At 46.5% G+C, this 63,761-nt stretch overlaps 4 protein-coding genes across 14 annotated transcripts; 1 reads left to right on the top strand and 3 right to left on the bottom strand.

The window, feature by feature from the left end:
• The first annotated feature begins 4,292 nt into the window (after nucleotides 1–4,292).
• Nucleotides 4,293–8,728, top strand: gpr37l1b (G protein-coupled receptor 37 like 1b). Its single transcript, XM_028409656.1, has 4 exons — nucleotides 4,293–5,415; nucleotides 6,464–6,772; nucleotides 6,942–7,313; nucleotides 7,465–8,728. The coding sequence occupies exons 1-4, from the start codon at nucleotides 4,702–4,704 to the stop codon at nucleotides 7,630–7,632; spliced, it is 1,563 nt and encodes a 520-aa protein (XP_028265457.1). The 5' UTR covers nucleotides 4,293–4,701; the 3' UTR covers nucleotides 7,633–8,728.
• A 5,602-nt stretch (nucleotides 8,729–14,330) lies between these two features.
• On the bottom strand, nucleotides 14,331–20,842 carry LOC114438388 (ADP-ribosylation factor-like protein 8A). Its single transcript, XM_028409693.1, has 7 exons — nucleotides 20,215–20,842; nucleotides 19,506–19,586; nucleotides 18,765–18,838; nucleotides 18,385–18,478; nucleotides 18,026–18,093; nucleotides 16,684–16,754; nucleotides 14,331–16,070 (listed from the first exon to the last, which is right to left on the bottom strand). Exons 1-7 carry the CDS (start codon nucleotides 20,335–20,337, stop codon nucleotides 16,018–16,020), a joined length of 564 nt encoding a protein of 187 aa, XP_028265494.1. The 5' UTR covers nucleotides 20,338–20,842; the 3' UTR covers nucleotides 14,331–16,017.
• Nucleotides 20,843–22,966: 2,124 nt separating this feature from the next.
• On the bottom strand, nucleotides 22,967–32,451 carry LOC114438374 (tyrosine-protein phosphatase non-receptor type 7-like). 8 transcript variants are annotated; one of them, XM_028409665.1, is made up of 12 exons: nucleotides 32,308–32,418; nucleotides 30,057–30,131; nucleotides 28,788–29,098; nucleotides 27,769–27,914; nucleotides 27,492–27,672; nucleotides 27,310–27,394; nucleotides 26,748–26,827; nucleotides 24,436–24,573; nucleotides 23,993–24,363; nucleotides 23,795–23,908; nucleotides 23,634–23,718; nucleotides 22,967–23,311 (listed from the first exon to the last, which is right to left on the bottom strand). In XM_028409665.1, exons 4-12 carry the CDS (start codon nucleotides 27,873–27,875, stop codon nucleotides 23,225–23,227), a joined length of 1,248 nt encoding a protein of 415 aa, XP_028265466.1. In that variant the 5' UTR covers nucleotides 27,876–27,914; nucleotides 28,788–29,098; nucleotides 30,057–30,131; nucleotides 32,308–32,418; the 3' UTR covers nucleotides 22,967–23,224. The 8 variants fall into 8 exon arrangements, with proteins under 8 accessions (XP_028265466.1, XP_028265464.1, XP_028265467.1 ...); XM_028409663.1 differs by lacking the exon at nucleotides 32,308–32,418 and adding an exon at nucleotides 30,221–30,289; XM_028409666.1 differs by lacking the exon at nucleotides 32,308–32,418 and adding an exon at nucleotides 30,234–30,249.
• Nucleotides 32,452–36,947: 4,496 nt separating this feature from the next.
• Nucleotides 36,948–62,353, bottom strand: LOC114438378 (uncharacterized). 4 transcript variants are annotated; one of them, XM_028409675.1, is made up of 9 exons: nucleotides 62,162–62,353; nucleotides 61,321–61,395; nucleotides 44,930–45,092; nucleotides 44,103–44,209; nucleotides 43,550–43,832; nucleotides 43,395–43,454; nucleotides 39,380–39,505; nucleotides 37,896–37,970; nucleotides 36,948–37,688 (listed from the first exon to the last, which is right to left on the bottom strand). In XM_028409675.1, exons 2-9 carry the CDS (start codon nucleotides 61,386–61,388, stop codon nucleotides 37,662–37,664), a joined length of 909 nt encoding a protein of 302 aa, XP_028265476.1. In that variant the 5' UTR covers nucleotides 61,389–61,395; nucleotides 62,162–62,353; the 3' UTR covers nucleotides 36,948–37,661. The 4 variants fall into 4 exon arrangements, with proteins under 4 accessions (XP_028265476.1, XP_028265477.1, XP_028265478.1 ...); XM_028409676.1 differs by lacking the exons at nucleotides 61,321–61,395; nucleotides 62,162–62,353 and adding an exon at nucleotides 50,426–50,539 and having other exon boundaries at nucleotides 44,930–45,082; XM_028409677.1 differs by lacking the exons at nucleotides 61,321–61,395; nucleotides 62,162–62,353 and adding an exon at nucleotides 45,888–45,945 and having other exon boundaries at nucleotides 44,930–45,090.
• Nucleotides 62,354–63,761: the final 1,408 nt, after the last annotated feature.

Genomic DNA, 63,761 nt, shown 5'->3' with positions numbered 1-63,761 from the left:
CGCCCACATCCGAGTTTTCAGGGATTGAAATGAGTCCGCTGAGCTCTGCAGAGGAATGAACATGGAGGACACACCTGTGTATGTAAACCAAAGATGAGAAGAACCTGGGACAGAGATCCATTCACTGTGAGGCTGCTCCAACTCCCACAATCCCATCTGACAGGCTTCAGGCTACGAGGTGGTGTTGAACCAGGTTTGGTTCTGTCCAATCAGAGTCCTGTGAGGAAGTGTTGACAGGAGGTCTGGCCAATCAGCTGCTGATGATTCTGGAGAAAGTGCCAGTTAATAAAAACACAGAGAGAGCATCACATTTCTGGATCTGTGCAGTTTACCATCTTTGTTTTATGAAGCTGGACACAAAGAGTCCACAGACAGACAGACAGTAAGAGACAGACAGTGACAGACAGACAGAGAGACAGGCAGACAGATAGACAGACAGAGAGAGAGAGACAGGCAGGCAGACAGACAGTAAGAGACAGACAGTCAGTGAGAGAAAGAGAGACAGACAGTAAGAGACAGACAGACAGAGACAGACAGACAGGCAGTGAGAGACAGACAGGCAGGCAGGCAGACAGACAGACAGAGACAGGCAGTGATAGGCAGACAGAGAGAGAGAGAGAGAGACAGACAGGCAGACAGGGAGAGACAGACAGACAGAGACAGGCCGTGATAGGCAGACAGAGAGAGAGAGAGAGACAGACAGGCAGACAGAGAGAGAGAGACAGACAGACAGACAGGGAGAGACAGACAGACAGAGACAGGCCGTGATAGGCAGACAGAGAGAGAGAGAGAGACAGACAGGCAGACAGAGAGAGAGAGACAGACAGACAGACAGGGAGAGACAGACAGACAGACAGACACACAGAGAGAGAGAGAGACAGACAGACAGAGAGAGACAGACAGAGAGAGACAGACAGGCAGACAGACAGTCAGTGACAGGCAGACAGAGAGACAGAGATAGACAAGCAGACAGGCAGAGACAGAGACAGAGAGAGACAGACAGACAGAGACAGAGTGACAGACAGACCCTGCAGGTTAAACTCTTTACTAACAGTCATCAGTAGTCCTCTCACACCACCTGTCCTCTGCATTAAAAGATTTATAAAATGAGGGGGGCCTCTGTGTGTGTCTGTGTGTCCATGGTGACAGCGGGCATTTCTGTGATCACCATGGTGACGGGAAATTGAATGCAGGAACGCGTTTGTTTCTTGTGAAGCGTAAAAACTTCGGCCGGCCGAATGAAAGCAGGCTTCCTGTGAGGTGGATCAGAGGGGCGGGCTTCACGTCCACGGGTTCAGCCGCTGAGTGTGGGTCACATGACTTATTATTTTTTCCCTGATTAAACACCAACATGTCACATGTCACAGGATGGGAAGTGTTGACATCTTTAAAGTTCATCATGATCATAAAGATCAATAAATACATCGAGTCATATCAATACTTCTGATGTGAGAAAGTTCGTTTAGGTCAAACTTTCCTCAGCTGATGGTTTTGTTTATTTTAAGGTCTGCAGAGAGTCCGTGTGAGTGGGTGGGTGTGAGTGTGTGTGACACAGTTGTGTTTACCTTCTGAAGTGATGTGGGCCACAGGGCTCTGAGGATGGACAGATTTAGATGAAGACAGCTGTCTACATGGGGAGAGGATCTAAAAACACACCAGACTTTCCATCTGAACGTGAAACCAGCCGCGGCCTCCTCCAGAGGTTACAGCCCGGCCCAGGCCGCACAACTGGAGCGAGGAGGGGGAGGAGGCAGAGAGAGGTGACAGTGATGTGTTCACTGACAGCACATCTGAACAGTGATGCGTTCACTGACTGATGGAACACTAAAGACACAGTGGAACTGAAGACCCAGCATGCTGGTGCTGCATCTCTACGGGCAGAGTAGAGATAAGGCTGGACATGTCTGTGGACACGGAGGACGTGTGTCTGTGGACATAGAGGACGTATGTCTGTGGAAACGGGGGACGTGTGTCTGTGGACACGGAGGATGTGTGTCTGTGGACATAGAGGACGTATGTCTGTAGACATAGAGGACGTATGTCTGTGGACATAGAGGACGTATGTCTGTGGAAACGGGGGATGTGTGTCTGTGGACACGGAGGACGTGTGTCTGTGGACGCGGAGGGCGTGTGTCTGTGGACATAGAGGACGTGTGTCTGTGGACACGGAGGACGTATGTCTGTAGACATAGAGGACGTATGTCTGTGGACATAGAGGACGTATGTCTGTGGAAACGGGGGATGTGTGTCTGTGGACATGGAGGACGTGTGTCTGTGGACACGGAGGGCGTGTGTCTGTGGACATAGAGGACGTGTGTCTGTGGAAATGGGGGACGTGTGTCTGTGGACACGGAGGACGTGTGTCTGTGGACGCGGGGGACGTGTGTCTGTGGACATAGAGGACGTGTGTCTGTGGAAACGGGGGACGTGTGTCTGTGGACATGGAGGACGTGTGTCTGTGGAAACGGGGGACGTGTGTCTGTGGACATAGAGGACGTGTGTCTGTGGACATAGAGGACGTATGTCTGTGGAAACGGAGGACGTGTGTCTGTGGACGCGGGGGACGTGTGTCTGTGGACATAGAGGATGTGTGTCTGTGGAAACGGGGGACGTGTGTCTGTGGACACGGAGGACGTGTGGTTGTGGACATAGAGGACGTGTGTCTGTGGACACGGAGGACGTGTGTCTGTGGACACGGAGGACGTGTGTCTGTGGACACGGAGGACGTGTGTCTGTGGGTTAGATCGAGTGGTTTTATATCTGCTCCAAACCAAACAGGACTGTCAGCTCAGAGGTTTCAACGGGATTTAAGAGAAAAAAGGAATTTCATGCTCTGTTGTTTCACACCAACATCTTCCACAGACGTTCTCTCCCATATAAGGTGTGTGAGTGTGTGTCTGTGTGTGTATGTGTGTGTCTGTGTGTGTGTGTGAGGGTGTGTTCACTGACCCGTGCTGCCCTCCGTGTCTTTCCACAGGAGAGACTGACAGCCTTATATAGAGCTGCAGGAGGCGAGTGGACGGAGCAGGACAGCGTGTCCATATTCAGTCCATCCACTCACCTGACTGGTGGAAACATGGAGGACCTGAGACAGTGGACAGCTGGTGGAGCCTCATGTGAGACAGACAGACAGGGCTGTCTCAGGTGTCCTCACAGAAAACTGTTTGCAGAGACCTAATAAGGCGACTGAACGCCGTCAGTGTTTGTAACAATAAACGCCTCAGATCCCTGTCTCTGGGGTTGAAGATTCATACAGGTCATTTTCAATCAGACACACACAGATACACACAGAGACAAACACACACACAGACACACACAGACACACACATACACACACATACACACACACAGACAAACACACACACACACACACACACACACACACACACACACACACACACACACAGACAAACACACACACACACACACACACACAGACAAACACACACAGACACACAGACACACACAAACACACAGATACACACAGAGACAGACAGACAAACAGTTTTGTGCTGATCAGTGGAAACTGTTGAGAGCAGTAGGAAAGTCCATCAGTTTGACTGACACAGAGCAACACCGGCCTCCAGTGGCAGAAAGATGAAGTGCAGAGGAGCTCCTCAGTGACATGCTGTGTTCACTGTAAACACACAGAGGCTTCAAACAGACGTGGAAGCTAATTACAAATATTTTTCAATTAAATATGAATTTTAAAAATCGCAATGTGCTGTAAAAAAAATAAAAATATTAAAAGAAGAGACCGTCAAATGTGATTTAACGCGGCCTGTGAATCATCCCGGGTTGGAGTCAGCAGTGGTGTAATGACAAGGGTGATTCTAGGGGGCACCGTGGAGCCATTTTGCGATGTACATTCATGAATCAATTAAAAAGCTCACATTTCACCATCTTGTACAAAGTCCGGTGAGTTTTGAAGTGTTTCAGGCCTCATCACAGATTCAAGTTTCCGTCAAAAAAACCCTGCAGAGACAAATAAATACAAACACGCCTGCAGTGACAGCTTTGATCAGGTCAACATTTTGTGCACGTATTCAGACAAAAATAATCAAATAACCATCAAAAAACAAACACACGAATCACAAAATCAGAAACAGTGTAGATGAGGTTTTAAAGTTGCGGTAAGCTTTTCTCTTTCTGGCCACCAGCAGGGGGCAGCAGAGGGGAGCGTTTCCACCAGTGTGTCTGTGTGAGAAAGTGAGAGCCAAAAAGAGCAAAGGAAAGTATGCGTGCGTGGTTGTGCAGACAAATGTGTGTGTTTGTGTGCGTGCCAGCCTTGTTTGTATGCTTCTGTGTGCGTCCTGACAAAAGCTCCATCCAGCCGTGCTGCAGAGGGCTGCTCGTTCCCAGAGACCCTCAGAGGCTCTGCCGCCTGCAGCCCAGCTCGTCCCCCGTCCTGCTGCTGCCGGAGCTCCGCCGCCTCTCTGGATCACTGATGGATGGGTAAAGCAGAGAAGAGGTTCAAACCCGGAGGACCCAGAGGAGGGACGTCTGATCTGAAGACAAACTGCTGTTCTTGGTTCTTCATCCTCATTGAGTTGGGTTGTTGGATCTCTGCCTGACACTGGTCTCTTTGTGAGGTTGCTGCGTCTCTTACAGGACGGTGTTTGGGAACCTGTTCTGCTCCAGTTCTGGAACTTCTCTGGGAACCCTGCTGGAGGTTTTGTTGTTGTTGTTGCAGAAACCTGAATGAGAGTGTGTGCCATGGCTGCGCCGGTCGGTGTGTGGCTCTGCCTGTTGCTGCCGCTGCTGTCCACCGATGCAAAGAGCGTGGGACAACATGGTGAGCAGGACGGGAGCGTCCAAACACCCGCCTCACGGACCAAGCTGGAGCCGCTCTGGAACAGCAAGCAGGACAAAACCCAGCACGACGCCCCAGACCAGAGCCTCCTTCTCCCTGAGATGCTGGACCTTGACCTTGACCGCCCCCGCCGCCTGGCCCGCGGTGCAGACGAGGACGAGCAGCAGTCCACCTTCAGTCACTCCTTCGAGAACGACTGGGTGACGGCGCCTCAAGTCACCAAGTTCAGCAACGAGACAGACGTAGCAGGAGGTGACCGCGAAGACGACAACAGCGTCTCCGACAACACCACCAAACCCAGCGAAGACGCCCCGGGACTCTTTAACCCTTTCTACCCACTGGCGGAGAGTTCGTACTCAGCCTACGCTGTCCTGTTCCTGGCCGGCATGGTGCTGGCGGTGGGCGTGGTCGGGAACATGGCGGTCATGTGCATCGTCTGGAACAACTACTACATGAGATCCGCCTGGAACTACCTGCTGGCCAGCATGGCGTTCTGGGACTTCCTGGTCCTGGTGCTCTGCCTGCCTGTGGTGGTCCTCAACCAGCTCTCCCATAGGAGGATCCTGGGTGACATCACCTGTCGCATGGTGCCTTATATGGAGGTGGGTGGGGCTTATGTTACAATAAGAGGAAAGTCATGTGAGTGAGTGAAAAAGTTCTCCTGAAGGAGACTTCGTCACATTTTTAACCCTAAAGATAAAAAAAGCCATTCCATTTCCCAAGATGCATCTCTGTTTCCAACCCCAAACAAAGATGGCAGCCAGACCGGAAGCTGCTGTTGTTGGAAACCATTTTTAACCGTGACAGTTCAGCTGTGAAGTCGCTTCAGTTTAATGTGTCTCAGTTCAGTCAGGAGAGGCTTTAACCAAGAACACGCCTTCTGATCGAGAAGGAGCTGCGAGTACCAAAAACCTGCTCCACTTACATCGCAATAATTAAAAGGAACATGTAAATATTCCCGAACAACAATCAGCTGGAGCCTGAGTTACATTCAGATCTGTGTTCTGAGTCAAACTGATGCTGAACTCGGTTGCCACAGTAACTGGTTCCCGAGTCTGCTGGAACGTCCTGCTGCTGCATTCATGGTCTGACAGGAACAAATTTGGGGTGAACATGATTTGTAAACTGGTCCGTGGCGGCCATGTTGGACCAGAGGAGCGTTTCTGTCCAACTCGGCCCAGTGAGACAGGAAGGAGGTGGAGCTGCTGCTGAGAGGTGGGGCTCCACCTCCGTCCTGTCCGTCTCACCCACCTGGAAGGTCAGACTGACTGTGACCACGCCCCGGAGCAGGACGAGGTCTGCAGGCTCTGAGACCTTTAATCCAGCGTGTTTCTGTTTTTATCAACGATCCATCAGAAACTACAGAAGAAGTTTCTCAGAACTTTGACATGTTCAAAACAAAACCTTCAAACCAGAGCTGAGAAAAGAGTCATGATATTGAAAGTGAGACGTCCTGTGTTGATGTGTTTTCCTCACAGTTCTTGTTTTTATGTCCATTCCTGCTCATTTTGTTTTGGACTTCTGGCCTTCAGACTCAGCTCAGAGTGGCTCAGATGTTTACGTGGATCTTTGTGCGTCTGCCCTCTTGCTCTCCAGTGTGTGTGTGTGTGTGTGTGATGATTTTCACCGCTCGTCTCGTCCTCTCTGCAGGTCGTGTCCCTGGGCATCACCTCCTTCACCCTGTGCGCTCTGGGCATCGATCGCTTCCACGCCGCCACCTCCTCCTCCCAGCCGAAGGCTCGGCGGGTGGAGCGCTGCCGCTCGGTGCTGCTGAAGCTGCTGCTGGTGTGGCTCGCCGCCCTGCTGCTGTCCAGCCCTGAACTCTTCCTGTGGCAGCTCAGCCAGGCCGTGTCTCCGTCCAGCGGCCTGCTGGTGGACTCCTGCGCCATCACCCCCTCCTCTCCTCTGTCCCTCTACCTGCCCGACTCCCTGCACTCTCTGCTGCTCAGGTACCACCAGGTGAGGCAGGATCACATGACCTTCAAAACATATGCAAATTCAGAGGTAGTTCTTCAGGTAGACAGCAGGTGGCGCTGCTCTTTACCTGAAGCACTCCAGCAGGTGGGTTTATGGAGGACAGGATGAGGTCAGGACATCTCAGCTGACTGTCTGCTGGTCTCTGCTTCAGGGTCGCATGTGGTGGTGTTTCGGCTGCTACTTCTGCCTCCCCGTCCTCTTCACCATCCTCTGCCAAATGGCCACGCGCAACGTCAACAGCGACTCCAGCTCCGCCCAGAAGCAGCGCGGCCATGACGACCGCTCCTCCGCCCAGAAGCGGCAGCAGCACCAGGCGGTGGAGCGGCAGCTGAACTGCACGCTGCTGGCACTGGCCGTCGTTTATGGCGTGTGCGCCCTGCCCGAGCATGTCTGCAACATCACACTGGCCTACACACACATCGCCGTCTCCGAGGACACCGCCGCCATGCTGGCTCTGCTGCATCACTTCCTGCTGTTCTTCAAGTCGTCGGTGACGCCGGTGCTGCTGCTGTGTCTGTGTAAGGTAGGTCAGGCTGGTCATCGGGTCATTAGCTGTTCTGCTAGCATCACTGAGGCCGTTGGTTGGGGGTGTTTGGGCTTATCAGGTCAAACCGGGGAATGTTCCTTGTTTAAACCACGTTAGCTTGCATGCTAACTGACGGTCTGTGTTCCAGGCTCTGGGTCAGGCCTTCATGGACTGCTGCTGCTGCTGCTGTCAGGAGTGTCAGCCAACCGCGGCTCAAGGCTCGCCGGGCTCTGCCAAACTGAAGGCAGCCAACGAGACGTCCATCTTTTTTGACAAGGCTAAAGACACGTCAGCCATCTTGTCCATCTCTAGTTAGAGCCGTGGGTCCCTCTTAGACCATCGATCCATCGTGTTTGTGTTAGTTCCTCTTTCTTTTAGCTCTTTCTTCTTCTTCTTGTGTCTCTCTTGTGTTCTTCATCATCATCTCTCTGTATGATACTCCTCTGTGGACTCAGAGCCCCCCCCCAGCTTCCTGTCTGAGCAGGAAGTGATGTTTAATCTGTAGTGAGATTAGCTTTGCTGTACTTGCACACCAAGCTGATGTAAAAGCAGGAGCCTGTTTCACAAAGGACTCTTGTCTCCTGGACCTCCTGCAGAGCTGGGACAGTCCAGCTGTGGGCTCTGCTCCTTAGATCGATGCTGTGACACCGTTCACTGTTTTATAGAAGATATAAATTAGACAAATGTTTGCTGCAGTGATAAGATGCTACTTGAATAATCAGGATGTAGAGCTCGACGTTTGGTTTGTTTTCTGTAGAACAATCAGACTGAAGCTCAGAGGGATCCGAGCAGCCGTGAAGGCAGAAATAATCCGGCCTGCCGGTCGTCCCCGTGATGACATCACACAGACACACACATCATCCTCAGCATGTTAGCACGGCTGACACACACAAATCATCACAAACATGCACCATTCTTAGTGTCTGTGGGGGGGGGATCCATAACTAAACCCGTTAGACTGCATTAAGGCGGTGTGATCGGCCATCTTTACCTCCCTCTGTGAGCTGCTCGTCAGCCTGACAGCGATTATTTCTGCCTGAACGGCTGTTCCGATGTTAACGTGCAGGTGTGTTTCTGTGGAGGAGGCGGCGACTGTGTGTGAAAGTGAAGAGGAAGGACACCTGAGGACACCTGAGGACGGCCTCGGTGTCTGTGCAGGAGGTGTAGTGTATTAATCTGTAACTGTAGGAGCTGCGGTGTGAGCGTGGCTCAGTTTAATGCTAGCGCCATCACTAATCACCTCTCTGTGTGATGTTTTTTTCATGTCACCTGCTTTTGTAATGTTCGGCGTCACAGTGTGTGTCAGAGCCGACCATGCCCTGTAAGCCCCGCCCACCAATAGTCTGCACCAGCCAACCGGCACCGAGTCGTCCGGCTGACACGCAGGTTCACACGTGAGGCGCTGTGTTTCTGTGCAGGTGAAATAAAGGGCTGAAAGTCAAAGTGACCGTGGCCTCGGCGCCTGACTGTCCGCTCACACACACACACCAGCAGCATCCACATTTTACCACGACGATTCCAACACTCAGACAGGTGATCACTGATTAGTACAAGTCAACAGATTCTTAAAGGAACTCTTTAGAGTTTTCGTCTCTGTGTCCTCTCTGAGGAGGATTTCCCTCAGCAGAGCTGCTGTCCTGCATATCAACGACCTTACTACTGTCCCATTGCCATGGGATACCACACACACACACACAGTCCTGTTAATTTAGAAACTCTTTTCTAATCAATGCAAGTCTCTCTCCTCGCCCGTCTTTGCCTGGTCGCCCCTGGCAACCCATGAAGGGGGCTTTACACATTTAAAGGGCAGTCAGGACATGGTGGTGGTTCCTGTCTGCGGGGCAGAGGAGCTGGGAGCCGTCGGTCACCGCCATCTTTTCTATCAGAAGACGGATCCTTCCAGGTGAACAGGAAGTCACTGCGTCCCAGTTTGCAGGGTGTGGGGGCGTGACGAAGAACCTGCTGGGTCTGTGGATGACTTCCTGTTTGTCTGTCCCAGGGTTCTGCTGCAACCTTCACCACCAGAGACGGCTCTTATGGAGCCTCACTGTACCACTGTGATGTCATCAGGAACTGAGACACACTGCTGGGACATGTGCAGGCTGGTGTTAGCTGTTTAGCTTACATCATGCTAACAGGCCAGATCGCCTTCAAACACTTTGAGGAGCCGACTGTCAATCACAGATCTGATTATCACAACAATTATTACCCAGAATTCTACAGGAATGACCCACTTCTCCAGTCACTGCAATGTTGAGCCAAGCCTCTAGTGGCTGTTGGTGGTATTACACTTAAACGTCAGATTCAAGTCATCGATTCTCAAGATGCTTTACAGCCTGAGGTTACAGTCTGAGGTGAAAATCTGCTAGTTTGTATGAAGTAGCCACACCCCCTTTATAAACAACCTTAACACTAAACTACATGCAAAGGTTGTCCTGGAACAAGGAGGAGGAGGAGGAGGAGGAGGAGGAGGACGGCCGAGCTGCAGGAACAGAGTGTTTCAGGAGGCCGGCCATGTTGTTCTCATTAGTAGTGATGAGAGCTCGCCCCTCTGATACAAACCGCCGAACAGACCGCCTCTGTTCACTAATGAACGCACACACTGAGGCGACTAGACCTCCATTGGTCATGCAAGAGCTTCTCTGAGCCAGACTGGATGGGAACCAACAGCCGGCGGTGGTTGTGTAACAGGAAGGTCACAGGTTCGATCCTCAGGCCGGGGGGGGGGGGGGTGTTTCATGCAGTCACACACACACCTGCCTACATTTAAGACCTGCATCATAGCCGCTGATACACATGAAAACAACACTGCTGAACATCTGAGGATGAAACACAGCAGCAGGTAAGTCATGGTGTTTTAGGCCGGAACATGAACTTTCCAACGGTCCTTGAATGTATGTTGGAAAACGTTTGATCAAACTGTCAATGTTTAGATAAGCATCATCTTCAGGTCATTGCTGTGAGAGCAGCAGCATCACACTCACTGTGTGAAACTCTGACATGAAGCACCACTTGTGTAGAACTGTGTGTGTGTGCATCCCCAACCACAAGCTCAATGAACACAAATTAATCTGACCTGAATGTCTCTCTCACACACACACACACACACACACACACACAGGAGCACAATGTCTGTTTTGTTCTGTGGGAAAACTGATGAGGAAAGGAGGAGGAGGAGGAGGGGGATACTGTTGTCATGGCGATAAGTGTGGGGTCCTGACAGAGAGCTAGGTTGACTCTCACTGGGAACAAACACACACACACATACACACACACACACACGGTGGGACCACCTTGTACTGCAGGCAGGAAACACTGAGGCCTGCTTCTTTGTTGATTGGTATAAAAGTAGCCACACACACACACACACACACACACACACACACTGTGAGTGTCACCCACTTGTTGACAAGGACCATGGAGGGACGGGGGAGGCAGTGTCTGTGGAGTTATCCTGAGTTTGGAGTTGTTATCAGTGCGATCACGTCACAGCCAGATGACCAAATGACCGGCTTTCTGCGGCTTTCTCAAGCTTTCCGCTTCTGTTTTGTCCGACGTTCTTTCAGTGGCTGAGAACGCTGCGCTCCACACTCTGTGCTACTCCTCTAAACTGTCACTTATCCTCCAAAATAAAAGCCCGGACGACAAGAGAGCTGCTGGTCTGATGCAACAGGAGGACATTCCGCTGGCAGCCATGTTGGAGCCTCCAACAGGCTTCAGACTGACAAAAACACTTCACACTGTTCTAATTTTAACCCTCATCCACTTCCTGTCATCTACCAAACCTCATAAGGTCCCTGCAGGTCAGCGACGCTGAAGTCCTGATCTTATTGCCGGTCAGATCTTTGATCCTGTATCAGAGCTGAATGTAAACAGACTGATGTCCTCTGGTCTGACAGCTGAAGCTGATTTAGCCCATAAAACATGTTAGCATGCTGCTAACACCTGCTGGTTGGTCAGTATGCTAATCAAAACGTAGCATCCTGAGCTGACACCTGAGAGGTTGCAGGTTCAGAAAACAGGATGTTGAACTGAAGAGGGACTGGCTAGCTGCTAATGCTAGAAACACACCGTTTAATGAACACACACACACACACACACAGGGTGTGCCTGGATTCAGAGAGGTGGTTTGTGGGCCGTGTGTGTGCTGCCCCCTGCTGTCTGATCACCGACTCTGCAGCTCTGTGGTAAACGGTGGATTATTGAAGGACGGCAGCGCCTCATTTCTCCATGGTTTTTATTTAGTGTCATACACAAGCATTATTATATGAACTGAATCAAACGATGTACAGACAGACAGACCAGCCCGGTCATCCTGCACGTCCAAACAGAACCAGAACCAGGAGCACAGCGGCCCAGACAGAAACAAACAGTTCCCCCTGCAGCCTCATGGGATTCTGTTTCATCTCAGAAATATCAACATCTGTCCGATCATCTGTCACGTGTTCCAGGTTTCATCATTTTACCAGACGTTATGAAATATGTCGGTCCAAACACTGGTCAGTTTATGACAGATCATCACAAGTCCAGACTGTGAACAGACCGAAGCCCGGGTCTGGTCCGGTCACTGCTTCTAATCTAACTGCAGAAGATGCAGACATGATGACATTTCATGACTTTAATCTGAATGATACAGAACCAGTGAAAGGCTGTGGCATGGCTGGTCGTCTGGGCACCGCCTCAGTGTGGACGTGCAGGATCACAACACCTCAAACACCACGGCCACAACCCAACATGTTCGCCTGTGACAGGAGGTCTGTGGGGAGCGCCGTGTAATCACATGACTCCTCTGCAGGTCGCCTCATTGGACTACAGACGTTTTAAGTAGCACTGCACCAAAACATCTCCCGGCCCTCAGCAGGCAAGCAGAAGACACCAGAGCCAATCAGAGCATCACAGAGGGGCGGGGTCACCTAACAGGGGGTAAACTGGTCAAAGAGGCTGGTGAGTCTCAGAGTTTACCGTCTGCAGTGACCTCAGAGGCCACGACGAGACCAGCTGGACTGATTACAAATTCTGATCAGCAGGCGCTGGCTGGTTCAGGACCTGGAGTGAGGAGCAGCCGTCGAGCAGAGGTCTGGGAGTTGTGCTTGTTGTTTGAACGGGAGGCTCTTCAGGGTTTGTTTGGACCCTGCTGCAGGGTCGGGTGAAGCAGGAGTGTGAAACCATTGACAGTAAAAACTATGGACAGAGCTTCCGTGACGTCACCCGTTTGTTTCTGAAGAGCCGTTTTGAGGCTCGGTGGGAGGTTCCGGGACGTTGATGACCGCCGCCATGTTGACAGCGTCACGTCCGCCAAAACTCCAAATATGGACAAAAAGGGGGAGCACGAGCGGGGTTTAGGGGGGCGGGCGATCGTGGAAGCAGGAAACTCACGCTGTGATACGTCGACTGTCTGTCACTCAAGCGGCAACGCCCATAATTATGCGTAATTTTAAGTCCGAATACAATTGACACTAGAAGAGAACCTATCATCTGAGACCAGAGTGGTTTTTTGTACCAGGCTGTAAACATGTTCTTTTCTGCTGTGAAGTCGGCCATTTTAACATGGGAGTCTATGGGAAATGACTCGCTTTTGGAGCCAGCCCCCAGTGGTTGCGGCGTGAATTACAAGTCTGAGCTGCGAAGGCTGCCGCTTGTGTGAAACACACAGTGCACTGATCGAGCCGTGAACGTCAAGAGGCGGCGTGGAGCGTGCACGCGCGCGCACATAAGGATGGTCCTCTGACACCCGAGGCTCCGACACATGCGCGGTAGCTCATGAAGCAATTGTTTCGAACCACTGTGCCGAGGCTTGCTTCGGTCACGTGGCTAGTGACGTTTGAACCACTTCAGTGACGTTTGAAGCAGTTGAGTGCTTCGAGCGGCATACGAGTCATGTGATTGGATCGGGTTGTGAATCGCTTGGTGGGATCGAGTGTGTTCAGGGATATAACTATATATCAATATATAGTAATAGATCAATCAGTTAGATGGTGAAATATATTAGCTACATTGATACTTTTATCGGTTTGATTGCTGCAAAGCAATCGAACTCTTGAGATTCTTTAAATATGAGTTAAATATTTTACTTAGATGCAAACGATTCACGTTTATTTTTTTATTATTTATATCTAAGAATTTCATAGCATTAAACGCAGTTAATCGCAATTTGTCTTTGTGTACATTTTAGTAGAATAAAAGTTACTGATCACGTTTCTCTTGCGTGTGTGTGTGGAGGACCTCTCGCTGATTCGTGTATCATAAGTTTTGAACCCGGAACCTCTCGCCCCAAAACCGACGATGATTCCCCTACACCACCATCCAGCTTCGATCTCTGCTGCAAATGCTTCAATTGTGTTAAACATTTTAATCGGATTAATCATGATGTTTGATTAGCCCTAATTATTATGTATTCACTTCAAATGTAACTTTGTAACAATTGTGTGCAGTGAAACTGAAAGTTTAATGTATTTTATTGTGTCAACCATTCAACCATGTAGTGTAGTCGAACGAGGCTGCACGGCGATTCAAATCCCAAACAATCCATGAACCAATAACACACACCGCAATGCATTTTATTCACCACTAGATGTCCTACTCGAGCACTGTGTCAATGAAGCCTCGAGTAATGAACCTTTTTCTTGAATCAGGTGTCGAAGCTTCAACAAAGCCTCGAAAACCCATCACTACGCGCACACACACACAAACAGGCAACGCTCGTTCTTGTTTGTTCTGCACTCTGATTGGCTGCTGTCAGGACCAGGATGTAAGGAGAGCCAATGAGAGGACGGAGCTGAGGGACATCAGAAACACAACGGTCACATCAGCTGAGTGGCTGCTGGAGTCAAACCATCACACATAACAAATAACCTTCATCCATTGATAATCTGCTGACTGCACGTTTGTTTCGAGTTTGATTTATCGTCCATATTTACAGTTAACTAAATAACTCATTTTTGTATTGACTTTAAACATGGCGTCACTTTTCGTTGTTGTGAATGTGTTGACATCAATAAAAACCTTTAACTCGAGCTCTTTAAATTAAAAGTTTAATATGTGAACCAAACAATGACATCGCTTCATTCTGTCCAAGCGCAGCGCGAGATCACATGACACCTCTGGTCCAATCGGCAGACAGCTCAGAGCAGGAAACACTGGTTAGACGACCGTAGCAGACTTATGAAGTCAAAAATCAACAGTAAAAAACAATAATAATATAAAACATAAAAAGCTCATTACAGAGATATGAACAGAAACGAGAACACTTCATCTCAGAGTACCACTTCCTGCCCGGACACATCTGGTTATGTCACAATAAGAAGATTATTAACATTATTCTTATTATTAATATCTTACAAAAACAAAATCAACAGTGCAATAAAAAGGTTTTTTAACCCCTCGCTCAGCAGGAGAGAGAGAGAGAGAGAGGGAGAGAGAGAGAGAGAGACGGCGAGGGGCGGGACTTGGCGACGAGGAAGGAGAGACCGAATGTAACATCCAAAGAAAAGAAAGAAGGGACACAGAGGAGGACGAGCAGTTTACAGGAGGGGATGGGGGGGGTGGGGGGTGCATGGATGGATGTGGAGGTAGAGGTGATGGAAGGCGGGAGAGAGGAGGATGATGGGAAAACTTTAGAAAGGTCCACACTGCAGGCTCGAACCCGACGCTAACCGGCCGACCGTGACGTTTGTTAAGAAGAAACTTCATCCCAGTGAAGTCATGTGAGCCGAGTCTGATGGCGGCCGCTGTGTGGACCTGTACAGATGCACGGATACCACCTCCCCTGCTGTCACTGTGTGCTTCAACCAGCCGTTAACCCCCTGAACTCCAGGAATCCACCCACCCCTCACTGCGGTATAAAGTGTCGCACAGTAGTAAACCTGCTGCTCACTCTGCAGGAAGCTGCAGGTCAGACAGGGACTCTGAGTGTTGGTCATGTGACTGCTGCTCACAGTGACTCCATCATGGCGTCCTGCTGGCTGCTGAGGACAGGATGTTTTTAGTGGACTCTTTGTTTCTGGAGGTTTTAATGCATACGTGTTGAATAAAGTGGTTTAATGAAAGGTTTGAAGCTGGTTGAACTTAAACACACTGTGACGTGTTGAAGGTGTTTTTGGGGGTCTGCCCACGTCTGCCCCTCAGCGCCACGCCACACACGCCTCTTCATGCTGAATGCTGTGTCGGGTCTAATCACAGGAAGAAGCTGCGTATAAGGAACTCAGACCTGTCCGTCCTGGAAAGGCTCCCGTTTCTAACTCTGTGAGAACGTTTCGAACTTGTGTGTTTGTGTGCTGCTGAATAATGGACGCCGCCGCTGAAAGAACAACCACGGATGTAGCCGCAGGAGCAGCCCGACATGACAAACGCCTGAACCTACACCCACACGTTCCACAGCATCCGTCCAGAACAGCACCACACTGCCTCAAGCTGGTGTCGCGTGACCAGTAACAAAAGCTTCATCCTGTCCTTCATACAGGGAGCTGCATGAGAAGAGAGCTCACAGACTGTGGACGGATTTTATTCAGCACACAGACTGAGGAGTCTGATCCTAGACACAGGTTATTCCTGCTGTGGGAAATACAGCTAAACACGGTATCAGTGCATCCTGGGGGGGGGGGGTTAATGCAAAGACAGGGTGGGTGTGAGGGAGGATGGATGGAAAGGGGGGGGGTAGTTGGGCTTGGCCTGTGTTGTTGTTGCGGAGGGGGGGTGTCATTTCTCAGGAACTCCTCTTAGTCCTGGAGTGTTGGATCAACCACTGAAGAGTGATGTCTGCAGAGAGAGAGGCTGATGTCAGAGCAGGTGTGTGTGTCAAGTCAAGCTTTATGTGAGTGTGTGTGTGTGAGATAAAGGTGACCATGTGATGAGGCTGTGAGATAAGTGGACCTCTGCATCATGATGTGGTCAGAGACCCCACAGGAGGCTTTTATTTTGAAGTTATAAAGTGTTCTGTGGTCACTGCACACACACCATAAATAGAGCAGTGCAGGAGCTCAGACTCTGACCTGTGAGGACCATTAAAGGGACAGTCCACCACATCAAGAACGACAAACTACACCCACAGCAGGATCAGGCAGAGGGACCCACACAGTGAACAAACAGGAGCAGCTCACAGCTCCGCTTGCGCCTCCTGGTGGTTGAAAATATGCAAACAAGCGACTGTGGTGTCACTGTCACTGTACAAGCACTGACTGACTGAGATCATTTATATTGATTTATGATCTTATCCAGACCTGGAAATAAAACCTTATCCATTTAAAATGTATTCATAAAATCCAGACGCAGACTTTCTTAGACTGAGGAAGATGCTGCCTGTCTCAGGCTGAAAAGATGACTGTGTGTGTGTGTCTGTGTGTGTGTGTGTGTGTGTGTGTGTGTGTGGTACCGATGTTGTCTTTCTCCTTGCAGGAGATGGAATAGCAGCAGATCTCTCTGTCCTGGATGGCCGACAGGTTCCTGATTAGAAACACACACAATCAGTAACAGATTTAGCTGGCCGATCAATTGCCAAGAGAAATTATTGTGATAAGCGATAATTTTGAGACCATGTTCAACTAATATAATGATAACAACATATAATGCAAGTACACACAGATCAATAAACTTTCATTTCTAAAGAACATTTAACTCTGGAAAGGCCCCAATCATCAACACTATTATTATTATTAATAATAATGATATTAATATTAATGTTAATATTGTTATTATGAGTATTACCATGGCTTATCTGAGCACAGTCAATGGAGTTAAGTCAAACCAACTAGCACGTCATGAGCAACAGAGCCAAACAACACGCACTCTACCTGCTGCTGGGAGTGGGCTCACCTGTATGTGCACATGTGTCTGCATGTGTGTTTGTGTGCACACGCGTGTGTGTGTATGCGCATCAGGCCGCTGCAGTGAATTTTAAAAACGCCACCATGTAGACAGAAACACATAAAAGAAACTGATAGCAGAGATGAACTGGGCAAGAGGACTAATGGGTGGAGCTGCCACGAGTGCCGCCAGTAAGAAGGCAGAGAACTACACTCTACAACGCGGACTCTCTCCGAGGTTGTATACATAAGCATGTTTATTCTCGTTGTTTGTTGTATCGAAGTGTTGAACCGGTGTTGTGCAGCTTCACAGCCCTCTGTGTTGCTGTAACCAGCGTCCAAGCCCTGCAGCACTGTGACGCACCGTGGAGACGCAGACAGCGAGCTGACCGTGGTCTGCTCAGAACGTCCCGTAAACGTTACACAATGAGTTAAAAATAAGAACTACCTGTTGATTTGACGCATTTTAAGACAGAAGCCGCGGGACATATAATGTCTGACGGCCGGACTTTGCACACTTTATATGCTACGATGCGCTACGACGCCTTGTGTCAAAGTTATCGTGCAATTAATTGATTTATTGTTAATCGCGACAGGCCTAGGTCAGCCACCATACATTTAAATTAGAACCACAATCTAAACACACATGTACACACACTCTGTGATGAGGACACACACAGCAGCAACAGTTTCAGCACAGAAGGATCACAGAAACTCACATGATGAAATGAGAGTTGAAAAGAACAAAAAGAACAAAGGACGCTGGGAACAGGGGCGGGTGGAGACACCGCAGGCCGCTCTCTAACTATGTTTTAACTGTGTGTCTATCAGCCGACACACGTCTGTGCTGTTCACAGAGGTTAAACCATCAGCTGTGAGTTGGAAGTGTGAGCAGAGTGGTGCTGGACTTACATCCTCTCTATGAGCTCCTTCTCATCCAGAGCGCCGGGCAGGTCCCTCTTATTCCCCAGAACCAGAACCTGAGACACACACAGAGGGACGACACATCAGCTCCACGCACAGGTGGACAAACACTCATTAACTGTTCCTGTTCCTGTCTGTGAGGTCAGTGTTTGATGGCTGCACCCTGTCTGGACTGAAACACACTGAGCATGATCCCTGAGCTGCGGTTCATCAGCGTGCTCTTTAAAGACATAATACTTCATTTAAAGGTAGGGCAGGAGGCTGTGAGCGTGTCCCCCCGGTGTTAACGGGGTTAACCCTGCTCTGCTCAGGCTCGTGGGTGTGTCTGTTCTGTGCGCTCCTCTTACAGGGATCCCCTGCAGCTGCGGTTTGTCCAGCAGGTTGTGCAGCTCGTTCTTGGAGGCTTCGATCTTCTCTGGGTCTGCTGCGTCCACCATGTAACTGCAACAGGAGACAAAACCACTGTCAGCACACAGTGAGTTAAAACCAGCACAGTTCACACCGGGGTCAGTCTCACTACGTCTCAGCTGTGCACACACTCATTACATCATCCTTAGCCTGCAGCTTCCTGCAGCCACACAGCAGGGTGCATGTGACACACTCGCAGCATCAGCCCTCACACTGGCACCAGAACAAAGCTACAGTCAAGCTGAGCTGGTGTCCTCTGTCTCGCTAACGGCGCTCAGGCCAAGCGTGGACCGTGCAGGGACGCTGCAGCAGGACTTACACGATGGCACTGACTCCTCGACAGTAACGCTCCCACATGCTCCTGAAGCGAGGCTGGCCGCCGATATCCCACAACTGCAGACACACACAGGCAGGAGACAGGTCAGAGCGAGAGACATCAGGAGACAGGTCAGAGAGAGAGACATCAGGAGACAGGTCAGAGCGAGACATCAGAAACAGGTCAGAGAGAGACATCAGGAGACAGGTCAGAGAGAGACATCAGGAGACAGGTCAGAGAGAGAGACATCAAGAGACAGGTCAGAGAGAGACATCAGGTCAGAGGGAGACATCAGGAGTAAGGTCGGAGAGAGACATCAGGTCAGAGCGAGACATCAGGAGAAAGGTCAGAGAGAGACATCAGAAACAGGTCAGAGCGAGACATCAGGAGACAGGTCAGAGAGAGACATCAGGAGACAGGTCAGAGAGAGAGACATCAAGAGACAGGTCAGAGAGAGACATCAGGTCAGAGCGAGACATCAGGAGTAAGGTCGGAGAGAGACATCAGGTCAGAGCGAGACATCAGGAGAAAGGTCAGAGAGAGACATCAGAAGACAGGTCAGAGACATCAGGAGACAGGTGAGAATTCATACTTCATACGAAGATTTTTTTCGAATTTTATTTATAATTATTTTGTTTACTTGTTTTTTTATATACTAAAAACTACTAAATTAAAAAACATTGACGTCATAATGTAACATATTTTCGTGTGAACAGCTGGCAGCAGGTGAACAGAAGTACCCACCTTGATGGTGACGTTCCCTTTAGTGATCTTCCTCATGTTGAAGCCAACTGTAGGAATCATGTCTTCACTGAACTGGCCAGACTGGAAAAACACAAACACACAAAATCAGTTAGACGAGTGTCCTTCGGTCTCTGTCACATCGAGCGTCCCTCAGTGTTTGGACAGTCCAAAGTAGTCTGTTTATTCTTCACTTAAACTGCATCAACACCTGAACTTTAGGAAGAAACCCAAACAGAACCCCGTCTGGTTTAGAGGCCCACACACGTTCATGTCCCCCAGCAGCCTGATGTCTGGACGGACAGCGGATGACTTGGAGACAGGAGGGCTGACCGACCCTCCAACACGGGACCGGCCAGTCCTACCTGCAGCCCGGCCCACAGCACCAGAGGTCAGAGGTTCCGTCCCCAAACTGCCTCAGTTCCACTAATAAATCTAATATTTACAACTGACGATAAAGATCGACCGGGCAGATATGGAAAAGGCTGAGCTAATTAATGAGACACACCAAACACAGGCTTCATCGTATATTAGACGTAAATGAGTCCGAAATTAAAACGACCTGATGTGTAATCTGCTTATTGACTCATCCTCGTCCTGCCTGGAGTCGAGCTGACCTCACCACTGCAGGGTAACAATGGATGCGGCCAGATGCTAACTGACAGCTGGCGTTAGCACATCTGCTAGCAGCTAAAGGAGCTCAGAAACTCACCGCTATCACGTTGACGAAGGTGGTTTTCCCAGAGTACTGGAGCCCCACCAGGGTCAGCTCCATCTCCTCCTTCCAGAACAGCGCCTTGAACCAGTCCAACAGTTTGTTGATTAGCGCTATCATCTTTGTCGACGTCTGCTAATGCTAACGCTAGCTGCGGCTTGATGCTTCGGTTATGTGGCTATGCTAGCTAGCAGGTTGGCTAACGCCCCAAAAGTCCCGTTTTACTGGACGCTGACAGTCACCGTGACAATCACAGACGGTAAGGGGGGAAGCAGCGGGACCTGCGGGCTTCACATGAACCGAAGAGGCGGAGGAGTAAGTCGGTGTTTTCAGGCTGTGATGTCCTCGACGTGTTTTCAGCTTTCTCCGGTGTTTACTAGCTACGCCTTTTGCCACCAGCACCGTCAAGACGGAAGTAGTGCAGCACGGCACATCCGGTGAAGCCCTTCAAAGTAAACGTCTGTTCAAAACACAGTTTTTACGACAAATTATTTTAAAAAACGGCTCACTGCGAAGTTAATATCATCAGTAACATAAATATATCTTGGAATAAAAAGTATTCTAACATAAACTCTATTTTAAATTGAGCTGTTTATCGTTGTGTTATTTAACCCCTCAGAAGGTTGTCATGGCCACTTCCTGTTTGGGTGGGGTTGGTATCAGCAGCAGAGGAGAGCGCAGATAAAGAGGGGGCAGCCAGAGGCCGGTGCTGGCTAAAGACACCGCCCTCTGCTGTTCACACCGAATATTACACCTGGCGGGTTTTAGGGTTTGACTTGTTTCTCTCAGTTTTGGGATTAAAGTCAGAAATCTGGGAATTATGATCGGATTTTTCTCTTTTCTCAGAATCTTTCACACTGAATTCTGTCACACAGTCCATTTTTTACAGAGGTCCTGATGTTTTAGACGATATATTTTATAATTATCTTCAAATACAACAAAACCTGAATATGAAAATAATATATAATATAAATATAATCATATAACAGCTGCTCAAAAAACAAAGTTTTTTCTCTTTTTTTCTACTTTTTGTCTCAGCCTAATAATTTAATGTTTAAAAAGTGAGAGCACTTTCACAAATCAAACTGATATGAAGACAGATCACATGTTCGCTCCCAGCAGCGGTCAAAGCATCAGCTATCTGACACAAAGCGTTTCTGTTTGTTATCTCATGGAACATCATTTCTCAGTGTTTAAGTCACGTACAGCTCTGGAGGCTCAGAGTCGTGCCTGCAGTTTGCTCACGTGGGATAATCTGTGCTGCGTTTATTCTTGATATTCTGAGATTAAATCCTCACTGAACACAGCAGTGGATGAATACAGAGAGTACTCAGAGATCATCACACACCATGTCAGGACAACACACACACATTCAAAATGTGTCACGCACGCATCTCTGCAGCTCTGTGATCCGTCTTCCTCTGAGCAGAGGATTGTGGGTAATGATAGTAAGCGTGCTGTGGTGGACGTTAGAAGATGCAGAACAACCTCCTGACAAACTGTGTGATACTTGTTCTGTCACAGTCAAACACTGGTGATGTATTACTGCAGTCCAACCAGGAAGTTAATGCGTCATGTGTTCCACTAACAGCCAATCAGAGTCCTCCATTGTCTTTTGGATTACAGCAGTAAATCAATAAAGTTATTGATCCTCTCAGGTGTAGTTCAGCAGGATCATCTTCACTCATGAACTCCACTTCATGATGCTTGAAGCCTGAGTATGATCACCAGAAGCTAAAAGCTAATGCTAAGCTATCAACCAGCTACAGCACGGTCACATGACTCCACCATCAGCTCCACCAGGTTCACCCTCTGACCTCTGCTACAGTACAAACACCTGGATGTGTTTAGTGCATTGACAGTAAAAACTATGGACAGAGCTTCCGTGACGTCACCTGTTTGTTTCTGAAGAGCCGTTTTGAGGCTCGGTGGGAGGTTCCGGGACGTGATGACCGCCGCCATGTTGACAGCGTCACGTCCGCCAAAACTCTCAAATATGGACAAAGAGGGGAAGCACGAGCGGGGTTTAGGGGGGCGGGCGATCGTGGGAGCAGGAAACTCACGCTGTGATACGTCAACCGTCTGTCACTCAAGCGGCAACGCCCATAATTATGCGTAATTTTAAGTCCGAATACAATTGAAACGAGTGGGTTGTAAAAAAATTCACCCCCCGTACAATTGACACTAGAAGAGAACCTATCATCTGAGACCAGAGTGGTTTTTTGTACCAGGCTGTAAACATGTTAATTTCTGCTGTGAAGTCGGCCATTTTAACATGGGAGTCTATGGGAAATTACTCGCTTTTGGAGCCAGCCCCCAGCTGTTGCAGCGTGAATTACAAGTTTTGACACTTCCGCATGGGCTTCCACTTTGAGCCCCGAAGGTTGCCGCTTGGTTTAGTGCATTTGCTCCTGTAGCTCTGCAGCGCACCCTGCTGTGTGGAGGTCTACACCTACATGTCCTGCCTGTCATCTCTCTGAGTGTAATATTTTTATTTTTTTTTTATTTTAGATACTGTATTAATCCCAGAGGGAAATTCGTTACGGCTGCTGCACAAGCAGTGTCATACAATGACACAGGCTAGGGTGAAGTGTCTTGCCCAAGAACACAAAACAGTGACTAGGGAGGAGTTGGGATTGAACCACCAACCTTCCGGTTACTAGACAACCCTGCTATACCACTGCGCCACTGTTGTCCCCAATATTTAAACACGTCTTCACCTGTTTGTGAAATAAATGCCACAAACACATCAAAGAATATTTCTGTTTATTGATAATACTGAGAAGATGTTTTGATGAACATGAAGCCTTGGATGTTCTGGTTCTTCAGGTTCATAACATAAATCTGACCAGGCTCAGACCTGTTCGTGTCCTGCTGGTGCACCCTCTGCTGGTTCTGCCTCTGCTGGTGCTCCCTTCTTCGGGTTCTCCTGCAGAACACACTGGGCTGCTGGCTCTGATGTGTCAGTTCTCCTGGGTGTGTGCTGGTGGGGGTCCTGTTCCTGGATTCAGTTCTTCCTGCTGTGATTGCTGTCCAGTTGCAGGTTCTGGATCTGTGTGCTGAGCTGCTCCTCAGGGTTCTGCTGGTTCTGGTCCTGAAGAGAAAACACAGCTTATCTGCCTGTTCAATAACGCACACACGCACACACACACACACACACACACACACTCACAGACACACACACAGACACGCACACAGACACACACACGCACACAGACAGACACACACACACACACAGACACTCACAGACACACACACACACACACACACAGACACACGCGCACACACACACACACACACACACACACACACCCTGCTGGACTGGATGTTGATCAATCCGCTGCTGGAAATAGTCCCTGTAAGAAAAGCAATGAAACCCACAGGGAGCAGCGGTTCCGGCTGTGTGGGCCCAGTACCTGGTTGAGCTGCAGCTGGGAGCTGTACTGGGCCAGTGTGGAGTACAGGAACTGGTACTGCTCCGTGGTCTGGATCATGCCTCCTCTGCAGGAGGAGACGACACGTTACACATCAAGTCAGAACACTGAGAGGAAGCAGAGAGGTGGCGGGATGCTCCGACCTGTCCAGTCGAAGCTGACAAACCGCCTCCAGGACGTCCACCTGGCCCGCCTCCCGGAGCTGCTGGCAGCCGATGCTGCTGGCTATGAAGCAGCCGGTCCTCCCGATGCCTGCACTGAGGAGGAGGAGGACAGAGACTGATGAAGACATGGACTGGAACAGTTGGGGTTAAACTGTTTCACTGACATCAGTGACCAACCTGCAGTGAACAATGATTGGACCAGGCTCCGGGGCGGGCTCTGTGATTGGCTGACGGCTGCTGGGCAGTACGAGAGACTCGCTGTACGTCTCCACCTCTTCCACGAGTCTGAGCAGAGGAGCAGTGCATTGTGGGATGTGGTGGTCAGGCCAAGACGTGAACCAGTAGTGTCTGACATGACGACTCTCTGAGCACAGCCGGATCTCCAAGTCCGTGACGGTGAAGCCGTCCTTGTCTCGGCTGTCCTTCAGGCTGAGGAGGAACCTGCCCAGCTGACGCGTCTCTCCCTCCTCCCTCGCTCCCTCGTCCTCCTCCTCCTTCCTGGCGCTCTTCGTCCTGTCCCTCGGCTGTGGCCAGTAAAGCTCACACTTCTGGAGCGAACACACAGTCAGACAGGACGGCGCCACCTTACCTGTCATTCATATCACAGTGTGTGTCCTCACCTCGTTGTTCTCCTTCAGTCTGGTCACCATGACGATGATGCTGCTCCTCTCCTGCCACACCATGTCCCAGAAGTCTCCAATGGTGTGCAGCATCGGCCCCTGGGTGGCGATGTAGGCCCTCGGAGCCCCTTTGTAGCCCTAAAATCAATCAATACAGCAGCACATTCAGAAAGTCCACTGAAATATAAGCAGACCTCTGGAGGACCTTGTCTCTGCGGCGCCTCCTGCTGGATGGACACTTAAACATATGAATTCAAAATGTCCGACATTAGAAAAAAGTCTTTGTTTTACAGCTCATCTCTCTGCTAAAGCTTTCACATGATTCCACCGACCCATAGGGGGCGATAGGATGCCAGCAGAAAAATAACACAAGCTGGCACATGCAAAAATAATACGATTCAAACTTATGTATGAATGGATACAAGAAACTTTACAATCCGATAGCAACCGATTAGTTCGCCAGTTTCACTTTAAAACGAAGAATATGAATCATCTGAAGCTATAAAACATAAAAACATCAGCCAATCCTCCGGGTGGACCCTGTAGGAGTATTGGCTGGTTGTCACTCTCTTCCTGCTCTGTGCACCAGAGAGGTACGTGCATGATGGCCGAAGTCACAGACCGCAGCTCGTCTTCAGGTGATGCGGGTCCATGTGATTGGAGGCGTGGCTTCAGGGTGAGCTCCGAGAGAAAGGGGCGTGTGTTTACTTTGAAATCCGCCTGACTCTCACTGAGTTTTCAAACCTCCTCCCGTACCTTTAAGGTTATATTAGATGAACCCACAGGTTTATATGGGGGTGCTGTGTGAGCAGACCGATGCTCTGTTCATGTTCACTGCTGTAACACAACAGGCCGAACGTTTGACGACAACAAGCTGCTCACAGACACTTCACACAGAAACTGCATCATCATGAAACCACATTCACCTCCGATCTTTTAAAGCAGGAAGTGAATGATTAAGACCTCAGCTCATCAATAACAACCGCCGAGCGCCCGATCAGTCGTCAGTTATCACCGTTCATCTGCAAACACACTCGAGTCAGAGCAGCAGGTGTTTGCTCCACAAAAGCAGAGCAAACACACACACAGACATACACAGATACACACACACACAGATACACACACACACAGACACACACACACGCAGACAGATACACACACACAGACACACACACACACACAGACACACACACACGCAGACAGATACACACACACAGACACACACACACACATACACACACAGACACACACACACGCAGATACACACACACAGACACACACACACACACAGACAGATACAGACACAGACACACACAAGCAGATACACACACACAGACACACACGCAGATACACACACAGACACACACACAGACACACACGCAGATACACACACACAGACACACACACGCAGATACATACACACAGACACACACAGAGATACACAGACACACACAGACAGACACACACACACACAGACACACACACACAGTGACAGGGATGCGTGGGCTGGGGGGGGATGTGTCACTTCCTCCCTCACTTCCTGTGGTTTTCCTGGTTGGTAGACTCCCCCGCTGACAAACTGACGGCTCATATCTGACTTTTGCTGTCACGCACACACACACACACACACACACACACACACACACACACACACACACACACGAGCAAACACCCACGCTGAGTGACTGTCACACACACATCGGCTCCTTTTGTTTTTGATAAACCCGAGGGGAACAGAGAGGATCCGCTCAGCACCTGCTGCTCCTCCAGTTCCTTCATGTCTGTCTGAGCCTGTATCGTCTGCAGCGAAGCTGTTTGGTTGTTTGTGTGGAGTTCCTCAAAGATCGATGCTCGGCCCTCACACAGCGTAAACCTGACGTCTAAACTGTAACAAACGTTTGATAAAGAAGCAAAGAGGCATCACAGAGCTCTTCACTGCTTCAGCTTTCTCCCTTTAACATAAACTGAAATCAAGAGTTGAGAGCTGATTGTTCACTGGGATATAAAATCCAGCCCCTCTGTGGAAACAATATTTCAGACAGAGACTCTCTGAGTGTTGGTCATGTGACTGCTGCTCACATGTGACTCCGTCTGTACTTCCTGCAAAGGCTGGGAGCCTTCAACATCTGCAGGAAACTCCTGTGGATGTTCCACCAGCCTGTGGTGGCCAGTGCACAGATATTAAAACTGTAATGTCAGTCATGATGCATTTAACGTCAGGAAATTCAAGTGTCTGTGATAAATGCTGCCGCCATCTTTGTTTATACGAAACACGCCCACCACCCCGACTCAGAATGAACAAAGACTCTGACCCGGATGTAGTTGGCGTTGATGTAGCGGTCTGGTCCAGCCTCCTCCTCGGGGCTCCTCAGGATCACCCGGCTTTCGGGATCTAAAGAGCACACAGACACACACAGAGGTGAACAAACAGGCAGAGACCTGTGAGTGTGCTGAGGCTGGGGGTGGGGGTGAGGCTGGGGGAGAGGCTGGGGGTGAGGCTGAGGGTGAGGCTGGGAGTGAGGCTGAGGGTGAGGCTGGGGGTGAGGCTGAGGCTGGGGGAGAGGCTGGGGGTGAGGCGGGGTGATGCTGGGGGTGAGGCTGAGGGTGAGGCTGGGGGAGAGGCTGAGGGTGAGGCTGGAGGTGAGGCTGGGGGTGAGGCTGAGGGTGAGGCTGGGGGAGAGGCTGGGGGTGAGGCTGGGGGTGAGGCTGAGGGTGAGGCTGGGGGAGAGGCTGAGGGTGAGGCTGGGGGTGAGGCTGAGGGTGAGGCTGGGGGAGAGGCTGGGGGTGAGGCTGGGGGAGAGGCTGGGGGTGAGGCTGAGGGTGAGGCTGGGGGAGAGGCTGGGGGTGAGGCTGAGGGTGAGACGGGGCACTGACTGGGGAGGATGGTTTTGTATCTGTCTTTCATCGTGTGTCCTGGAACGTCGAGCTCCGCAGCGCTCACGAAGTTTGGAGGGATCTTCTGTGGAGACAGAGACGGGGACAGGTTGGAGGTTAAATCTAACGCACCTCCTCACGGTTTAGGTGGAAGGATGTTTGCGTCTCCACCCACGCTGTACCTGGTACTCTGTGTTCAGAGTGTGTGTGTCCGCCGCCGCCTCCTGCAGCTCCTTGTGCGTCAGCGGCCGACAGGACGTGTGAAGCAGCTGAAGCCACACCTCTTTAGGGGTGGAGACGGAGCAGACAGGCTCCGCCCCCAGACCGCTCACATCCAATAGCAGAGATAAGTTAGAGCCCCTCCTACAAAACAAAAGCACAGCCGAGAAACAATATGGTGGCATCAGGAAGACAGAGAAGAGAAGACAGGAAGCAGCGTGCGGGGTTAATAACACTGACCGTTCCTGGAGGCGGACCGAAGCTTTGCGAGGAGGCGTGGTTAAAGGTGGAGGAGACACTGGCTCCTCAGTGGGTGGAGAGGTCGACTGTGCTGCAGACGCACTCATGCTGTGTGTTTGTGTCCAGCTGCTGATCAGAACGCCATGCTGTCAGAGAGGACACACAACGACAGTCTGAGACACACAAGGTCAGTCTGAGACACACAACAGACACACAACGTCAGTCTGAGACACACAACAACAGTCTGAGACCCACAACGACAGTTTGAGACCCACAACGACAGTCTGAGACACACAACATCAGTCTGAGACCCACAACGACAGTCTGAGACACACAACAACAGTCTGAGCCACACAACAACAGTCTGAGACCCACAACAACAGCCTGAGACACACAACCACAGTCTGAGACACATAACGACAGTCTGAGACACACAACCACAGTCTGAGACACACAACAGACACACAACGACAGTCTGAGACCCAAAACAACAGTCTGAGACCCACAACCAGAGTCTGAGACTCACAACCACAGTCTGAGCCACACAACAGACCCACAACAGACACACAACGAGACTCTGAGACACACAACGACTGTCTGAGACACACAACAACAGTCTGAGACACACAACCATGGTTTAAGACACACAACGAGTCTGAGACACACAACCACAGTCTGAGACCACGCTGACAGGCACATATGAAGACACCTGATGGAGGTCACCGTGGTGGAGCTGGTGTGTAACTGTCGTCAGACCCGACCAGTGACGCCATGTTTGGTTGCACGTCATCCCTTCACTGCTAGCTGTCACAGTGGCATCCAGGAAATGATGTCACCATTGTGAACAACCTACAGCAACACAGCACTGTTTCCCTTTCTACCTCCAGCACCGACCTGTTCATCCACCCACACCCCACTAACGGGCTGTACTCTCAGACGCTGCTTTTAGCCCCTTTCAGCTCCTAGTTTTGGTTCAGCAACACATTTCCTGTCTGACAGAAGACGCGGATCACACTCACCGTCTGCTCCTCACAACAACAACAACCTGCACGAACGGCGTCCTGACAGGACGCCAGGCTCCACGTGTGTCCTCTGACAGCAGAAAGAAGCTGCTGCCAGCCTGCGGCTCATCAGGGACCGACAGACGGACAAAACCTGAACTGTGATGAAACAACAACCAGAACGCCCGTGTGTGCGTGTGTGTGTGTGTGTGTGTCTGAGTGTGTGTTGATATATTTCTGTGTGTTCCACATTAGATCAGATGTGAAATGTTTCAGTGTGTCTCCATCGGAAGACAGTTTCCTCATAGCAGGAAGTCAGCACACCCACACTTACTCAACACACACACACACACACACACACACACACACACGTCACTTATTAATGGGTGAAGACATGAAACATCTCAGTTTTGAGTTTTGTTTTCTTAAGACATTCTGAGTCAATGTCCACATTTAAACAGCTTCATCAGCTGTGTGTTAGAACTCGTTGTTAGAAGGACTTTTTAAGCAGGACTCTGACTGAGCTCTGATGACCCTCTCTGACCCTGCAGCCTGCAGGATACACCGGACACATCAGAACCACGATGGTGGTAGGACTCAGATATTTGGAGACAGCTGCTACTCAGAAACACGGTGACCTGTGTTTACACGTGTAGAACAGCGGCCCGTCTGTCTGAACCGGTCACTTCGCCACACAACATCTGCTAATCCTGCAGATGGCTGCTGATTGGTCAGTTCAGATTAGGACTGCTGGGGACAGGAGGTCCTCATCGTGCAGCCACGTCCCCCAAAAGGCTGCGGCGGGAGCAGCTGCATTATAATACAGTCTATATGACTGCAGTCCTTCACATACACACAGCGCAGAAACCGACTGGACCGGCAGCTCCTGGAAGCACTCAGTCCTGCTCGGACCTGATGTCACACCGAGGCCGGAAACATGCCAGAACGCAGTGTGAGGGCGCCCGCGAGGTCCTGGCCTCACACCGATCCTTTTACTTCAGGATCTTTACATTTCTGGACTTCATTCACTCTGGACTGTCCACAGCGCCCCCTGTGGGTGGAGGTCCAGAGGGGGCCTCTCCATGTCTTTATTGACAGTGTGTGGCTATGCTGACACTTTGCTGCACTACCCACTGCAGCCTCTAGGGGAACTGTTACCTCAGACACATTCAAACAGATCACTTGTTGCTCAGAATGGTTCAGAACTCAAATACTGATGATTCCACAATAAGACAATAGAGATCAGATAGCAGCAGTGAGTGAACAGTCCACAGTGGATCAGCTTACCGGTCATCTGCCATGTTCTGCTGTGTGTGGCCTGAAAGACCTGAATCCTGCTCTGACCCCGAGGCTCCTGATCCCCTACAGAGGGACGACAAACAGCATCACCGAGCAGCTGACCAACCGGCCGAGCAAACCTCTAACTAACCAGAGCTCCTTCGGCTCCTCACCTTCCTCACACACCTTCCTCACACACACTGACACACTCAGGGCAAGAAGAAACAAGTGGAGCGAGGGAGAGAGAAAGTGATAGTGAAGGAGAGGAAGACGAGTATCAGGCAGAGGAGCAGCAGGAACAGACATGTTCTGTTTTTCTGGCCGTTATTACCCTGATTCAAGCTCAGGTAGAGAGGGAGAGGGAGAGAGAGAGGGAGGGAGGGAGGGAGAGAGAGAGACAGAGAGACAGAGAGGGAGATGGAGGGAGGGAGAGAGCAAGAGAGGGAGGGAGAGAGGGAGAGGGAGAGGGAGAGGGAGAGGGAGAGGGAGAGGGAGAGAGACAGAGACAGAGAGGGAGAGGGAGGGAGGGAGAGAGCAAGAGAGGGAGGGAGAGAGGGAGAGATCCAAGGGGGAGAGGGAGAGACAGAGAGTGAGATGGAGGGAGAGAGGGAAGGAGAGAGAGAGAGAGAGAGAGACGGAGAGAGAGGGAGAGGGAGGGGAAAAAGAGAGAGACCTGAGGGGGAGAGGGAGAGAGAGAGAGAGAGAGGGAGATGGAGGGAGGGAGATGGAGGGAGGGAGAGAGGGAGAGAGAGAGAGAGAGGAAGAGAGACACAGAGGGAGAGAGAGAGAGACCTGAGGGGGAGAGGGAGAGAGAGGGAGAGGGAGGGAAGGGAGGGGGGGTAATAGATGGAGAGATAATGAAAGAGAGGAATTGATGCTGCAGGCGTTGATTATTAACACGCCAACAACAGCTGCTCATGAATCATTAATGTAAAATCTCTCTCTCACACACACACACACACACACACACACACACACACACACACACACACACACACACACACACACACACACACACACGCTCCTTCATTATTATAAAAAATAAGAAATCTTTGTTATGACCTCACATAAACGTCAGAAAAGTTTGTCTGTTTAAGCCCAGAGAGCCATGTGACCAAACGCCGCCTGTCAGCTCACAGCATGTCTGGCGGCCTCTCAGAGGTCTCTCAGCCTGATACTCATCACATCGATCAGTCATCATGGCCGACGCTGCTGGAGCCGTGTGGCAGCTGTTCCAGGTAGACGAGTGTCTCCATGATGACAAGTTCATGTGACGGCCGCCATGATCCCAGGACCACCGCCATCACCGTGTTGTTTCAGCCAGCAGCAGTTCCTCCAGTGTCCACTAGAGGCCGGCTCCAAATGTGGGTCAATCCCATCATGCTCCATGTTCAAACCCGTTCTAGCTGAAAATACGACTCGAACTCACAAACTCACACTGAGGTCAGACAGGCTGAGCCACATCACAGGCTCCCTGCCTCCACCTCAGCTCCACCTCCTTGCCTGTATTTGGAGTTTAGGTGGAGTCATTCTGCCACACCTACAGCCTGAGCGTGTTGTTAGCATAGCTCTGTGCAGACTGAAGGATTATAGGAATCCAGAGACCACACAGACGCACTCACGCAGCCCGCTCGGACAAATACCCTGACGGCGCTGAGCACCACCTGACCACAGAGTCCAGACTGAACACACAGACCGCCGCCAGCAGCACTGCAGAAATATTATCATTGTTATTGGTTTGGTCCTTGATGCTTTCACCCTCACAGATTATCAATAATACTTGAATCCATACATTATTATGCAATAAGCTTCATACTATATGAAATACACCAGTAGCAGCAGAGGAATTATTGATGATAATTAATGTGATTATTTATCATTTGTTTTAATATGAACATGAATTAAATGAATATTTTAGTTACTGTTGGAGTAAATACATGTAATGAAGCAGCGATAACTCTGACATTAATAACAGGCCTATTATCTATGACACGTGTTATAACACTGTGCATTTATCTGTAAATATAGAACATGTATTTGAACGACTGCTGCATAAAGAGCTGCATAATAGATCAATAATCCTGGAAATGAACGCATTTGGTAAAAGGTGAGGTCATTAGTTATATTAAATTATTAAATTAAGATGTTATTAACAGAGCTCGGGACATTTTACAAACTCTAAATAACGTCTGTGCTGAGAGTCTGTGCTGAGCTCACAGAATAACATCTGCCTCTGCTCACACAGCCTCCTCTTCCTCACCTGTCCGTGGCTCTCCGTGGCCCCTGCCCCCCCGTCGCCACTTCTTCTTCTTCTTCTTCTTCTTCTTTTTCTTGAAAGTCGTCTCTCTCGTCTTCTTCCTCTTCTCTCATCTGTTGCTTCTGTTGTTCCGTCTTTACTTCTACCTTCTCCACCACTTCCTTTTAGGCACCCACCCACTCACTCATTACCACACACACAGACACACACACACAGACACACACACACAGACACACACACACACAGACACACAGACACACACACTTTATTTCCCTCATCCAAGGTTATGGGTCCCCTTCAGACTGCACGCCACAGGCTTCAGCATTCCTTATCTGTTCATTTATGTGTGTGTGTGTTTGTGTGTGTGTGTGTGTGTGTCTGCCATCAGCAGCATTTCACAGTGGGGTCGTATAAACTGATTTTCGTTTTCTCTCCAGCTGTCGGATGAACTGCAGCAGCATTAAAACCTGTTGGGACTCTGACAAGCTAACCTGCTAGCTCTATTAGCACAGGCTGTGCAGTTGATGGCCGTGCACAGGCGGAGGTGATCACACAGAGGTGGCTCTTGTCTTTTTTGCAGATCGTTTACACACACATCAGATTAAAGAAATTAACGACAACATGGAGGACAAGTGACGACTAGTAAACCAGATGGTGGAGCAGGGTTACACACAAGAACTGCAGGGACACAATTGCAGCCTAACAGTTAGGCCTCAGGCTACTGTTGAAGCACCTACCCATGTAATGCCACAGTGAGCCACTAGGTGGAGCAGCGATTCAGTCTGTCCTCAGTCCATCCAGACAGGTAGACTCAGAGGCGTTGGTGTCTCTGGTCCAGCAGCCTCCAGCAGGAGCCTGTGTGATGGTCTGCTGGCTGCAGGGACCAGGTTCTAGTCCTCCACCTGCCTGATGTCCCCGTGTGAGGAAGAGGAGGCTCCGTGCTCTCTGCTCGGACCAGGAAACAATTATAAAAGATTTTCACATTGAAGACACAAAGAAATGACAAAGTGTTTGTGAGCTAACGAGTTTGAAGCAGACACCTTACATTCGGAGGCAGCTGTCGTCCGATGACATCACCACCTCCCATAATTCCATCTGCCAGGCTCCACGCTCTGAGTTCATGTTGAACCAGGTTTGGTTCTGTCCAATCAGAGTCCAGTCAGGAAGTGCTGTCAGTTCTGTCTGTTGCTTCGTGAAGACCTCTGTGTTCTGTGTGTCTGCAGTTTTTTCTTCTTTTCTTACATGGAAAAATAAAAGTGAACGATGTCAGATCATTTAAATATCCCCGGCCACACTGGAGTTCAGGTTCCCTTCGGCTCTATTCGCTGCATCAGTGTGAGTAAGCAGAGGTCAGAGGTCACTGTTAGCCCACAGTATCACCTCTGTGCAAACATGTGGGCTGCTCAGTGAAAGCAGCCGGGGCTCCTTCATCCCCTCACATCCAGCAGCCATTTTCTGTTTGATGACTCCTTATTGCTCCACTCCTCATCGTGTGTGTGTGTGTGTGTGTCTGTGTGTGTGTATTTTCAGCCTGATTTCCCCTCTGAACCATAACAGCAGAGAGCGAGTGGCTGAATGAGCCCGTGGAGTCTGAGCTGCTGCTCTTTCATTAGTTTCTATGGCGATTGAGCTGAAAACAACTCACAGTGAAACATGTGAATCCTTCTGCTAATGACACACAGAGGGTTCATGCTGTCACCTGAGTCGCTCTCAGACAGAGGGGATGCTGAGAGGAAGACGAGGTTGGCATCAGACCGGAAGTGAGACAGGAAACATAAGATAACAGAGAGAGAGGAGGAGGAGGAGGAACGTTTGAAAACATCTGCGTATTTTATTAGTGTGAACTTGCTCTGCTTCTGCCCAGTGAGGCCAACATGGCCGCTCCTCCCTAAATACAAACATATAAAAACAAATAAGAACATCAGTGTGATCACAGCTACAAAACATAAAGCACCTCTGTGTTCCATCCACTGACAGGGAGGAGGAGGCAGGGCTTCTGACCTATACTGCAGCCAGCCACCAGGGGGCGATGCAGGAACGTTTTACACTCAAACTGAGAACAGACTCTTAAGAACTGTTTTTCTTCCTGCTTCATGACCGCAGACCGAGCCGCTTTCCTCCTGTTATTGATGGTTACCATGGAAACACAGATAACCCAGAGGAGGCTTCTTTCAAAATGATTTTTATGCGATCTTCTGATCTGGTTTGTTTTTACGTGGTTTAAATACGTCTGGTGGGAACGAAGAGCTGCAGCTGTCAATCACCAACTGAAAGAGCATCAGTCTCTGCAGCTTAGCAGCATTTTAGCACCACGCAGCCACAGTTCATTCAGAAGGTTGAAGGAAGGCTGCTCGCTGCAGCTGCTTCAACCTTCTGAGTGAAGATGACCAGGATGACGGAGAACCTTCATCAACACAGCCACAATTCATTCATGAACTCTGTTCATGACATCACAAACCCACCTCTGCAGGTCCAAGGGGGGGTCGCCCTCTGACCTCTGCTCTCTCATTAGTCTGGTTCACAGTGATTCATGTCATTAACTGTTTGCTGTCTTCCTCCTAGTTTTGTGTGTGATGATTGACAGATCATCCAAGAGCCACAATTTACTCCACTGATGATGGTTTACTGTCTGAAAAAGGCTAAACGCTAACAAGTGGATAAATGGGACTACAAACGATGTCGTTATCATAAAGTTGTAGTCATGTGACCGTGCTGTGACTAGCGTAGCATTAGCTTTTAGCTTCTAGTGATCATATTTAGGCTTCAAACATCATGAAGTGTGTCATCAGTAAAGTGACAGAAGCAAAGTTTCACTACAGTAATTATATCACAATATAACATGATCACAGTGATTATTGATCAGGCCCATTCATCTAATTCTCAACCTGACAAAAAGAATCCTGAAGTCAGATTACATGATTAGAAATGAAGGATTGAAGGAGGAGCAAATGCAGGTGGTGTCGGTATCAGAGCTGCAGGTGGAGAAAGACTGATGCTGCAGCTCCCTCTACTGGCTGCACACGAAACATTTCAAATAAAGAGCAGGCAGGGCGTCAGCATGTTTCCCACATGAAGTCTGAATAAAAAGGTTTTGCTGCTGCAGACATCCACATGAATTCAGACTGAGCTCACTGCTGATTGGTTGAAGGCCAATCAGACCAGACTGAACAAATGAACCTGTTCTTTACTGTAATGACTCAGAATGTGATCACTGTGGGGCGTCACAGAAGCTGCAGAACTTTTATCAGCACTCATGAGACTCCTCATCAAATACATGGAGAAAAAAATCAAGCATTCATTTGTTAAATGTAATCAATCGACATCTGAAAATATATTGTATATATTGTATATATAAATCTCCTACTCTCTGTGTAGACTGTTGACTACATATCAAATGAAAGTGTTCATTCAGCAGCAGGTTTGAGTCTGTGACTGACCAACAGCACCCCCTGCTGACTGTGCACTGCTCTACACTGGGTCACCATGCAGTGCTGTCTGAACCATTCAACTTCATGTCCCACAATGCACCATGACAACAACCAATGGCCACAACATCATGTCCCATCAGTCATTGCTGTTAATGAGCCGATCGCTGCCGGCTAAACAAACTACGTTGTTAGCAGTTATGATTTATTATACCATCGGATGGACACTACCTTTAGTGATGCATTGTGGGATACATTGAGGGCCCTATATGGGGACACAGCCTCAGTGAGTGATCCTGATCAACTCACTATCGCTCCCTAAAGGTAAACTCCTCACATAGAGAGCAGACATTTAGAAAATGCCATCCTTACATGTTGCCTTTAAAGGTAGGGGAGGAGATTTTGAAAACTCAGTGAGAGTCAGCCAGATTTTGAAAGTAAACACACGCCCCTTTCTCTCGGAGTTCACCCCGAAGCCATGCCTCCCAACCAGTCTGTGACTTCGGCCATCATGCACGTACCTCTCTGGTGCACAGAGCAGGAAGAGAGTGACAACCAGCCAATACTCCTACAGGGTCCACCCGGAGGATTGGCTGATGTTTTTATGTTTTATAGCTTCAGATGATTCATATTCTTCGTTTTAAAGTGAAACTGCCGAACTAATCGGTTGCTATCAGATTGTAAAGAGAAGTTACACTAATTTAACACAAAGTGCATCAGAGTGAAACCTCCTACCTTTAAGACATAGAATAAGTAAACTCTGACTGACAGAGGGGGCCTGCACCTGACTCTTCCTCATGCAGAACCTTGGCCAGCATTTAGTAGCGAACACGGCATGAAAGCAACATGTAACACAACACACAACCAGTAAACTGAGAACGTCAGAGAGCACACAGGTGAGCCTAATGAGGCTCAGGTGGAGCCGAACAGACAATCAGTCTCTGAACTAATGCTATTGATTTATGAGTATCAATGATACACAAGGAAATCAAAACAAAGACAGAAAATGACATGAAGTTGTTGTGTGAAAGGTGGTTTTGAACAGGACCAAAACGCAGACAAAAATCAAAGTAGAACAAACGGTGAGCTTTATTCTAAAGACAGCAAAACTCAAAACTCAGTCCAAAAACAGTCACTTAAATCCAAACACCAAGTGAGTCCACAAAGTAAAAAGAGAAAATAAGAACACTCAAACGATGATAGATAATCCAGGGGAGGACGGGAGGACAGAGGAGCATGGAGGGACGACAGGATACAGCACACAGGAACGACAAACAGTGATCTGACAAAGGGGGGCACAAGACCTAAAGAGCAGAGGAGGGTAGGACAGGTGAAAACTATCAGGGAGGAGGAGGTGACTAAGAGGAAGTAAAACTACAAGGAGTACACAGGAGGACAGGACTGCAAAATAAAACAGGAGGGAACACTGAGACACAGCACAGGGGAGACGGACAGGGAGGCACAGAGACAGGGTGGACCACGAAAGGAAGATGAACGTACTGTATGAGGGGGGAGAGGAGGACCAGGTAGGTTGGAGGGCAAGGAAGGAAAAGGCTAATGGGAGAGGACAGGAGGACGGAAGAAAGGAGGGGAACAGGAGATAAATATCAATATATCAATATAAACACAAAAACAAGGACCAAAGCACTGGATCATGACAGAAGTACTTTGATTCATAAAACTACAAAGGGATCAAACTGTGGTGGTCCTGTATAACTGACTGACCACCCTCTGATCCACACTGAACTCACTCAGAACCTGGACTGTGACAATCTAAGGACGTGCTAAATGCTAAACATTAGCCTACACATGCTAAATATGAGGTGTAAGTCACCATGAAGACGCTCCGCAGTTTGATGATGAAGTACATGTTTCATAATGAAGGGTTAGAGCAGCAGCTGCCTGATGGTGCTGATGGTTGTTTCCTCTTCATTACCTCTCCTCTCCTGAGGCAAGGTGCTGTTTATAAAAACATAATAGCACAAATGAAGAGATCGTTTACAGAGAGAACATGTTAATAAAAGAAGCAGGATGTTGTTGTACGGGAGAGGACCGCAGCCTCCAGACTTGGAGGTGCAGCAGGGCCTGCTGCCACAGCTCCATCAGAACTACACCACCCACACAGAGCAGAGATGTGAGGCTAAGTGTGTACAGTGTTGTCTTTACCAGGATTTCCTCCATCTCAGCATGTTCCTCAGACCTCCTGGGTCCTGGGTGAGGTGGTGAAGCCTCATCTCTCACCTGCACAATTAAACACTTAATGAGACACAGGTGGGACTGAGGACACGATCACAAACTGATCAAGTGGAATCAATGCAGAACTGTGAGGTTTAGTTTGTGTGCGGTGGTTAAAAAACCTGATGCACTGTTTTTCATTTGTCGCTGTCTGTATCCCGTTCTTCAAGTGTAACATGTGTGAAACTGGCCTCTGAGTCTCTGTCTGCGTTGCATTGGAATGCCCTGACTTGATTGGCTGGATTAACCCCATTGACAGTAAAAACTATGGACAGAGCTTCCGTGACATCACCCGTTTGTTTCTGAAGAGCCGTTCTGAGTCTCAGTGGGAGGTTCCGGGACGTGATGACGCCGCCATGTTGACAGCGTCACGTCCCCCAAAACTCCAAATATGGACAAAGAGGGGGAGCACGAGCGGGGTTTAGGGGGGCGGGCGATCGTGGAAGCAGGAAACTCACGCTGTGATACGTCAACCGCCTGTCACTCAAGCGGCAACGCCCATAATTAGGTGTAATTTTAAGTCAGAATACAATTGAAACAAGTGAGTTGTAAAAAAATTCACCCCCCCTACAATTGACACTAGAAGAGAACCTATCATCTGAGACCAGAGTGGTTTTTTGTACCAGGCTGTAAACATGTTAATTTCTGCTGTGAAATCAGCCATTTTAACATGGGAGTCTATGGGAAATGACTCGCTTTTGGAGCCAGCCCCCAGTGGTTGTGGCGTGAATTACAAGTTTTGACACTTTTGCATTGGCTTCAACTTTGAGCCCTGAAGGTTGCCGCTTGATTAACACTCATGCAATTGGCCTGTGTGTTTCCTCATGCACACAGACCAAGATACAGACACTGCCCTCCTGTCAGATAAAGACTACATAATATCTGATATTGTCCCCATTGAGCTGTGTGTCTTTAATCTGCCATGACCTAATATTGATTCATTATTGATACATTACCTGGCCTGCTGATCCTCCAATGAGATTATTCAGTATTTCGTTAATATCAAAACATTCCTTCAACTGTCTTTCAGACATTTCTTCAACTCTTGCAGTCAGCTTCTCCACCGCTTTCTTCCTCAAAACCTCCCTCACTATAGTTTCTTCTTCTTCCAATATGACTTTGTCATAAAACATTTTTCTGTCACAGCAACTACAATTTCCATCACAGCACTTCCTCCATCCAATCGCCGACAGGCACACAGTCACAACCAGGATGATTAACAGCACAGTGAAGCCGATAACGCCGATAACACCCCATTCAAAAGTCATGAGTCATAATTCCAGACATCCGTCATCATAATCCAGAGCAAATCTGCCATGTTGGAGGATGATCCACCATATTTCATAGTTTCACTGAGGAACGTTTGTTCTGTACACATTTAAGACATCAAACACACACTGTGGAGAGAAACTCACCTTCAATTCATTCTTCAGTTCACTGATGAGCACCTTTTTCTCATGGCTGATGTTGGTTGGGTCTTTGCAGGGTAAATGTTTCTTCATCAGACTGATCGTTCTGACAGCAGACGTACCAGTTTCCATCTATGTACACAGAGACGACCCACAACAGACCGACACATGCTGCCTTAAAGATCTGATGGACAATACAGCAGGAATATTTTTCACATATTTTGTGTGTTAGACTTGTGCCGGCACAATCACGACCGCACTCAGATGGACGGGTACAGGGACGCGTGAATTTGTATTTACAGAGTCTCTTTGCCACCTTGTCAGTCCAGAGTATCAAAAACATTATCACAAAAACAGGGAGACAAAGGTATATGCTGCAGTCGCGGCTTTGGTCCTTGCAGGTGCATTCCACAGCTCTCTCAAACAAAACATTGTATGTAAAAATCCCAAAGATCGTAGCATACGTGGCGACTTGATTGTTAAACGCTTTCAGGAAGTTCATCTTCATCTCTGCTCCTCTGTGTCTTAGAGCTCTGCTCCTCTTTGTGTCTGCAGCTGTTTCGTCAAGTCTGACTGGTGTGTTTGTCAGAGCTGTTTGACAGCTGTGGGTGGATCTTCATGTGATGCTTTGCTTTTGAGTCACATACTGAACGTCAACTTTCAAACAAAGACAAGGTCATCTAACCCTAACCCATCATCTGAACATCTACAGCCTAGGGCTGGGCGATATGGCAAAAATTTTATATCACGATTCTTTAATGATAAAATCACGATCTCGATTTTATCACAATTTGTTTTTACATTGACCCTAATTTGCATGTTTCTGTGTAAATGACGTCAGGTAGCCTACTCTGTCACCTCTCAAAAACTATCAGTAGATTTTAAAGGCAAACAACAACTCTGTGCACTCAGTATTAGTTTTCAATAAACATGAAAATTTAAATAACAATTACTGAACAAAATTAAGTTTTATTACAAATAGGTTAAAAAGAAGACTAATGTAGTTCTGTAAAGTATTATTCAACAGTCATTTAAACAGACTGAAGTGTGCCTCCTAAGGTTAAACAGTAAATACAGTATTGAGACTTAAGTAACTCCTAAAGTTCAATGTGATTTAGAACAAATGATCAAACTTTGATGGGAATCATATCTAAGGACAAACGGAGCTGCTGCTGTCAGCTCTGTCCACCGTTTACTAGAGTCCTCATGGAGCCTCTTCATCAAATGCCTGCGTTTTTGTTTTGGTGACGTCATTAGCTGTTGCCTCTGTCTGCATCTGATGGACACACGCGGCCCTCCCACTGCGCGCACACACACACACACACACACACACACACACACACACAGGTGCTGACGGCACAACAGCAGCGAACCTGAATATAAGGAGCTGGAAATGTTCAGAGAGGTGGGCGCGTACGTGCTCGTAGCATTATAATACACGCGGCCCTTCCACTGCGACACACGTCGCGCGCAAACACACACACACACACACACAGGCCTAGAAGACGCGCCGTTGCTACCGGCAGAAACAGTACCGAACATAAAGGTGGAGTTCGTTTTAGGGACCAGTTCCTCCGTTCTCTTTTCGTTTTCAGCCGTAGCTTCCTAACAGGGAGGCTGTCACTGGTTGGTCGTGTTCACATTAAGCGCACTGAGAGTTGGACAAGTGAAAAAAACTCATGCGTCTGCGCGAACATAGAACTGCAATTAATAGAAGGTGCTCTATGGACGATAAAACGATCTGTCCGTTCTGGTAGATCGCCGATACGATCAAATCCTTCACGATCATTTATCGTCAAATCGCACAGCCCTACTACAGCCTGAAACTCAGATTAAATTACTGCTCCTCTGAAAGGACACTGACCGATTCTCAGAGACAAAAAGCAGCCAAGTAAAAAACCAGAAGGTTGTCCCATCGGTGCTACAGGTGAGAGGACACATTTCATCAGGGCAAAATGCCAGAGCCAGCTGTAGTCAAACACACCCAGAAATCATCTACTATCCCCCTGCAGACCCTGGGTCATACAGTGAATAGACTATTGGTGTTTATTCCCTAATAAGGTAAAGCTCCAATTCCTTAAATCTCATATGTTGTGAGTCCGATCTAGGGATGACCATAACATGGGCACTCAGGAGAAAAACACATTCCTTTAGAATCTGGCTTTTATCAGGTCAAAGGTGCTGCTGTCCTTGGTCTGAATTTATGACCATCTCGTACCAACCAGAGCTCCAGAGAGAGGAAAAACAACTGATCTCATCTGCCACAGCCTGAACTGCAGAAAACAAAGTTATATGACACACTATGAAATTACTTCTTAATACATTCAGTATCCTCAAATTACTTTGATTTTCTATAAAATTTCCTAACACATAAACACTTAATCTTAAATCACATTATTAAGTGATAAACACACATAAACATGAATACTTATATATCTGAACACACTGCATGTTAACACCGTGCAGAATAAATTCTTTCACCCTACACATGCTAACACATCACACAGTTTGGCTAATGAACCTCACCGGGTCCTGTCAAGAGCGCAAACCAACAACACAACAACCTGGAAAAAAGAGGGCAATAAAGCCTCACCACACCACACTTCATCTTCAAAGTTTACATAGCCTGTAACTTTAGTGTGTCCTCAAGACAACAGGGGACACCATGGACAGTGACTGCCTGGTATGTTCTAGGTCCAAAGATAACATTAAAACAAAAACAAAAAAAACAGGTCATGGACAGGAAAACATCAACAACACCATTTCAGAGGAGCTAATACTGCTCATATATCAACTGACCAACAGCACCCCCTGCTGACTGTATACTGCTCTACACTGTGTCACCATGCAGTGCTGTCAACTTCATGTCCCACAATGCACCATGACAACAACCAATGGTCACTACATTATGATCATGTCCCATCATGCACTGTGCTCAGTGTTTAGTTAGTGTGTCTGAAATCACTCCCTGATCACTCCCTGTGCTCCTATACAGAGCCTCCGCCATGTTGTAGTGCTGTCTGAATTCTTAGTGAGAAATTATAGACCCCATATACGGCCCTCAATGTATCCCACAATGCATCTTGAGAAGTAGTGTCCATCTGATGGTCACTACTTTTAGCGATATGTCCCATCATGCATTGCACAGACCGGTGAAGAGAACGGGAGCAGAAGTGACGTCACCCGTCTTATAAACATAATGATGGTTTAAAGAATGCAGCGTGACCCGCTGTGTTTGATTATTAATGTTTAATAATAAAACCGTTTATTGGGCTATAACGGCACAAATTATGACAACGAAGTTTGTTTAGCCAGCAGATATCGGCTCATTTAATTTGCGACAGAAATTACGTCATTCGGAGGTAGTTTCCGAAATGTCTAAAAATGCTTTCAATGAGTTCACTATATGGAGCCCTACATTGAACTCCACATGAGGGGAGGAAGGGGGAAGGAGAAGGGGGGGGGGTGAGTGATTTCAGACACAGCCTTAGTGTGTCCAAAATGTATTTAAACGTTACAGATCAGCTCACTATCGCGTCCTACAGGAAACTCCTCCACAGAGATCAGAGTGAGATTGTGACTTTGGACAGAGCAGGGATGACATGGGGATAGTCTTTAAAAAGTGTCTTTGGATTCTTGAAGTAGTAAATTGAGAGCAGAGATGGCACAAGCGAACTTGGCAAGAGACCTAGAGTGAGTGGATGTAGCACTGATGTCGGGTCACAGGTTGAAAACACTTCCCTCTAGCCCTTATTTGTGTCACTCATATAGTGACACCTTGTGGTCAGACAGCAAACTGTGACTACAGATGTGCAGGTAGGAGAGTGGTGGCTGCCACTGTGCCAGGTTCCAGACCAAAAACACAGCTAGGACTGACCTGTCCCCACTAAACCCCTCTACAGCATGGCACTAAAGCTTCAGATTCTACATATACACTCATGAATAATATTATAATTCCATTAAAGTTCATTGTTAACTGCCTGTAGGTGTGAGTGTGAGTTGTGTGTCTGTGTGTGTGTACCTTGCCTGGCAGCCCACCAGTTGAGTGTTCACCCTGACTTCCCTCTGCTTCCTGTACTTCCTGTAAACAAATGTCACACATTCAACAGATAAAACAACTCAGATCTATCAGGAAACAGCTGACGGACCTGCAGACAGACTCACACAGATCTTTACCTGCTGTGCTGCTGGGCCGGTCCTTCTTTCTAGTTGTTGTGGTTGTCCTGGTTGTTGTGGTTGTCCTGGTGGTGTTTGTTGATCTTGTCCAAGTGTTGGTTTGTCAGAACCTTTGATCAGTTCTTCAGCAACATTAAAACATTCTGTCCAGTCTTCACCTCTTATTTTCTCCTGGATCTTCTCACTCAGTTTTTCTTTGGCGGCTTTTCTTAAAACTTCTTTCAAAACATTTTTCTCTTCTTCCAGAATCAGTTTGTAGTACAGCTTTCCTTTGTTGTAGCAAACTGGCGTTTTGCAGCAATCTGACTTTTTGCAGCAATCTGACTTTTTGCAGCCATCTGACTTTTTGCTGCCATCTGACTTTTTGCTGCAATCTGACTTTTTGCAGCAATCTGACTTTTTGCAGCCATCTGACTTTTTGCTGCCATCTGACTTTTTGCTGCAATCTGACTTTTTGCAGCCATCTGACTTTTTGCAGCCATCTGACTTTTTGCAGCAATCTGACTTTTTGCTGCAATCTGACTTTTTGCAGCAATCTGACTTTTTGCTGCAATCTGACTTTTTACAGCCATCTGACGTTTCACAGCATTTCTTCCAATCAAACAGAGACATCATTGCAGCAGAAAAAACAACAGAAAACACAATAGAGAAGCCGATTGTCTGGAAAAGAAAACAAGAGGGTTGTATCATGACAGCAGTCTTTCAGTGAGTTTAAACACTAACTGATCAATTATGCAAGCATGGAACCACTTCAGTTCAAGCACTTATTGGAAGTGACAGCACTAAAAAATAAATGTTAAGGTAATTTCTCTGCGGAGCATGAAAGTGAATATATTTATAAAAACAACTGCAGTACTAACAGGTTCAATGAACTGAATACCAGAAATATAAAGAAAAAGGTAAACTGTTTGAATGTGTTAACTGAATTTGAGTTAAGTGAATTGTGATACTTCTTCCACAATTATAGAATATATCTGAGTTCTTTGGTCTTTGCGTCCAGCTCAGCTTCCAATTCACACATTTTGTCTTCTATCTCTTCCTCAGTGTGATTGTTTTTGTGATGAGCTGGGCCATAAACAGTGTTCAAATTACAGAGGACCTAAGGGGAGCCGAGCTCCCCTGAAAGGCCACTTTGAGACATTTGGGGGGAGCTCGGACTTCATTGCAGCAGAAAAAACAACAGAAAACACAATAGAGAAGCCGATTGTCTGGAAAAGAAAACAAGAGGGTTGTATCATGACAGCAGTCTTTCAGTGAGTTTAAACACTAACTGATCAATTATGCAATTTCCCCATTGTGGGAGTAATTAAGGTTTCTTTATCTTAATCTTAATTAATTAGAACAAAAACAAAGTGAAGAATCTGACCTGCAAACACTCACCTTTGACCGGCTCTTCAGTTCATTGATGCTCTTTCTTTCCTCAGTTGTGAGGGTGGTTTTGTCTTTGCAGGCTAAGTCTTTCTGTTTTTCATTCATGCAGCAGACATACCAGTCTCCATCAATTAACACGAAAGCAACCCACAGCAGAGACACCAAACATGCTCTGAAAAAGTGCCAAACCATAACCCATGAAAAGATGGAACATTTACTCGAACATCCGTCTGAACAGACAAATTTCCAGGTTCTTTGATTTTTCTTGTTCATCCACAGCATCAACACTAACACTATAAAAAAAGGCAGAACCATGTATGAGATACATTGAGCTGTTTGTTGGTCACAGGTGCATCTCAAATCCCTGTCCAGTAAAACACTGTAAGTAAAGAGAACAATGATCGTGGCGCAGACGCCGAATTGTTGGAAAGAAAAATGTGCGAGGAGGTCTCTCATCTTGGACAGACAGCAGCCTTCTGCTGAAAGCAGCTGGTTCTACACAGATATAAGCACCTGTACTTCCTGTTTTTGAAAGCAGCACACACACACACACACACAAACATGTACACTGTTTCAGTCATATATGTATTAAAATGTTGCAGAGGTGTTTAAGTGAGTAAATATTTAACTTTTACTCTCCATCTGTTTCATATGTTAACAGTGTTCATAATAAACTTGTTTTAGGATGAAGACACCGACAGTCAACAGGATGGATGTGGTGTTGTCTACAAACCGCAGAGCTACAATTTCTTTCTCCAAAACATAACAGCAGGCAGCTATTCTCATCTTCTCACCAGCATGAAGACTGATTTTATCTGTACTGATGTTACCGAACCAACTAGCTTGTTTGTATAGAGGCTCACTTTCAGCAGCTGGTACGAACTGAAACCACAGAGGTATGAGGCCTTTGTGTGTCCTGATAAAAATGTGTCACACTGCTGCCTTCTGTAAGGGTTGAAAACCAAACCTCTGTGTGTCTTAGAGCTCTGCTCCTCTTTGTGTCTGCAGCTGTTTCGTCAAGTCTGACTGGTGTGTTTGTCAGAGCTGTTTGACAGCTGTGGGTGGATCTTCATGTGATGTTTTGCTTTCGCTTTTTAGTCACATACTGAACGTCAACTTTCAAACAAATACAAGTAGGTCATCTAACCCTAACCCATCATCTTAACATCTACAGCCTGAAGCTCAGATTAAATTACTGCTCCACTGAAAGGACACTGACCGATTCTCAGAGACAAAAAGCAGCTAAGTAAAAATGACAAGTGAAACACAGACAGTAATATTAAAGAAAAACCTGAAGCGCAAACACATGGAGACTTTATTTATTTCAGTTTATACTGAAGTTAAATTCAGCTGCATTGGGAGCAGAAATGTTCAAGCAGCAAACTGAATAGTAACTACGGCTGGGCAATTAGTTGAAATTCAAATTCAATTTCGGCTTCCTACCAGGGCTGTGTATTGGCAAAAATCTGGTGATACGATACGTGTCACGATACACATGTCACAATACGATATATGATATATCCTGATACTGTAACAAACACAATATATTGCGATTATATGTGTGTGTGTATATATGAATGCACACACACACATTTTAAAACAGTGTGGAAAGCCTCATCGGAATACTAGTGATACCTTTCACAAGAACAAATGTTTTCACTATAAGAACGTTGTACAATGCAACTGTATTTTACATTCAAGTTGTTTTAATGGCAAACAAAGAACTTTTTTGCAGTATTTTCTTTTGACAAAATATAAAATCATCAATTTTCTCAAAACTCAGTGTTGTCTGACTTCCACAAAAAGAAAATACAAAGACTTAAATGTGCCTTTATCAATAAGGTTCTTCAAGTATGTTTTGTCTAGACAACAGTCTGTGCTCCCTGCTGCGTTGTAAAAGTCAAAGTAATTCCAAATGTCTGCTTTATAAGTCCCTGGAGCTTCTCATGTCTCGTTGTCGGCCATGTTCAGTGTCAACATTGAGTTGTGTAACCTCGGTTGCGGAACTAGAGAATAAACAGCTATTGCGTGGTGGCTCTTGCGAGATCTTGTTGTTGGTTTGGTGCAGAGCAGAGCTGCTTAAAGAGACAGTATGCACCACAAAAGTAAGACACTGAAATAAACGTTTGCTCCTAAATAATTAATAAAAAAATCAATTTGCCCACAACTTAAATCAATTCCAGTATCCCCAAATTAACTATCGTGATATTTCACAGAATCGATTTTTTCTTATACCCCTACTTCCTACCACTGACCGATTCTCAGAGACAAAAAGCAGCCAAGTAAAAACCACAAGTGAAACACAGACAGTAATATTAAAGAAAAACCTGAAGTGGAAACACATGGAGACTTTATTTATTTCAGTTCATACTAAAGTTAAATGTTCACCTTTGGTTGTTAAGGTGAGATAAGCTTTTTTTTATAGACTGCTTTCTTCTTTGTTATGAACTGGGATCATTAGTGTTTAGTGTGAGGAAATCAGTGAACAGCTTCATACCTGCATATAATATGAACTACCAACAACCTGCTGAACTGAATGAACGCACACATTACAGGAAAAGGCGCCCTCCTGTGGTCAGAGGATTAGAGTGCATATGAAAGGTGTGGTTTATTCCCTGCTGCTGAACAATGATCCACACCTGAACTGGATTTACTGCCTCACACATCAACCAATCAAAACACAGTTCATTTGAGGTCACAGTGACCGCCAGAGATTTCAGCTGCATTGGCAGCAGAAATGATAAAGCAGCAAACTGAATAGTAACTACGGCTGGGCAATTAGTTGAAATTCAATTTCAATTTCGGCTTCCTACCAGGGCTGTGTATTGGCAAAAATCTGGCAATACGATACGTATCACGATACACATGTCACAATACGATATACGATATATCCTGATACTGTAACAAACACAATATATTGCGATATGTTTTATATGTCTTTTAAAAGAGTGTGGAAAGCCTCATCGGAATACTAGTGATACCTTTCACAAGAACAAATGTTTTCACTATAAGAACGTTGCACAATGCAACTGTATTTTACATTCAAGTTGTTTTAATGGCAAACAAAGAACTTTTTTGCAGTATTTTCTTTTGACAAAATATAAAATCATCAATTTTCTCAAAACTCAGTGTTGTCTGACTTCCACAAAAAGAAAATACAAAGACTTAAATGTGCCTTTATCAATAAGGTTCTTCAAGTATGTTTTGTCTAGACAACAGTCTGTGCTCCCTGCTACATTGTAAAAGTCAAAGTAATTCCAAATGTCTACTTTATAAGTCCCTGGAGCTTCTCATGTCTCGTTGTCGGCCATGTTCAGTGTCAACATTGAGTTGTGTAACCTCGGTTGCGAGACTAGAGAATAAACAGCTATTGCGTGGTGGCTCTTGCGAGATCTTGTTGTTGGTTTGGTGCAGAGCAGAGCTGCTTAAAGAGACAGTGTGCACCACAAAAGTAAGACACTTAAATGAATGTTTGCTCCTAAATAATTAATAAAAAAATCGATTTGCCCACAACTTAAATCAATTCCAGTATCCCCAAATTAAGTATTACACATGGCGGGGTGCCAAACCCCGCCCCCTGAACACAAACAGTTTTGAGACGAAGGAGCAGCTACTTTAGCTACCTGGGAGAAGTTGCTTATAACCAGGCAATAAAGGAGCAGAAAGTCACAGAACATTTAAGTCTCCTCGTCTCCTGCCACCACCTGTCAGGCATCCATCAAGTGCACTATTTATAAAGCAACAGACTATCAACCAGCTCCCGGAGACACCAAGAGATCACCGAGGCTGTCATATTCATGCTAGCAAAGTTGTGCAGAATCAGCACTGTTAGCAACCCGGGGTTCGAGAAACTGGTGACTACTTTGGACAAGCATTACACATCACACGCCATCTCTTCTCCAGTTCACAGTTGCACTGCCTGCGCCTTTTGATGAATGCTGTGACAAAGTTGCACAAGATGTTCATACAGCAGAATGTTTCGCTGCTACACGGACTTCACCCTGAAGACAAAGTGTCTTCCGACTTCTTTTTATCCTGAAGACCACACGGGGCAAAACATTGACAAAGGCCTGATGCAAGTGACGGCTGTGCGGGATGTAAAGCAGGAGAACATCGTCTGTATCACCACAGACGATGCCTCAAATGTAAGACTGGTGGCTGGAGTCAATGGCTGGGGTGTAGGGTAGGGTGTTTCACTTCATTTAGTATTTTGAAAAGTTTTTTATTTAAAAAGGGGAAAGGTTTTTGCATGCTGTTTTAATTACTTTGACTGCTGCTTGTTCTTCACCCTCTTTTTTTCTCTTCTTGTTAGTTTGATTGCTGTTGCTAGGCAATCAAACTCTTGTTCTTCACCCTCTTTCTTCTTTTTCTTCTTTTTTATTCTTCTGTATGTTTTTTGGCGCAGTGTATCTTCAGCATACATTGATTTCAGCCATTCATGTCAGGAGATTGTGAGATGGAGGACACAAATGCAGACTTAGTCATAGGTGAAAGCAAACTCAGTGTTTTAATACAGGCTAGGTTCGGTACACAGAAGTTCAGTCCGCGAGGCAGAGGTATCCAAAAGGGCAAAGGCAAAAACCAGTGGTCAAAGTCCAAAGCAGTGATTGGTACACAGGAGTTGAGTCCGCGAGGCAGAGGTAACACAAAGGGCAAAGGAAAAAAACAGTAGTCAGATCCAAAACAGGTGATACACAGGAAAATCCAAAACTCACTCGAAACTCACTGGGGAAAATCACAAGCGTGGACAGGCTACTTGGACGGCTGTGTCGCTAGGATTACTCACAAGACGAACTGGCAACAAGAGGGAGGAAACACACAGGCTTTATACACAGGAGGGCGGGAAGACAATAGGACACAGGTGAAGCACATTAGGGCGGAGCAGGTAATCAACAGGAGGGGGAAGGGTGCACACATAAGGAAAGGGAAGTCAAAAGACCTGAAACACAAGGGAACTAGTGAAATACAAAATAAAACAGGAAATGACTAGTAAAACTAGAACTAATACAAACAGAAAATGAACTACAAAATAAAAGACCTGGCTGAAACCATGACAATTCAACTATCAAAATGTTCATCTCACAGAGGACATTCCGGGTGAACTTCAAGTTTGTTTTAAAAAAAATACTTTTTCAAATATTAAGCAATTTCTGTGTCATTTTTAACATGGGAGACTATGAGAGAGCCCTTCAACGAGGGTCACCTGCCAAATGTATCTCCTCCTACAAATTTCAAGCTACAGACTCCATTTAGTCTTAAAACGCTCATTAGATGCTGCTCTATCAAACTTGTATTCAGAATTTTCTAATTCCGAATTGTTTCCACGTGCCAGACTCTCAAAGTTGGGGTGGTTTTTGAGGTCTCCTCTGCTGTTACCATGGTGACAGGCTGACACACAGAGGCATACAAAGCTCTGAATTGCTCTGATTCTCCAGCAATTCAGAGCAATCCTTCACATCAGCGTTCAAAGCAACGCTTCACCTGCAGCAATCACAGCAGAGACACCAAACATGCTCTGAAAAAGTGCCAAACCATACCCCATGAAAAGATGGAACAGATCCGTTTAGAACACCTGCATGAACAGACAAATTTCCAGGCTCTTTGATTTTTCTTGTTCACCCACAGCATCAACACTAACACTATAAAAAATGTATAAGTCACATTGAGCTGTTTGTTGGTCACAGGTGCATCTCAGATCCCTGTCCAGTAAAACACTGTAAGTAAAGAGAACAATGATCGTGGCGCAGACGCCGAATTGTTGGAAAGAAAAATATGGGAGAAGGTCTCTCATCTTTGACAGACAGCAGCCTTCTGCTGACAGCAGCTAGTTCTACACAGATATAAGCACCTGTACTTCCTGTTTTTGAAAGCAGCACAAACACACACACGTACACCGTTTCAGTCACCAGTTCATAATAAACTTGTTTTAAGATGAAGACACCGACAGTCAACAGGATGGATGTGGTGTTGTCTACAAACCGCAGAGCTACAGTTTCTATCTCCAAAACATAACAGCAGGCAGCTATTCTCATCTTCTCACCAGCATGAAGACTGATTTTATCTGTACTGATGTTACCGAACCAACTAGCTTGTATGTATAGAGGCTCACTTTCAGCAGCTGGTACGAACTGAAACCACAGAGGTATGAGGCCTTTGTGTGTCCTGATAAAAATGTGTCACACTGCTGCCTTCTGTTAGGGTTGAAAACCAAACCTCTGTGTCTTAGAGCTCTGCTCCTCTCAAACTTGCATTTTCTTCAGGAAATGCCCTTTTCTAGTATATATTGGGATACATTGTAAACAAACTAATGTCATTAAAGGAACTCTTTGAAAAAGTTTAAAAACTATTAAAACGTGTTTTAAAATCATTAAACTGTATATATTTTAACATATATTTCTATTTTGAGCATGTGCTGAAGGACTGCCGTCCTGTGGAGCTGCAGAACTACAAGTGTTCCTGCACAGCAGGTGATGCTATGGCATGCAATGTCATGTGCAACCATGTGGCAGCCCTTTGGTACCAGACTGCTCATTACTGTCAACAGAAGTCAGGACTGTTCCTCCAACACACAGCTGCACAGAAACTGAGCAGAAACGGCACAAGCCAAGAACCATGGTGACTATTTACTATTTTTTACCCAGTTCATCCGAGACAAGACGTCATGTGGGCTTGTACTGCTTGTGTTCCACTATCTTTTGATTTTAGTGATGAATATTTGAATAGATTGGGTAAAGTAAAAAATAAATATTGCAGGGTGTTAAACCTGGTCTGGTAAATGACATGGTCCAGGACCAAAAGAAAGAACAGTGGGAGAGGGCATCAGGTTAGTGTTGTTGAATAGAATGAGTTAATAACGTCAGTAAGATCATAAAACAATAATCTGCTAAATGAAAGGCTAAATGTTTATTCATCTTATATTGTATGCATTTTATCTGTCAATCAATCAAAAAATGTCCAAACTGGATTTATTTGCATTCACAGAATAAACCCTTTACTATTACTACTACTATGTACTACCGGTAATTATAATCTTTTGTCTTTTTTTTTTTATCTGTGGTTCATTCAAACTTGTGTTTTTCGTAGGAGAAACTTGTACAGAGGAGACAGCTCACCTCTACCTGAGCTTTCCACACTCCGCGTAAATGATAATAACAACTATGGCAGTATCGAATGATACATGATGCATGAATGATTGCCTAGCAACCTCAATCAAACTAACTAAAAACACAAATGCAATGCAGGATGGGTAGTTTTTAAATGTAAACATGTATACATGTCTCCATGGTGATGTCAAGTGCTTTGATGACAAGAGTTCCATTCACAGTGTGTCTTTGAACTTCTGTTATATATTGAGAGGAGACAGGCAACAAACAGAGAAAATATAAAGTCTGCAAAGTCAACATGAACGTGTACACAGATCTGCGTGAGCAGGGGCTGCTCTGCGATGCTGTCATCAGAGTGGAGGATGATGACTTTCCCATCCACAGAGTCATCTTGGCGAAGTACACTTACTTCAGGTGAACTGATTGTCTCAATCTTTAAATGAATGTGTTAGTAACCTTTACATAGGGAGACAAAAACAAGGATTTGTTGTAGTTTATGATGTGAGTGTTGGAGATTATTCACTGAAATCTTGTTTTTATAGCTTACAGTGTTTCAGTGTGTTCGCTGATATTGTTGTGATGACTAGTCAACTGCTGGGAAAATGCTGCTCATATAGAAAGCAGCAGCAGTCCTTAATGTTTGAACATGACAAAAACAACCAGTGAACGAGTGTGTGTTAATCTGCTGCCCCCAGGAGGGGCTTGGATGATATGACATGTTTGACATGTTGATATTAAAGCATCTAATAGTGATTTCTCCCTTTATAGGCTCAAACTTATTTTATCTTAAACTAGGGCTGTGCGATTTGACGATAAATGATCGTGAAGGATTTGAACATATCGGTGATCTACCAGAACGGACAGATCGTTTTATCGTCCATAGAGCATCTTCTATTAATTGCAATTCTATGTTCTACGCATGAGTTTTTTTCACTCGTCCAACTCTCAGTGCGCTTAATGTGAACACGACCAACCAGTGACAGCCTCCCTGTTAGGAAGCTACGGCTGAAAACAAAAAGAGAACGGAGGAACTGGTCCCTAAAACGAACTCCACCTTTATGTTCAGTACTGTTTCTGCCAGCAGCAGCGGCGCGTCTTCTAAGCCTGTGTGTGTGTGTGTGTGTGTGTGCGTGCGACGTGTGTTGCAGTGGAAGGGCCGCGTGTATACGAATGTATTATAATGCTACGAGCACGTACGCGCCCACCTCTCTGAACATTACCAGCTCGTTATATTCAGGTTCGCTGCTATTGTGCCGTCAGCAGCTCTTCTACACCTGTGTGTGTGTGTGTGTGTGTGTGTGTGTGTGCGTGCAGTGGGAGGGCCGTGTGTGTGCGTGCAGTGGGAGGGCCGTGTGTGTGTCAGATGCAGACAGAGGCAACAGCTAATGACGTCACCAAAACAATAACACAGGCATTTGATGAAGAGGCTCCATATGAGGACTCTAGTAAACGGTGGACAGAGGTGACAGCAGCTCCGTTTGTCCTTAGATATGATTCCCATCAAAGTTTGATCATTTGTTCTAAATCACATTGAACTTTAAGAGTTACTTAAGTCTCAATACTGTATTTACTGTTTAACCTGAGGAGGCACACTTCAGTCTGTTTAAATGACTGTTAAATAATACTTATTTAATTTAACTTAATTATGCAATTTCCCCATTGTGGGACTAATAAAGGTTTCTTAATCTTAATACTTTACAGAACTACATTAGTCTTCTTTTTAACCTATTTGAAATAAAACTTCGTTTTGTTCTGTAATTAGGGCCCGAGCACCGAATGGTGCAAGAGCCCTATTGAAACCCTTAGGATTATTATTTTTTTTTTTTTTTTTTTTCTTTCCCCCCCTTAGATCGCATTTTTGGGGGCCTTAACATGCCCAAAAACTCACCAAACTTGGTAGAAAAATTCATTCGCCCTAAAAATTTTGAAATTTGCTGACTTTTGAAATGCACATACAAAAATGGCTCTATAGCGCCCCCAACGCGTAGCCCCTCTGGCCGGTTTGACACAGGATTATGAAAATTGGCACACATATGTATCACCTCAAGACGCACAAAAAAGTCTCTTGGACCCCCCCTCCAAACCCAACAGGAAGTCCGCCATTTGAAGGTTTGTGGCCATTTTTGGCGATGTGTGACCCTGCTGCCAAACTTTTCACGCCTCGCATACTTCATCGGATTGAGCTGAAATTCGCCGTGTCCACTCAGGACACCATAGGGAATAGACGCATTCCAAAACTCTTACAAAAGTCTGACGGTGTGGCCGGGGCGTGGCCTCAAAGTTTGACCATTTCTGAGGACACAGAAAGTCGCTATAACTTCTTCGTTTTCTGTCCGATCTGTACGAAATGTCACATGTATGATCAGAGTCTGACCCTAAACACATCTATACAACAATATTGAGGCTTTGACAGAGCGCCACCTACTGGCTACACAAAATGTTGTGTTTTCATAGGTTTTTCTGCCTGCCCCCCCTGGCCTGTTTTGAGTAGGGTCATGAAAATTGGCACACATGTGTATCACCCCAAGATGCACAAAAAAGTCTCTTGGACCCCCCCTCCAAACCAAACAGGAAGTCCGCGATTTTGAAATTTCTGTTAAGTTTTGGCGATTTGTGACCCTGCTACAAAACTTTTCATGCCTCGCATACTTCATCCAATCAAGCTGAAAATCACTGTGTCCACTCAGGACACCATAGGGAATAGACGCATTCCAAAACTCTTACAATAGTATTACGGTGTGGTGGGGGCGTGGCCTCAAAGTTGACCATTCGCCATTACAAAGGAACTCCCTGTATTTTTTGCCCTAACGCGTAGCCCCGCTGGCCAGTTTGACACAGGATCATGCAAATTAGCACACATGTGTATCACCCCAAGACGCACAAAAAAGTCTCTTGGACCCCCCTCCAAACCCAACAGGAAGTCCGCCATTTTGACTTTTGTGGCCATTTTTTGCCTATTTGTGACCCTGCTACAAAACTTTTCAATCCTCACATACTTCATGCAATTGAGCTGAAATTCACTGTGTCCACTCAGGACACCATAGGGAACAAAGGCATTCCAAAACTCTTTCAAAAGTATTACCGTGTGGCGGGGGATTTGCCTCAAAGTTGACCATTCGCCATTACAAAGGAACTCGCTGTGTTTTATGCAGTACCACCCATATACTTTATGCAATGTGGCCAAAATCTTACACTACTGCTATGGACCCGAGTCTGAACAGTTATATATACTAATAGGATGATACGGTCATAGCGCCACCTACTGCTAACAGGAAAGATTGGTTGTAAATATGTGTTTGTTGTACACCTCTGCAAATGAGAGTAGAGGAGAGCATAGCACAGGAGAGTATGGGAGACAAGAGCATAGGAGAGAAGACAGCGATAGCCCCGCGGATCGCAAGGTGTGCGAGGGCCCGCAATGCTGCTTGCAGCTTTAATTTTTTTTTTTCCCCCTCCGAGATCGCATTTTTGGAGGCCTTAACATGCCCAAAAACTCACCAAACTTGGTACAAAAATTCATTCGCCCGAAAAATTTTGAAATTTGCTGACTTTTGAAATGCACATATAAAAATGGCTCTATAGCGCCCCCAACGCGTAGCCCCTCTGGCCGGTTTGACACAGGATTATGAAAATTGGCACACATATGTATCACCTCAAGACGCACAAAAAAGTCTCTTGGACCCCCCCTCCAAACCCAACAGGAAGTCCGCCATTTGAAGGTTTGTGGCCATTTTTGGCGATGTGTGACCCTGCTGCCAAACTTTTCACGCCTCGCATACTTCAACGGATTGAGCTGAAATTCGCCGTGTCCACTCAGGACACCATAGGGAATAGACGCATTCCAAAACTCTTACAAAAGTCTGACGGTGTGGCCGGGGCGTGGCCTCAAAGTTTGACCATTTCTGAGGACACAGAAAGTCTCTATAACTTCTTCGTTTTCTGTCCGATCTGTACGAAATGTCACATGTATGATCAGAGTCTGACCCTAAACACATCTATACAACAATATTGAGGCTTTGACAGAGCGCCACCTACTGGCTACACAAAATGTTGTGTTTTCATAGGTTTTTCTGCCTGCCCCTGTGGCCTGTTTTGAGTAGGGTCACGAAAATTGGCACACGTGCATCACCCCAAGACGCACAAAAAAGTCTCTTGGACCCCCCCTCCAAACCCAACAGGAAGTCCGCCATTTTGAAATTTCTGTTAATTTTTGGCGATTTGTGACCCTGCTGCAAAACTTTTCACGCCTCGCATACTTCATCCAAATGAGCTAAAACTCACTGTGTCCACTCAGGACACCATAGGGAATAGACGCATTCCAAAACTCTTACAAAAGTCTGACGGTGTGGCGGGGGCGTGGCCTCAAAGTTGACCATTCGCCATTACAAAGGAAGTCACTGTATTTATTGCCCTAATGTGTAGCCCCGCTGGCCAGTTTGACACAGGATCACAAGAATTAGCACACATGTGTATCACCCCAAGTCGCACAAAAAAGTCTCTTGGACCCCCCCTCCAAACCCAACAGGAAGTCCACCATTTTGACTTTTGTTTGTAATTTTTACCGTTTTCTGACCCTGCTATAAAACTTTTCGTGCCTCGCATACTTCATGCAATTCAGCTGAAATTCACTGTGTCCACTCAGGACACCATAGGGAATAGACGCATTCCAAAACTCTTTCAAAAGTATTACCGTGTGGCGGGGGAGTGGCCTCAAAGTTGACCATTCGCCATTACAAAGGAACTCGCTGTGTTTTATGCAGTACTACCCATATACTTTATGCAATGTGGACAAAATCTTACACTACTGCTATGGACCCGAGTCTGAACAGATATATATGCTAATAGGATGATACGGTCATAGCGCCACCTACTGGTAGCAGGAAAGTTTGGTTGTAAACATGTGTTCGTTGTATAACTGTGGAAATGAGAGGAGGAGAGCATAGGACAGGAGAGTGTAGGAGACGAGAGCATAGGAGAGAAGACTGCGATGGCCCCGCGGATCGCAAGGTGCGCGAGGGCCCATAATGCTGCTTGCAGCTTTAATTGTTATTTAAATTTTCATGTGTATTGAAAACTAATACTGAGTGCACGTTATCAGAGTTGTTGTTTGCCTTTAAAATTTACTGATTTTACTGTTTTTGAGAAGTGACAGAGTAGCTACCTGAAGTCATTTACACAGAAACATGCAAATTAGTGTCAATGTAAAAACAAATTGTGTTAAAATCGAGATCGTGATTTTATCATTAAAGTGATATAAAATTTTTGCCATATCACCCACCCCTATCTTAAACTTAAACTTGATGTATAGTTTAGAAGTCACCAGTGAATTAGATAATGTTACAGCAATCAGATTTAGACCTTTAACTAGACTGTTGAATAAAGTTACCCATAAAGCCACCAGTGACTTAGTGACGACCGTATTTTCATGACCATAAGGCGCACCTAAAAGTAAAATTTTCTCAAAAGTTGGCCGTGCGCCAAATAATCTGGTGCGCCTTATGTATGGGTTGAGTACCAGACAGAGGGACATGATGCGTACACTATGTACGCTGGCAGCAATTCACCAATCAGCTGAATGCTACGGTACTGGCGCAGCAACTTCCAGCGAATTACAAAGAAAAGCTGGCCAGGTTCCGCGCCTACTGCAGTGACAAGATTGCCAGCAAAAACATCCAGCCCAGCCACATCACCAACATGGATGAGGTCCCCCTCACTTTTGACATCCCCGTGAACCAAACTGTGGAGAGAGCGGGGGCCAGCACGGTATCAATACGGACCACGGGGCAGAAGTCAGCGTTCACCGTCGTTGTCGGTTGCCACGGTAATGGACAGAAACTTCCGCCTACGGTCATTTTTAAGAGGAAGACGCTGGCAAAAGAAAAGTTTCCAGCAGGAGTCAGGATGAGGGGAAATTGAAGAGTGGCTCAGGGAGGTTTATGTAAAGAGACCGGATGGTTTTTTTCACGCATCACCCTCGCTGCTGATCTGCGCCCGTCTCACCGCCGGTGTAAAAAAACCAGGCGAAGCAGATGAATTCAGTGCTTGCCGTGTGCTTGCCGGGTTAACAGAAGAATTCCAAACGCTGGACATCGGCGTAAACAGGGCGTTCAAAGTTAAGTTGCGAGCGATGGATGGGAGACAATACGGATGTTTCAGGGAACATCGGACGTGTGGTCAGTTAAACTCAACATGTGCTATCTATCGTATTGACGTGAAGGCACCACGGCCGAGCTAAGGCCTCAGCCCAGAGCGCGCTCTGCCTCAGCATTCATTGTCACGCTGTCACTCAGCAGTCCATACCCATGTCCCACCCCCCCCGCAAAATCAGGGTCAAAACCTCAAAGGTGAAAAAAGGAGGCGAAAGTGGAAACTGAAAAGTAAATCTGAAGCTGAAAAAAAGATTTGAACCTGAAGAAACAAGATGTGAAACTGTAAAAAATTAAGATTTGAATCTGAAAACAAAAAATCTTAAACTGAAAAAATAAAATGGTAAATATGAAAATAATTATTGAAATGAAACCTGAAAATAAACTATTTATTCAAAAGAATTTCAAAGTTGATTCAAAAAAAAATTTGAACTGAAAAAAATCAACATCAAAACATAAATGTTCAGTTTCAAGTTTTAGTGTTTGAATGAATTTTATTTTTTCAGGTTTTTTTTATTTTTTTGGCTCCATAGAGCAGCGTCAGGGATCTACCTAATGTAATCGAGGCATTTGACATCCGTGCAAATCACTGGATGAACATAACAAACCCTTCTGAGCCTCCTCGCATCTGTCATGGTGCAGCCTACCTCGGTGGGTATGTCTACTATGTTGGTGGCTTTTACCAGGTGTTCATGGTCACCAATAGTGTGCGCAGGATTGACCTGAGCACACGGACATGGCAAGAGGTGGCACCGATGCACTATCGCCGCGGTTATGTGAGCGTGACTGTGCTGAACAGGTGCATCTACGCCATGGGATGATGACCACACACCTCTCAGCAGTGCTGAGTTCTACCAGCCAGAAACCAACCAGTGGCTTGGAATTACACCCATGCATGAGCAGAGGAGCGATGCCAGCTGCACAGCACTCATTTGGTTTCACTGGTTTGCACTGGAGGCTATGCGGGTAAAGTGTCTTGCCCAAGAACACACAACAATGACTAGGGAGGAGCTGGGATCGAACCACCAACCTTCCGGTTATTGGACAACCCTGCTCTACCACTGCTGCCCAATTAAGCTCAAGGCTGTCTTTCTGTTCTGCAAGGGGCAACAAGCAAACTGCATTTTTCTTCAAGAAACTCATTCTGATAACTCTGATGTAAAGTTTTGGTCACAGCAATGGGGAGATAAGATTCTCTTCAGTCATGGGACACACCGTCTGGCTGGTGTCGCCATTTGCTTCAACAGATGTCCTGGAAATGTTTTGTATAGCATGGCGGACGAAGACGGACATTGGGTGGCCTGTGTTTTGAAGATTGATAACATTATGATTACTTGGTTAACATCTATGGGTATAACAATGATTCAAAGAATAAGAGCCTGATGCATCAATTATCAACAGTTGTTAAGGAACTAAATGCTAAATTCCCTACAGACCATCTGAGAGTTGGAGTTGATTTCAGTGTAACTCCTGATGAATGGATGATAGATGGCCCTCCAAATTTTTAAGGTAACATAAAAACCCAATTATGGAAAATTTCACTAATGATAACAAATTATTAGACGTATGGAGAACCTTGAACCAAGATGTAAGACACTTTACCTGGCACTAACCCAATGGGCAGATCAGATCACGTATTGATTACTGGCTGGTATCACATTCAATACTGCAACATGTCACAGAAACAGTGCTCTCTAATTGTCCCTTAAGTGATCACTGTACTGTTAAGACTCAAAAACAGAAACCAAAATAACTCATTTACAGATTATTGGAAGTTTAATTCCCAGCTGTTGAAGAATGTGGAGTACTGTAAATCTATTAAAGCACTAATTTTGGAGGTCGAAAATGATGATGCCATCAGCAATCCAACATCTAAATGGGAACATCTAAAGTTCTGCATTAGAAAATCCTCAATTGCATTTATCAAACAACTAAACAAGCAAAAGCAAGAAGAAGAAACACATTTAGTTAAAGAACGTATGGGTCTGTTTAGCAGCTTAAATTGGACAGAGGAAGAAAAAGGAAGAATTTAATATATTGCAATCCAAACTGGATGAAATGTATTTGTATAAAGCTAAGGGTGCTTATGTCAGGTCCAGAGCCAGATGGAGAGAAGAGGGCGAGAAAAATACAGCTTATTTTTGCAATTTAGAGAAGTGCAGACAAGAATATAACTCAACCTGTTGCCTGACAATCAATGTACAGATCCCAAACACATCTCAAAGAAGTCTTTAACTTTTACAGCAATCTCTACAAATCCTCATGCTCAGAACACAGTGTCACTTCCTTCTTTGATAAAATTAACCATTTGATTCCAGTAATCGAGGATGATTCCAGAGAAACTTGTGATGCAGGATTAACCATGGCTGAATTTGATGGTGCTATTAACAACATGGCTTCTAACCGCTCACCAGGGCCAGATGGAATAACAACACATTTCTATAAACATTAATGGGAAGATATAAAATTCTTATTGCTCCAAGCATTAATCGAATGTATAAGTCGAAAAGAGCTCATGGAAACAATGAAACAAGGCGTGATAAAACTGATTCCTACACCTGGAAAAGATAAAAAGATCCTAAGCAACCTGAGACCTATAACACTCTTAATAAACACTGATTCTAAAATCTTTACTAAATGTAACCCCCCCCCTGGGTTATTTTTAAATACACCTCAAGCTTATTCATTTTAGTAGGCTACACTGTATTTATTTATTGTTTGCATTGGTGTTTGTATTGTATGCAGATTTGATTTACTACTGCTAGTGAATGCCACACGGTTTGGACTGAGGTGTAGCGTGCTTCAAGGGTGACAGTTCGGATGCTGGTTGTTTATTTTACTTTCATTGGTCAGTCTTAGAAGTACGTTATGTTTCTTTTAATGTGATTGGCTGAGGGGCGGGACACTGCCTGAAGAGAGACGTACGGAGCTGTATGTGAGTGTTCGAGGCTCGGAAAGATCCGGGAGAAGCTCCCTGATGGATATATATCTCAGCTAACGCTGGGAAATTTACTGAGACAGGGAAGGACTAAAGCTCAGACTCCTAAAGCATATGGATCGAGAGTGTTTCCCCTGTGTTACGTTGCTTTTTGGCTACGGACAGTGATACAGAGAACTATGTGAGGCTAAGTGTGTACAGTGTTGTCTTTACCTGGATTTCCTCCATCTCAGCATGTTCCTCAGACCTCCTGGGTCCTGGGTGAGGTGGTGAAGCCTCATCTCTCACCTGCACAATTAAACACTTAATGAGACACAGGTGGGACTGAGGACACGATCACAAACTGATCACGTGAAATCAATGCAGAACTGTGAGGTTTAGTTTGTGTGCGGTGGTTAAAAAAACGTGATGCACTGTTTTTCTTTTGTAAACAGATCCAAACACAATGTCCACCTCTGTGGCTTGTTTCTGTGGAGACTCTTGAGATGCTCCATCCATGGTTATTGAGCCCTGTTCTGAATGTTGAATGCTCTGATGTTCCAGGTCACAGAATAATTCAAACCGTGTGGTATTCACCAGCAGTAGTAAATCAAAACTGCATACAATACAAACACAACTGCAAATAAACAATAAATAAATACAGTAAAGCCTACTAAAATAAATTAGCTTAAGGTGTATTTAAAACGTAACCCAGGGGGTTAACGTTATTATTCACAGAATAATAATGTATTTCTAATTTAACACGGTGCCTTCCATGACCTACACTTTATACACAGCATCAACACGGCTAACAGTGTTAGCAGCATACTCAGCTAAACTTGACCTCAGCTAGCTTAACGCGCCTAGCATAGCGAGCTACATGTTTACCTCCATCTCTCTGACGGTCACACACGGCTCAACATGAACTTCCAGCGGTTCACGAGTTAACTCTCAGCTGCTCTGTTTCAGTCTGCATCCATTCTGTTTCAGCAGCTAGCGCTGCACCACAGCGCCTAGCATGCTAACACAGCGGCTAGCATGCTAACACAGCTACAGTTTGGCTAATGAGACTCACCGGGTCCTGTCAAAGTGGTTCCCCCCGCGGCTCGGAGCTCTTCTGTCTTCTATCGATGATCAATATCCACCTTTTAGTCTCTAGTTGTTCAAGTTTGATCATGTTTACATCCACTTGTCTGCTGTTCTCGCTGCAGCGCACGCATCCAGCCAAAGATTGTCTCTGCACCAGGAGGATCACTGCGCGCTCACCTTGCAGATTGAAGGTTAAGATGAGCACTCCTAGCGCAGTTTAGAAGTCACATTAACTGTAACAGAGTGCAGCCTCTTAGATCTTTGGTTCCATCACAAACACAATGGGTTAAACAGGCCCTCTGACGTCACCAATGATTGTGTGAATGATTGTGTGTCTGTTGTGTGTCCATGCACAACACACAACACAAACAATAAAACACAGTCAGTGCGGTGTGCTGTGATGTCCTTGAATATGTCCTAGACGGCCTTTTTTGCCTTTTTTTGCTTCTGCCCTCTTCATCTCATCCTGGACTTTGACCTCTCTTCCAAAAGCAGCCTTTGCTTCTTCCACCAGTGACCTGTTCAAATCCACCAGAAAGCAGGAAATGACATCTACTAACTTAAATACCCCCCCCCCTCCACACACACACACACACACAGTTTTTTAATGCTTCTGACGCACATGTGAGTATTCACTGTTCTGATGTGTGTGAAGCGCTTTGAGACCGTTCTGATTGTATCATGAGCTACTGTATGTAAATAAAGCTGAACTGAACTGAATCACTTCTGTTACCTTGTAGACGCTTTGGTCGCGGTGGCTGCCTGAACTCCCAAACATCCTGAAAATTCAGAGTGAAGTGTTTCTGTCTCCTGACACCAGCACAGTGTGAGTGTCCATGTCTGTGTGCAGCAGGAAGAGGCTCAGTGTCCCAATGATCGAATCAAAGAACTTTATTTGTCCCCTGGGGGCAATCCAAGGCACATGAAGAGTTTACAGAGTTACCATAATCAGAGCAGTAGAATACAATATGTAGCATAGGCATAAACATATAAAACCAAGAATAGAATCCAGTAACTGAATAAAAACATTTTGCTGCTGCAGACGTCCACATGAATTCAGACGGAGCTCACTGCTGATGATGAAGCTCAAAATCATCGGACAGTTCAAAAACACACGGCAAGCTACAGAAATGATTGATTAGCAGGGTTCATTAAACATGCAGCAGACTGACATGTGGAGGAAGAACCAATCCCTGATCAAACTCACTGATCAGAGGAAGTCAGACTGTTGATCACTGTGGATCATCACAGGTGCTGCAGAACTTTTATCAGCCAAGAGAGCCTGCTGCTCCCTTAGAAATGTCTTTCATCTCCAGCTCCTGGCAAACAAATGGAGAGAATTCAGGTTAATTTAACATCCTCTTTTTAAACATGTAAACATTTGTAAATACATTTGAACTGCTATATTTTCTCTTGTAATCCTTTGTATGCTATGTATTTGTATCACTCCTGTGTTCATTCAGCAGCAGGTTTGAGTCTGTGACTGACCAACAGCACCCCCTGCTGACTGTATACTGCTCTACACTGTGTCACCATGCAGTGCTGACTGAGTGAGTTTAATAAATTGTTATATAACTGCACAGCGG

This window comes from Parambassis ranga, chromosome 7 (assembly GCF_900634625.1).
Source record: "Parambassis ranga chromosome 7, fParRan2.1, whole genome shotgun sequence".
NCBI lineage: Eukaryota > Metazoa > Chordata > Actinopteri > Ambassidae > Parambassis > Parambassis ranga.
The sequence above is the reverse complement of the archived record's forward strand: the minus strand, read 5'-3'. Positions and strand labels throughout refer to the sequence as shown.

Coding starts and splice junctions, on each gene's coding strand:
- LOC114438374 (XM_028409669.1), bottom strand. CDS start 27,875: ATGAGTGCGTCTGCAGCACAGTCGACCTCTCCACCCACTGAGGAGCCA. Junction 24,574..26,747: donor TCAACGCCAACTACATCCGG/GTCAGAGTCTTT, acceptor GATTGATTTTAG/GGCTACAAAGGGGCTCCGAG. Junction 24,364..24,435: donor GACTGAAGGAGAACAACGAG/GTGAGGACACAC, acceptor TGTTCGCTCCAG/AAGTGTGAGCTTTACTGGCC.
- LOC114438378 (XM_028409674.1), bottom strand. CDS start 45,376: ATGAGAGACCTCCTCGCACATTTTTCTTTCCAACAATTCGGCGTCTGC. Junction 43,455..43,549: donor CCGGCCCAGCAGCACAGCAG/GTAAAGATCTGT, acceptor ATTTGTTTACAG/GAAGTACAGGAAGCAGAGGG. Junction 37,689..37,895: donor CTGAGATGGAGGAAATCCTG/GTAAAGACAACA, acceptor TTTTATAAACAG/CACCTTGCCTCAGGAGAGGA.
- LOC114438388 (XM_028409693.1), bottom strand. CDS start 20,337: ATGATAGCGCTAATCAACAAACTGTTGGACTGGTTCAAGGCGCTGTTC. Junction 19,587..20,214: donor CCTTCGTCAACGTGATAGCG/GTGAGTTTCTGA, acceptor GTGTTTTTCCAG/TCTGGCCAGTTCAGTGAAGA. Junction 18,479..18,764: donor CGAGGAGTCAGTGCCATCGT/GTAAGTCCTGCT, acceptor CTCCTGTTGCAG/TTACATGGTGGACGCAGCAG.
- gpr37l1b (XM_028409656.1), top strand. CDS start 4,702: ATGAGAGTGTGTGCCATGGCTGCGCCGGTCGGTGTGTGGCTCTGCCTG. Junction 6,773..6,941: donor TGCTGCTCAGGTACCACCAG/GTGAGGCAGGAT, acceptor TCTCTGCTTCAG/GGTCGCATGTGGTGGTGTTT. Junction 7,314..7,464: donor TGCTGCTGTGTCTGTGTAAG/GTAGGTCAGGCT, acceptor TCTGTGTTCCAG/GCTCTGGGTCAGGCCTTCAT.